Source organism: Nicotiana sylvestris, chromosome 12, assembly GCF_000393655.2.
Source record: "Nicotiana sylvestris chromosome 12, ASM39365v2, whole genome shotgun sequence".
Lineage (NCBI taxonomy): Eukaryota > Viridiplantae > Streptophyta > Magnoliopsida > Solanales > Solanaceae > Nicotiana > Nicotiana sylvestris.
In genome coordinates, this window is record NC_091068.1 from 20,441,083 (window position 1) to 20,513,171 (window position 72,089).

The following is a 72,089-nucleotide window of genomic DNA, read 5'->3' on the forward strand; positions in this document are numbered from 1 at the left end:
GAAAATCACGAATAGGCACCTTTGTCCGTGATTTTGTTTTGTTTAATTTTACTTGTTTTGAAATATTTTAGTGTGTGTGCAAATAATTGTATTGAGTGTGTATTTAATTTTAATTTGATTTTTTTTTAGTTTTGTTTTAAAATAAATAAGAAAAAGGAAATAAATAAAAAGAAATAATAATAAAAAAAATAATATAAGGATCCCTTCCGGACTTGGGCCAATTTTAACAAAATTGGCCCAAACAAGCAGCCCAAGACCCAGGCCTGCCCGGTCCAGGCCACCTGATGCCCAGGACGTCCAAACGACGACGTTTTGGTCCAGTGTGATCTGGGTCGTTGATCTCAGATTGATCAACGGCCAAGATCAATTCCCCATAACCCACCAATAAACCCGACCCGTCTCACCAAGACCGACCTCAACCCTTTACCCTTGAAACGACACCGTTCCACTTAAGCTATCAGATCCAGACCGTAGATCTAGATTGATCTAACGGTCAAGAACAATCCATCTATTAACTATATAAGGCCATAATCCTACCCTGCCCCCCCTATCTGAACCCCAGCCTTCGTCTCCAAACAAACAGCCCTAAAACCCTAGCCGCCCCTGCGTACTTTCGCCATGAAAGCCGGCGGCATGGATGCCGGTGACCTTCCCCTGAACACCATAGAACCCCCATGCCATCCTGAACCCAAATCTACCAACCCCATGCTTCGAATCTTATCCCGCCTTCTCGAATCTTCATTTGAAGATTCGAGTCGGAACCTAATCTACACTGATCTGCTTCAAATTCATACCAGACACTCCCCAGACCCCCCTCGTGACCAAACCATACTTGGTTTGGTCCGAATCTGATCAGGGAAGCCTGAATCCCAGATCTAAGTTTGAAAGTTTTGTGTCCTTCATCACTGGCCCATGCCAGTCCGAGCCAAAGAGATTAAGGTCTAATGGACCTTAATCGAAGTGTTTCTCATCTGAGAAACACTTCGATTAAAGTCCGTTCAGCCTTAAGAAAGGTCTGTCCAAATACGAGTTCAAACTTTTAACTTTGCAAGCTTTAAGGTGAGTTTGTTTTCTTTCCTTTATTTGTTTTAGTCCGTGTGATTTGTTTTAAATATCTGGTCATGTTTTGTTTCAATTTGTGTCTTTAAATTTTACCACCTTCTGATTGACCACTTTGCCTGAACCACTGTGTTTTGTTTGAACCCCTCCTATTCTGATAAGACATGTGTATTGGTTGTATTCCAAATTTGTACTGACTAACTGATTCCTCAAAGTATAATCCTGCTTAATCAGTATAAGTCGAGTCATGTGTCCCATGCTTTTGAATGTCTGATTTGGCTACGTTTGTGTATGTTAATGCTAATATAGTCGAGTCGACATGTGTCGTCAATTAGTTTCAACTGTCTGAACAAAGTTAAATCGATTTGCTTCTATTGAACATTTGCCTGAATCAATTAAGAGCCAGTTTAGTTCACTTATAGCTGTTGGATTGTTTGTGCTTAGATTCTGAATTGGAAGGCATGTGCACTCGTGCACAGCATGTGCATTGGTGCATCTCATGTGCTTTGTGCACAGCCTGTAGCCTGCATAAAGGTCCTTTGTTTAATTTTAAAATGGTTTGACAGCATATGCTGTCAACATATTCTACTGCCCATACCCTGCTTTAAGTTTAAAAAGTATTAAACCCTTTAAAAGTAAGTCTGCCAGGGAATGTTGATGGAAGTTATATACTTAAATAACTAATTGGGATCTGAAAAGGTAAAAGACACATGGGAGGGGTACTGTGACATTTTGAAAAACAGGCTGTTAAAAGAGATGGTGTTGAGGCTTATAAAAGGAGGAGGACCTGGGAGATAAAGAGAGAGAATTGAGGGGAGAGACAGAATTGGGAGATACATACACTGTGAGGATAGAAAAGAAAAAGAGAGAGTTGACAGAAATAGAAAGAGAGCAAGAAAGAGATAAAACAGATTAGGAAATCAGAAATTTGGTTTCGTTTGTCTGAACTTCATCTATTGTCAATACATTAGGCAGTGTTGCTCCTCCTAAAATTCAATCGAGATTATTGTTAGTGTTTTGTGGCATTTGGTATATTCCGGAATTGGATTGTCTGGAGCATTGTTGCCATCACACTGTGTGCTATTTCGTTTGGCTATTTTTTCCTTCAACTCTAGTTCCACCTCGCATCAGAATCCTTTTCTTTTGTGCTGTTCTGATTGCTGTTGCTATTCTGCTCACTATTGTTGCTGCCCTGTCCTGCTGCTATTACTAGTCCTGCTTCTTTCTGCTGCTGATTTCCACATCTTCTTCTTCTTCTCCTTTGCATTTTCAGCATTTCCAGGTACACATTTCAAGTCCCATATTGATGTAATTAAAACAGTTGGAAAGCATGAAATGAAAAAAAGGTTGAAGAAGTTCAAGTATTTGTTGTAATATTCATAGTACATTAACAGGCCTGTGAAAATTGATTTAGTTTATGATTCAACAGTTCGAAAGTATGTATTGATATTTGACTGAGTTTACCCTGTTGTATTTTAACTCTGTAGTTGTTTGTCAGTAGGGGCATGTATATTTCGGCCTTATACAATACTGTTCTTGTTTCATTTAGTTTTTGTTTAGTTAAGACTAGTCCACACAAGTTTAGTTAAGTTCAACTCGAGAAGTGTTCGGATTAAGTGTTGTATTTCGTTTAGCTCGTACATGATTCCTTGCCAAACTAAAGTATTTTACTTTTCCAGTTATCCTTTAATCTAGGCCAAATAAGTTCAGTTAAGTTCAACTCAAGAAATGTTCGGATTAGGTATTGCATTTCATCAATCTCATATGTAGTCTTTTTGTTCGACTGAAACATCCTCGCAAGGCATGACGTTTTTACTTTATAAGTAGTTAATCAGAAACTGACAAAAATCCGGATTAGGCAAAAGCCTATAATTGAATTAGCATGTACCTTTTCTTCTAGTTTTAGAGACAAATGCATTAGAAATGTAGCCATTTTAGGATATCCTTTTCTAAAATAGAGATGAGCCTCGCCAAATAAAGATGCAAAATTGCGGGGCCCTCAATAAATAACCATGATAATTATTTAGAATTCAAGATAGGCCATTTAATAAATTTCATGGCCTTCTACAAAGATAATAACGCGTTTAGATTCTTTAGGCGCGACTTTAGTAAATTATATTCTTAAAAATCGGGTGCACATTGATGTGACCCAAGTCCAAGTCTCAACGGAGTCAAAATGTGTTAACAACTACGGGTGCATTGATTGTGACGTGGTTCGAGATGCATTTTCACGACGTTGTAATTCTATAAAATAAATGATAATAATAAAAGCGGTTTAAACTTAATAAAAGCACATAAGTCACAACCTGTATTTAAATCAGATATTTAGCCATTATAACAATTTAAGCGACCGTGCTAGAACCACGGGATTCGAGGGTGCCTAACACCTTCCCTCGGGTCAACAGAATTCCTTACTTAGAATTTCTGGTTCGCAGACTTCATTTGGAAAAGTCGAAAATTTCCTCGATTTGGGATTCAAGATAAACCGGTGACTTGGGACACCAAAAGCCAAACCTTTCCCAAGTGGCGACTCTGAATTAAATAAATAATCCCATTTCGAATATTGTCACTTAAATTGGAAAAACTCCACCCGCGCATCTTACCCCTCGGGGCGAGGCGCGCAAAAAGGAGGTGTGACAAAAAACAGTAGACTGTTTGAAGAAAGAATTTGAAATGAAAGATCTTGGAAAGACAAAATTTTGTCTTGGTCTACAAATTGAGTATATGAAAGATGGAATATTTGTCCATCAATCAACATACACCGAAAAGATTTTAAAGCGATTCTATATGGATAAAGCACATCCATTGAGTACCCCGATGGTTGTGAGATCACTTGATATAAAGAAAGATCCATTCCGACCTCATGAAAATGATGAAGAGCTTCTTGGTGCCGAAGTACCATATCTTAGTGCAATTGGGGCATTAATGTATCTTGCCAATAATTCCCGACCAGATATAGCTTTCTCAGTAAGTTTATTGGCAAGATTTAGTACTTCGCCAACACAAAGACACTGGAATGGTATTAAACATATATTCAAATACCTCCAATGGACCATTGATATGGGTTTATTTTATTCAAACTAATCCAAGCCATCATTGATTGGTTATGCAGATGCAGGATATTTGTCTGATCCACACAAAGGTTGATCTCAGACAGGCGATTTATTTACAAGTAGAGGTACAGCCATAGCATGGCGTTCGATAAAACAAACTATGGTTGCTACTTCTTCAAATCATGCAGAGATAATAGTCATTCACGAAGCAAGTCGAGAATGCGTTTGGTTAAGATCTATAACTCAACACATTCAGCAAACATGTGGTTTTTCTTCGAAAGAGAATATTCCAACAATATTGTATGAAGACAATGATGCATGCATAGCTCAATTGAAAGAGGATATATCAAAGGAGATAGAACAAAACACATTTCACCAAAATTCTTTTTCACTCATGATCTTCAGAAGAATGGTGAAATAGATGTACAACAAGTTCGTTCAAGTGATAATTTGGCTGATCTGTTCACTAAGGCATTACCAACCTCAATATTTGAAAAGCTGATATATAAGATTGGAATGCGTCGTCTTCGAGACATTAAGTGATTTTTCATCAGGGGGAGTAACTACACGCTGCACTCTTTTCCTTAACCAAGGTTTTGTCCCACTGGGTTTTCCTGGTAAGGTTTTTAATGAGGCAGCAAGCAATGCATATCATAAATAACTATGTACATCCCAATATTTTTTTTAGAGAGTTTTTAACAAGGCACATTATCTATGGACATCCAAGGGGGAGTGTTATGATGAATATCACATTATGGTGGATGTCTACTCTTCTTTCATGATCTTCATCTAAAATTCTTAATGACATATTCAATGACATAATTTGTATGTTCAATGACATATTCCATGACATATTTTCTTCACTTTTTATACCTATATAAAGGTCTTGTAATAGATAGGTAAACACATACAATTAAAGAAGAAAATCTCTCATTCTCTCTATCTCTATTTCTTGTTCATATTTTACTAAATTGCTTTTATTTCATAACAAAGAAAACCTATTCCGCCAAATTGCCTTTGTTGGTGAAACTTCCAAAGAAACTGATTAAAAGCTTTCGCTACCTTTTTGTCTCCTCTAGTTAATATTGACGTGGCAAGTCACTTATTTTGTAATATATCCTTGTATATCTATTTTTAAATATCCTGACAACAAACTAAACATGCAACAAGAAATGTATATACATTAAATAATTCAGTGACTATTAACTTTTGTGTAGTAATCTCTGCATAACTTGTCTGTGAACCAAACGCGCGACCCCTTAGATTTTTAATTTCTATACCATGATCACAATATAAAAATGTACTCTATCAAGTCATCTATAACTACATATAATCAATCGTCCATAAGAAGTACTATTAGAAACCTGAAAAATATAACTCGTTAAAATACGTACAACAAAAAAAATATAAATATCATCTACATAAGCAGTGTGTTTTTAAATGACAAAATATATAAAGTATTGGTGAAAGAAGAAGAAGTCATACATACATATTATCCCAATGTCCTACGGGATAGCACATTACATTTGACTTCTCAAAATTTTCACAAATCTTCTCTCATTCCCAACCACTCTCCTCCTCCTTCTTCTTCTTCTTCTTCTCTTCTCTCCCTTTCTTACTTTAGTCCCCTTATCATGTGATAAACCTCTTTAAATTTTCATCTTTAACTTGAAACAATATGGGCAAAGCATCCAAATGGTTCAAAGCACTCTTCAGTTTCAAGAAACTTGACTCTTCTTCTTCTTCTTCATCACTACAAAATAAATGGAGTGACGTTAAATCCTACAGAGATAAGGATTTTCAACAGCGCCACCATGATCACCACCATGATAGATCACACCACTACGGTGTCTCCACGTCAGTTCACGATAGAAATGACGTAGTAGTAGCGGAGACGGATTCAAGATCTAAATTTGGTAAATTGATCAGTCTTTGTACGTTCTTACAATTATGAGTTCGGAATTTAATATTTGATATAAATTTTTATTGATTTTTTAACATACTACTATATGGTATTTCCTTATTAATTCTTTTCGAGAATAATGTGATATTTCTATATATATTTGGAAATAATGTAACATTAGATTTTTCATTTTACTTTTAATGTAATGCTTTTATACTTGTAAAACCACTTATCTTAAACCCGCATAAATTGGAACGAAAAAAGCATATATCTCTACGTAAACACTAGTTCAGTTATATTATACTATATGCTACATATGCTTTGTGCAGTGGACCCCACCAACAGCCCCGTCACGGTAGACGAGGTGGTGGAGCTGACAGCTAGTAGCGGTGGTACAGCAGCGGTGACGACGTGGAACGGTGTCGTTTTTAGTCGTAAAGAATGGGCTGCCGTCGTGATACAGTCATATTTCCGAGCTTATCTGGTTAGTTATAGAGTCCTCTCTTTGTTTCATTTCACGTCAAATAATGATTTTTTTACTACTCCATAAGTTTGTCAAAATATTTTTCTCGTTCTTTTAAATATATAAATTTTATTTATAGATTCATGCAAATCACATTGGAAATTAGATTATTTGAACCTCGTGTTTAGAACATTTTCACATAAAATGAAAGAGAAGGGTAATACTATCCCTTCTCAAATTATCTGTCATATTTATCTTTTACACGCCCCTTAAGAAAATATTAAATATGAATTTTTTTTATTATTTTACCCTTATTTATGTCTTAAAATATAATCTCTCTTCATTTAATATTTACTCATAATTAAGGTATTTATAGTTTTCAAGAACAATTAATATTAAGGGTAGAATAAAAAAATTACTTTAATCTTGAACTTCTAAAATGACGAATAATATGAAAAATATTTTTAATATTTACGACAAATAATTTGAGATGGACGGAGTATATTCTTTTTTGCCTTTTCCATTTTGATCATTCCACCAATAATTCTTGATAGGAACAATTTACTCGTAATATGTAAAGGACGGTGAAAAAGGTGTAGAAGGTTTTGTTACAATCGGGGCAAAGAAATTGGACATTTTACTAGTCTTCATAAAAGGGAGAAATTTAAAAATAGCCAGATTTACAAGTGGTCGTTCAAAAATAGCCTAGTTTTAAAAGTAATCGAAATTTGGCCACTTTTTATGTAAAGATAAATCTGAACGAAAACACTGTTCAAAATCCGAAAAAATACTTCAGCATAATATACTGGAGTTCTAGTATATTATACTGGAGCCAGTAAAGTATACCGGTTCAGCATAATATGCTGAAAATTCATACACAGGTGCACTGAACTCCAGTATATTATGCTGGACCGGTCTCTATTGCAGCAAAATAGTGGCTATTTTTCATTGACTTGGTAAACGCTGGCTATTTTTGAATGACCAGTCCGAAAACTGGCTAGACAATGCTATTTTTACTTCATAAAAGGGACACATATTACACGATAAATTCTCTCTTCTTCTTTTTTCAGTTTCTTATTTGGCGTACGGTATTCGTATTGGGGCCGATTAAATTCGAATTTACATTGGAAAATTTTACTCTTATGAGTAATATTTTTGTGTAAAAATTAATGAATTTAGCAGACACATAATGTTAATGGGGAAGCAAAATTAAAATCACGAAAGATTAAGGTTTATATTTCGACAAAAGAAAACAAAAAGACAAATTAGATGCTTTTTTCCCCTTTACTTAAGCCGTGATGAGCAGAATTTGGCACGTGCAAATTTTGTTATAATCTTGTTTTCTTAAAATTCTTATTGGGAGTTGGGGTAGGCACAGGGGTGGCGGTGGGGGTGGGGGTGGGGGTTGGGATCTGGTGTGAAATGTATGCTGGGAAGAGGAAAGTAGACTAGTTTGGACCCGTGTGGACCTAAATATCTAAAACTAGAAAATTTTGTGGTCGGTGCAGAGTTTTCGAGTTTCATTCAGTAATCTTTGTACTTCGAGAAATATTTTTTTTGATTTTACGCTCGGTGTCCGTTACTCGCATTGGAGCCTAATTATATTCGGATTTACGTCGCATAGGGCCCATTCGGAGAGAAACGCTCTCTACCAAGGATTTTTCCATACTCAGGGCTCGAACTCAAGACCCCTGATTAAGGGAAAAGCAGTCTCATCCACTGCACCACATCCTTTGTTGTACTTCGAGAAATATATGTAGTCATAACAAGAGGGAGTTCTTATCCTTTTGTTATAGAGTTAACTCACATACACTGATTGTGTAAATAAATTTTATGGTTTAGCTTGCTATAATGCAAGTTATCTACCTTATTTTTTTTGGCTGTTAGTTTTATTTACCATCAATAATACCAGTAGTTATTCTAAAAATGAGCCGATAGAATTTTTGTACGTGAATATATTAAAGTTATATAAACTCTTTCATATTTTTCTTTGGTAGTATGTCATACATGAAGCATCCGGTGTTTATATCAAATAATTATGTTATTTATTTGATGTAAATAAGGTTTTACCTATGAAACATTTGTGAAATCTGGCAAGTACTGCTACAGGCTGACATGGGACTGTTTTTGATGAACCTATTTAATGTTGCACGAATTTGGCAATGGGTACTCTTTTGTTGCTTTTAAACTAGCTTCACTCTTATGTGGTGCTCCTTTTATCATCATAGAAAAGAATTAGACACACAAAGAAAAAGAAAAGTTAAGCAATAGTTTAAGATAAGTATGTAGTAATTAATTATGATAAGTAATAAAAACATATTAAAAAATAAATGATATGTATTCATTGATTTAATGTAAATATAGATGATGTTGACAAGGAGAAAATTTTAATGGACCACTTTGTTGAATTTGAATATAAGAATTAATATGTCTCAAGTTGATAATACAAAGACATTGGTCAAGGTTTTGGTGAATGGTCATCTGTCCTAAATTTCTGAAAAGGTCAAACTTAGACTTTAGGAAAGTGTGAAAATGAATGGTTAGGGCGCCTATCACTTTTGAAAAAATTTCATGCTTTTTGTTCCAAGTTCCATAGAAAATCATCCATATAAAACAACTCCATTTCTTTTTGGAATTTAGTATTTTCTCTTGACACAACCTGATTCATGAATTTAATGTCACTTGACATTATTGTTAATATTTTTATAAGCTTGCTAATTTTTATTTGACTTGTATTTGTAAATAATAATTTTGGAGAAAAGAACGATAGCCTATAAACGTAAATATAAATAAAACAATAATTAATTCGAGCCCACTGAATTCACAGTGTTTCCTTAAGGAATTTAATCCCCTCCTAGTACCCAAGGTTATGGATTATTTCCTCTCAGGATAGAACGAATTACACACTGGTGTAGCGGTACTTCAAACCCCAGTGTTTCAACGAACACAAAGTTCGGCAGCAAATCACACTTACGGTTGCTTTGTTTGTAGTTTAAAGCAATGCACAAGAAAGGAGGAGAACTCAGAAGTCGAATGGAAATTCTGAGAGGAAGGAATGCAATTTATAACCAATGTTGAGCGATAACAGAAGAGGAAATCAGATTGCTCATTGCTTTCTGTTTTCTGTCCGTTTTTTCTGTTTTTCAACAAGCTGTTGGCACCTTTCTTTTATAGTGTAATCAGTTGGTAAACATACTCATTTGGTGAAGCATTTTCTCATGGTGGCTGGAGCACTAAGGCTTTTAATTAATGGAGGAAGCACTCAACATGGTGGAATGAGCACTTGCTCATTAATATTCACGGATTGGAAAACATCCATTACAAACACAGATAATATTACGTTAATATTCACTATTAACAAATAAATTTGGTCCAAAAAATTAATCAATCAAATCCGAAGTTGAAGCCGAAGCCGAGCCGAGCGAGCGAGCGATGACGGCGCGAGGCTTGCCTTCTTCCTAACTCTTTAAGAGCTACATGAAGTGCATTTGTATATAAACCCACCAAACTCCTTTTCCTCTACCAATGAGGGACAATGTCTCATTAAAAAGAGAGGAAAACTTAAAATTTTACTCAAATTTTTTTATTTCCCTCCATTTCTCATTCACCCTCTTTTTAATACCTTTCTATATTAAAAAAAAACTCAACAATCCCCCACATGAATGGGGAATGGCTATATCACGGAAGTATGCATGATAAACTTATGTGATTTGCAAGCAAGGATTAATTGCATCTGGATAAGTATGTTTCCCTTTGAACTTTCCGTAGTGAACTTATGTCGGATATACTCAGTCAATCGGTAGATTTGATATCTTTGAACCGTCGTACTTTAGTGTATACCTAGACAACCATAAGTCACACAATCAACTCTTAACCATCTTTGGTTCTCATTGTTGTGTTCGTTTCAGCCATGAACACCGCCTGGTTTCATAAGTGCGTAGAGAATTGGCCTTGCAGAATTCTCCTTGAAGCGGCTAACACTTCACACTTACATAGGTGATTCCTAAACGTGTTATCTCGTAGATACACTATTTGATATATCCCGTATCAAATTTAGAAATCATTAAAAAGCCTTAATGCTTTATCCTTGGTACTGAACATTGTCTCATCACGAGAATGGACCAAGATTTTTGTTGACAATTTTGAACCGTCATTAATGACTTTACTTGATCTCCTTGAACCTAGATCTTGGGATCTCTAGTCTTCTAGGTAGAGTTACCGCCACAATGACTTGTTCTCGGCCATAGTCCCATTCCTCTCGATGATTTCTTAACTACCTCTCTAGTTAGGCCTTTTGTAAGTGGATCTGACACATTATCACTTGACTTTATATAGTCAATCGTGATAATTCCTCTAGAGAGAAGTTGTCTAACGGTTTTATGTCTTCATCGTATATGACGAGATTTACCGTTATACATAACGCTTTCAGCCCTTCCAATTGCCGCTTAGCTATCGCAATGTATGCATATTGGTGCCAACGGTTTGGGCCAAAATGGAATGTCTTCTAAGAAATTCTGGAGCTATTCAGCTTCTTCACCAGCTTTATCTTAGGCTATGAACTCAGCCTCCATTGTAGAGCGGGCAATACATGTTTGTTTGGACGACTTCCAAGATACCGCTCTTCCACCAATAGTAAATACATATCCACTCGTGAACATAGAATCAGTTGAACCGGTGATCCAATTTGTATCACAGTATCCCTCAATCACCGCAGGGAATTTACTGTAGTGCAAATCAAAGTTTGGGTATGTTCTAAATATCCCAAAACTCGTTTCATTGCCATCCAATGAGATTAGCCTGGATTGCTCGTATATCGGCTCAGTTTACTTATAGCACAGCTATATCTGGTCGTATACAATTCATGATATACATTAAGCATCCCAACACACGAGCATAATCCAATTGTGATATGCTTTGGCCTTTATTTTTTGCTAGTACAAGATTCACGTCAATTGGAGTCTTTGCAACTTTAAAGCCCAAGTGCTTGAATTTTTCAAGTACTATCTTAATATAATGAGATTTTTATAATGCCAGATCTTGAGGAGTCTTATGGATCTTAATTCCCAGAATTAAATCAGCAACTCCCAAGTTTTTCATATCAAACTTGCTAGTGAGCATACACATAGTAGCATTTATGTTGGCAATGTCATTACTCATTATCAGCATATCATCCACATATAGGCAAACAATGACTATGTGATTTGGAACAATTTTAATGTACACACATTTATCACATTCATTTATCTTAAAACCATTTGACAATATTGTTTGGTCAAATTTCGCATGCCATTGTTTGGGTGCTTGTTTTAGTCCGTAAAAGGACTTAACAAGTCTACACACCTTCTTTTCTTTACCTGGAACCACAAACCCTTCAAGTTGTTCCATGTAAATTTCTTCCCCCAAATCTCCATTTAAGAAGGCTGTCTTTACGTCCATTTGATGAATTTCAAGACCATAAACTGCAGCTAAAGCTACTAGCATTCGTATGGACGTAATTCTCGTCACTGGAGAATATGTATCAAAGTAGTCAAGACCTTCTCGTTGTCTATATCCTTTGACAATAAGTCTTGCCTTAAATTTATCAATAGTGCCATCATCTTTCATTTTTCTTTTAAAAATCCATTTACAACCCAAAGGTTTATTTCTAGGAGGAAGATCAACCAATTCTCATGTATGGTTGTTCAAAATGGATTCTATTTCACTATTGATTGCCTCTTTCCAAGACAATGATTCCAAAGAAGACATAGCTTCTTTAAATGTTTGAGGCTCATTCTCCAATAAGAAAGTCACAAAATCTGGTCCAAATGAAGTAGACGTTCTTTGACGTTTACTACGTCTTGGATCCTCCTGATTAAATGTACTTTCTTTTGTTTCTTCCCGAGGTCGTTTAGATCCTTCACCAAACAACTCACATTCCTTTTTATACGGATATATATTTTCAAAGAACTCAGCATTATCTGATTCTATAACCGTATTATTATGAATGTCAGGATTTTCTGATTTATGAACCAGAAATCGATATGCTTTACTATTGGTCGCATATCCTATGAAAACACAATCAATTATTTTCGGTCCTATTTTTACCCTTTTAGGTTTAGGAACTTGCATTTTTGCCAAACACCCCCACACTTTAAAATAATTCAAGTTGGGCTTCCTTCCTTTCCATTTTTCATATGGAATGGATTTTGTTTTGCTATGGGGTACTCGATTTAGTATTCGGCTAGCCGTAAGAACGACTCCCCCCCACAAGTTCCGTGGCAAACCAGAACTTACCAACAATGCGTTCATCATCTTCTTTAATGAACAGTTCTTTCTTTCCGCAATTCCATTGGATTGGGGCGTGTAAGGGGCTGTTGTTTGATGAATAATTCCATATTCTAGACATATTTCTTCAAAAGGAGATTCATATTCACCACCCCTATCACTTCTTATCATTTTGACTTTCTTGTTAAGTTGTGTTTCAACTTCATTTTTATATTGCCTGAATGTGTCTATTGCTTCATCTTTACATAGCGATATCGAGTACTGTCGTCAATAAAAGTTATGAAATACTTCTTTCCACCGTGAGATGGTATTGACTTCATGTCACAAATATCTGTGTAAATTAAATCTAAAGGATTTGAATTCCTTTCAACCGACTTATAAGGATGTTTAACATACTTAGATTCCACACATATTTGATATTCTGATTTTTCGCATTCAAACTTAGGCAATATTTCCAAGTTAATCATTTTCCGTAAGGTTTTATAATTGACATGACCCAAACGTACATGCCATAAATCATTAGACTCAAGTAAGTAAGAAGAAACTGAAGTCTTATTATTATTGTCAACAACTATTACATTGAGCTTGAAAAGGGCCTCGTGAGGTAACCTTTTCCTACAAATATTTCATTCTTACTTATTACAACCTTGTCGGATACAAAAACGCACTTGAAACCGTGTTTTACAAGAAGTCCAGTAGAGACTAAATTCTTCCTAATTTCGGGAACATGAAGGAGGTTGTTCAAAGTCATGACCTTGCCAGAAGTCATCTTGAGAAATATCTTCCCATATCCTTCAATTTTTGTTGTAGTAGCATTTCCCATAGAAAGCGTCTCTTCGGGTCTAGCAGAAGCATAGGTAGAAAATGCTTCCCTCATAGCACAAACATGGCGAGTGGCTCCAGAATCAATCCACCACTCCTTAGGATTTCCTACCAGGTTGCATTCAGAAAGCATGGCACACAAGTCATCAACATCATCATGCTTTTCTACCATGTTTGCTTGACCCCTTTTCTTGTCTTTCTTCCGAGCATGACACTCCGTAGATTTGTGTCCAATTTTTTCACAGTTGTAGCAGTTTCCACTAAACCGCTTCTTGCTTGGGTTGTATTTCGGACCAGAAGCCTTCTTTCTCTTTTTGTTATCTTCAACAATATTTGCTCTCATTATTGTTGAATTTCCACGGCCTCTCTTTTCAGCAGCTTTATTGTCCTCTTCGATTCTCAATCGAACAATGAGATCTTCAAGGGACATCTCCTTTCGTTTGTGTTTCAAATAATTTTTGAAGTCCTTCCACAATGGAGGCAACTTCTCAATTATTGCTGCTACTTGGAATGCTTCATTGATGACAAGACCTTCAATGAAAATTCCGTTAGTAAAATTACTAAAAATTTTACTTTCAACATCAGTATTCTTTTGAAATATACCTTCAGCAAGTAGATCATGAATAATTACTTGCAATTCCTGGACTTGAGTAATAACAGACTTGCTATCTACCATTTTGTAGTCCAAAAATTTTGCAGCGACGAATTTCTTCATCCCGATATCTTCAGTTTTGTATTTCTTTTCAAGCGCATTCCACAATTCTTTTGATGTCTCCACGCCACTGTATACATTATACAGATTATCATCCAGTTCGCTAAGAGTATAATTCTTGCACAAAAAATCAGAATGCTTCCACGCCTCAATCACGAGAAAGCTTTCATTCTCTGGAGTTTCATCAGGCAGATCAGGAACATCTTCCTTGATGAACTTCTGTAGACATAACGTAGTCAAGTAGAAGAACATCTTCTGCTGCCAGCGCTTGAAATCTATCCCGAAAAATTTTCCGAGTTTCTCTGCCGGTGCCAACGTCGATGTTCGGCTTGTTGATGCGTTGGCTGTCATCATCGAAATAGCTCGATTTTCGTTGTCATTTTCCATTTCTGTAAAAGAATGACACAAACAAACGTTTAAACTTGGAGAAAAAAAATTACGTAGATTTTAATTTCCAACAAACCGCCACGAAGGCTTTACTCTCCAAACGGGAGTACCCAAAACCACAAAGGTTTTAGTTTCCAGAATAATAAGAATAATACAAATACAAAAATTAAAATTGTTAAATTCCTTAAGTTTGTTAATATTTTTATAAGCTTGTTAATTTTTATTTGACCTGTATTTGTAAATAATAATTTTGGAGAAAAGAACGTTAACCTATAAACGTAAATATAAATGAAACAGTAATTAATTCGAGCCCACTGAATTCACAGTGTTTCCTTAAGGAATTTAATCCCCTTCTAGTACCCAAGGTTATGGATTATTTCCTCCCAGGATAGAACGAATTACACACTGGTGTAGCGCTACTTCAAACCCCAGTGTTTCAGCTAACACAAAGTTCGACAGCAAATCACACTTACGGTTTTGTTTGTAGTTTAAAGCAATGCACAAGAAAGGAGGAGAACTCAGAAGTCGAATGGAAATTCTGAGAGGAAGGAATGCAATTTATAGCCAATGTTGAGCGATAACAGAAGAGGAAATCAGATTGCTTGTTGCTTTCTATTTTCTGTTTGTTTTTTCTGTTTTTCAAAAAACTGCTGGCACCTTTCTTTTATAGTGTAATCAGCTAGTAAACACACTCATTTGGTGAAGCATTTTCTCATGGTGGCTGGAGCACTAAGGCTTTTAGTTAATGGAGGAAGCACTCAACATGGTGGAATGAGCACTTGCTCATTAATATTCACTATTAATAAATATATTGGGTCCAAAAAATCAATCGATCATTTGACCGAAGCCGAAGCCGAAGCCGAAGCCGAGCGAGCGACGACGGCGCGAGGCTTGCCTTCTTCCTAACTCTTTAAGAGCTACATGAAGTGCATTTGTATATAAACCTACCAAACTCCTTTTTCTCTACCAATGAGGGACAATGTCTCATTAAAAAGAGAGGGAAACTTAAAATTTTACTCAAAATTTTCATTTCTCTCCATTTCTCATTCACCCTCTTTTTAATATTTTTCTATATTAAAAAGAAACTCAATAATTATACTAAGCCACACGTGCAGAGGCGGACCCAGAACGTGTTTCTGTATATTTAAACTAAACTCATTGCTTTCGCTTTTTTGCTCAAACTACGTACACATTGGTAAAAAAACATTAAAGTGCATCCAAATAATAAAATCACTCATTCTAAACTCACCAGCTCGAGATCCTGTATTCGCCGGTGCAACTTGATTATACGACTAGCTAGTTTACTGATTTTCTATTTTGTGCATAAATTTGAAGTCAAGGAGAGCATTAAGGGCATTGAAGGGACTTGTGAAGCTTCAGGCATTAGTAAGAGGTCATATTGTGAGGAAGCAAACTGCTGATATGCTACGGCGTATGCAGGCCTTGATAAGAGCTCAGTCGAGAGCTCGTGCTGGACGATCTCAGGTTTCTGAATCGCCTCATTTTAGCGCCAAGTCTATTCAATTTTTTCATCATGTAAGTAAATTATCTCCTTCCCCTCCATTTTCAAATTTGAAAAGAAGCTGGAAATATGTTAATTAGTAACAAGTTGTCGTAATTGTCAACTGATTGAGGTAAATTTTTAGTTTTACAAAGATTTTGTCCTGGTTTAATAATTGTATTTCTGAATCTTGGTGTATAGGGTCCTGCAACTCCTGATAAGTTCGAGCATATTATCCGTGCAAGGAGCATGAAGATTGATCAAATGTTTATGCTCAAGGTATTGGTTGGATATTTTATGCTTCAGGAGACTCATTATCTAGGGAAAACTATTGAAAATATCTCTCTTTACTCTCCGTTATGCTTTGATGCCGTTCATACTGTTGTTGTTAGCAAATTGCCTTGTAGCTGCCCTTGATCCTAACGGAGTTCCAACCTAAAGTATAATGGAAGATAACTTTAGACTAGAGTGACAACTAGAGAGATAAGTCCGGACCTTTTTCCTGATGTATTTTGATACGTGGAATCCAACCAATCCATGATAGAGCCATGTTACGGTGTAGGGGAAGTACGAGACGACTTGCTAATGACAAGGATATGAATGACCCAAAAATATAATGGCACATAAAATTAAAATACTTCATATGCTAGAGAACTGATGTGAATTGCTTCTCATGAGCTAAGGGTCTATCGAAAATAGCATGTGTATACATTTTTTAGATCCCACACTATGGGAATATACTGGGTATATTGTTGTTGTTATTGTATTTTATATGCTAGAGAGGTAAATTTGGACGGTTTTCCCATTATCTATTTGCATAAACTTATGCCTAACATAAAATGGTATTAATGCAGAGGAACTCTTCAAACCATATGAGCTGCAGAATAGACAAAAAACAAGGATCTTTTGCAAGAACTGGCTCAATTGATGATATTGGCAAAATCCTTGAAATAGATAGTGGAAAACCATATATTACTTCCACACAATATAGGAATCTCTTCTATTCCTCTGATCTTAGCTTGAATTCAGAGCAATTAAGTTATAGCTTGGATGAAACCTGTTTCTCCTCTGCTGATAATAGCCCACAACTTCACTCAGCATCATCGAAATGTGCTCGTTCGAGGCGAGGACCATTTACCCCAACTAAGAGTAGCGATGGTACAAGAAGCTGCTCGAGTGAATTCTCGAGTAATCATCCAAACTACATGTCTTACACCGAGGCAGCTAAGGCAAAGACGCGGTCGATAAGTGCACCAAAACTAAGACCTCAGTATGATATGTCAAACTCAACAAAGAGGTACTCAAGATCTAGCTTGCAAAAAGGTTCTAACCATTATACCAACTTCACTAGCAAAGGCGTGCATCCGGGTTCTGGTCGATTGGACAGACATGGAATGCCTGTAAGAGGAGATTCGGATGAGTTTAGCCGTGGTTTTTTGCACATATATTAAGATGATTCAAGTTCAAGTTTGCAGTTTGAGTTTCAAAATTGCTTAACATGCTAACATATATGTATCTAAGTCCAAATATTTAATGTCCTGAACCTGCATTTTCCTTTGTATTAGAAATATGTTTACTGAACTGATGTGAATCACTTTGTGCCTGGTTTTGATTCAACTATAAAGGATGTAGTCTCTCATTTAACTGCATGTTTTTTTTACTGTTGAATCCATAAATTTGTATAAGTCAATGTACATCAAATAGTTTCAAAATTAGTACTTAATACACAAAGGATCTATCAGAAACAGCCTCTCTACCCTCACAAGATAGGAGTAAGGTCTGTGTATACTCTACCTTCCATATACCCTATTTGTAGGATTACACTGGATTTTATTTTTTTTGTTATTGTTGAAATACACAACTAAAACTTTATGCAAAAACTGAAAGAGATTAAACTGTAGGCAAATACTGAGTATAGCGCATATATTATATGCAATATACCTTAACGGGATAACTGGCCGTTAAGGTATAGCGCATGTTTTACATGCGTTATACATAATATTGTTTCCAACAGTTTTTTTTCATCTATTTTCGTGTCTTGAGTCCTAAAATGCAACATTTTGATTCCGGACTCACGAAAGGGATGAAGAGAAAAAGGGCAAAAATCTAATAACATGTTCTGGATAGATAAGAATTGTAGCTTAGGAGAAGTGTCATGTCACGTCTATATAAATCAGAATGTTTCAGATATATACCCAATTTCTTGTTTCCAATTGTAGACCCCCATGTCCATTTGACTTCTAATTACAATCCAAAAAATAAAATAAAATAAAATTGTGGCTTGTCAAATAGACAAACATAAATGTAGTAGTTGTGGCAGCTAAAAAGTTGCATTCAAATGTTCTTGACTGCTTCCTGCAATTTATAGTCCTAATATAGAGAAGACCCCCTTTTACCTTTTAAATTCTTTCTTCATTCCTTTTTTTTTTTTTTTTTTGCTATAGCTTGTTTCAGTTATATGACACTAATTTCTAAATTAATCTACTCTAAAAAGAATGATACACTTTTATATTTGGAAATAATTGATTTTACCCTTTACAAAAAGCTTTTATTGCCACATTAATGTAAAATGTTATAATGTTTAAGGGTACAAGTTTCAAAAAAATTGTAGCTAAACATACCCTATGGTATATTTAAAATTACAATTTCAAATGGTTTTATTTCTTTCTTAAATTGGAACAGAATAAGCACTAATTATTAAGCAACACATAAATGTAATATTTTAATGTTATAGGCGCGCGAATAAATATAAATAAGGACTATTTGTAGCAAACAGGTTTCGTGGTGTAGTTGGTTATCACGTCAGTCTAACACACTGAAGGTCTCCGGTTCGAGTCCGGGCGAAGCCATATTGTTTTTTATTTCTGCTTTCTATTTTTTGGCAGAAATTGGAGAAGTTGATATTGAATTCCCATGATTACGATTGATGGAGGTAGACAAGACCAACAAGAAAATTGTGGCAATAATAAAATGCTAATTATACCCCCCAACAGAGTAAACTTTGAACGTCAAGGGCAGATGTAGAAGGTCACTTAACCAAATAATTTTTGACTCATATTTTGTATATATGTTAAGAATTCGACTAAACAAGTATAAATAATAGATTACAAACTCATTAAATTAAATAAATTCTAGCAGAATTTCGAGCTTGAACCCATAATATCTTGTTTCTGGTCTTATTTTATTGTAATAGCCATGGGTGGAAATTACAGTAATACATTTCAAAATGTATTACTACAACTTCAAAGTTTCAAAATGCATTTCAACAAAATGCAAATATTAGAATTTTAGGAGGAAATAATGATCGATGAGGATAAAAAAAGGCAATAATTCGCAGAAAAGGGCAAATTTCTATATGCACTACCCAATGAATCTAACACAACAGTTAACTCCTTTCATAATATATATATCCTAACTTGTATTAGGTGAGTGTAATCTCGGTCAATGAGTGCTAAACTCATAACAACAACAACAACAACAACAACAACAACGACAACAAACCAATGCAAAGTGGGGTCTGAGGAGGATAGAGTGTACGCAAATCTTCCCTACCTTAAAAGAATAGAAAAGTTATTTTCGATAGATCCTCGGCTCAAGGAAAGATGAAAAAGAAACAATACCAGCAAGCAGTAACAACACTACAATAGCAAAAGAAACAACTCTGATTATGGAAAAGTTGTTGGAATATAAGATGGCACTCTACATAATATCACAATGCACAAAAAGAAGATGAGATAGAGAGACATAAACTGCTGTATCGGAGTAACTTAAAAGATAACATAAAGGTGGGTATGTAATTGTTGGGAATAAACCCCGAAAAAATAATATTCACGGTATTAGTGATAAACGCGGACCACTAAGTTATGGTTAAATCAGCAAAAATATAAATGCAGCAAAAATGACACCAAGATTTAACGTGGAAACCCTTCTGAATAAGGAAAAAACCACGGCCAAGAAGTGCGACTGATATCACTATAGCAAGGAATTTTACACTATGTAGTAACGAGTACAAATACTCCTAAGACCACTACACCCTCAAAAGAAAAAATACTCTTTTGTTTTTTCCACCTCACGATAATATCGCTCGCACTCTATTTTTCTTCACATACTATTTTCTTATAGTCTATGGAATACCTTGCTCTCTCTCTCACTCAGATGTATTGTCTGAGGTTTTTGGTGTGAAAGAAATGAGAGCCGAAGCTCTCCTTTTATAGGCAGAACTTCACTGCCTCACGCCTACTACATTTTACATTTTACATTTTTCTCTCATACAGATTCGCTATGCCTACCAATCTTGACATTTTTTCTTCTGCAACCTACCATATTTGATAGTGCAAAAGAAAAGATGGTGGTTGCCAATCAAAGGAAGAAAATTATCTTCCTTGATTTATGAATGGACCCCACAAATCTTTCCCTCCAGTCTCATTCACCTGAAGGAGGTAACACCGAAGATTCTAGTTTGAGCGCATGCCAACAAGTTCTTTTCAAAGCTCGAACTTGTCTCTTGGTACCACCTTGGTTAACATCTCAGCAGGATTTTCACTTGTGTGAATCTTTTTGACCTAAAGTGATTCGTTCTCCACTTGCTCACGAATCCAATGATATCTGATGTCGATGTGTTTTGTTCTCGTATGGTACATGGAGTTTTTGCTCAGGTCTATTGCACTATGATTGTCGCAATAGACAACATAATCCATCTGTCGCAATCCAAGTTCTTGAAGAAATCTCTTGAGCCATATCATCTCCTTGCCAACTTCAGTAGCCGCAATATACTCCGCTTCAGTTGTAGATAGTGCGACACACTTATGCAACTTCGACTGCCATGATATAGCTCCCCCTAAAAAAGTAAACAAACATCCAGTAGTGATTTTCTGTTATCAAGGTCACCTGCCATATCAGAATCTGTATAGCCCTTCAGAATTGGATTTGATCCTCCAAAACATAACTATTCATGTGAGCTTCCTCTTAGATACCTGAGTATCCACTTTACAGCTTCCCAATGCTCTTTTCCTGGGTTTTCGAGAAATCTGCTAACAACACCGACTGCATGAGCAATATCTGGTCGAGTACATACCATTGCATACATCAAACTTTCGACAGTAGAGGAATAAGGAATCTTGGGCATTCTCTCTTTTTCCTCTGTTGTTGTAGGACACATCTTCTTGCTCAACTTCAGATGACCGGGAAGGGGTGTGCGAACAAACTTAGCACTTTTCATATTGAAGCGCTCCAGTATATGTTCTATGTACTTCTCCTGTGACAAGTAAAGCTTTCTTTCTTTTCTCGAACGAGTAATTCTCATGCCCAAAATCTGCTTAGCATGACCTAAGTCTTTCATTGCAAAAGACTTATTCAACTGTTTCTTCAACTCATCAATCTTGGAAGCATTCTTGCCCACAATCAACATATCATCCACATATAGCAAGAGGATGATAAAGGCATCATCAGAAAATCTTTGTACAAACACACAGTGATCTGAAGAAGTCTTCTTATAGCCTTGCTCCCCCATAACATACTCAAACTTCTTGTGCCACTGTTTGGGAGCTTGCTTCAATCCATATAGACTCTTCTTAAGTTTGCATACAAGATTTTCTTTACCTTTTGCCTTGAAGCCCTCAGGTTGTTCCATATAAATCTCCTCTTCTAAGTTATCGTGAAGAAAAGCAGTCTTCACATCCATCTGCTCAATCTCCAAATCAAGACTGGCAGTCAAACCAAGAACTGTCCGAATGGAGAAAATTTTCACGGCAGAGAAAATATTTCCTCAAAGTCAACACCTTTTCTTTGACCAAATCCCTTGACAACCAATCTAGCTTTGTATCTGGGCTTCAAACTATGTTCTTCAGCTTTAACTTTGAACACCCACTTATTCTTCAAAGCTCTCATGCCCTTAGGAAATTTCACCAACTCATAAGTATGGTTCTCATGCAAAGATTTGATCTCATCTTGCATGGATTCAATCTATTGATCCTTGTGCTCATCTTCTATGGCCTTTGTATAACATTCAGGTTCTCCCCCATCAGTGAGTAATACATACTCATTGGGCGAATAATGGGAGGAAGGGGTACGAGGTCTAGAGGATGTCCTGACTGGAATATCTAACTCGTCCACAGCTTCGTGAGTAGGAGCATTTACCTCATCAGCATTAGCATTGTTATCACCATCACCATCAATATGTTGTTTGGAACATCACTTTGCAAAGCAACCGCAGGGGATAGATTAATAACATGTGCGGCGGTCAACAAAGCCTCACCCCGAGTGGAATTCGACAACTTTGCTTCAGAAAGCAAACATCTGACTCTTTCCATCAAGGTCGTATTCATCCTTTCTATTAAACCATTAAGTTGAGGAGTCTTCTGGTGTCTGATAACCTATTGCTTATAATATTCGTCAAACGGTCCACAATATTCCCCACCGTTATCAGTATGAATACACTTCAGTTTCTTTCCAATTTATCTTTCAACTGAAGCCTGAAACTGCTTAAAGACACCCAACACTTGGTCTTTAGTCTTCAAGATGTAGACCCAAAGTTTCCTTGAGCAATCATCAATAAAGGTAGCAAAATAAAGTGCATCACCCAAAGTCTTTGTCTTCATTGGACCACATAAATTTGAATGCACCAACTCAAGCAACTCTGTCTTTCTTGAAGGAGGATGAGACTGGAACGAAACTCTTTTTTGTTTTCCAGCCAAGCAGTGATCACATTTTTCTAATTTTGCACTTTCAAAATTTGACAACAATTTCTTCTTGGCCAGAACATTTAGTCATTTCTCGCTAATGTGGCTAAGCCACTTATGCCATAACTTTGAAGAGCTATTGTTCTCAGCGACATTCACCATATCAACACAGGTAGAGGTCGTAGTCCAGTATAGACCACGACGTTTTTCCCCACAAGCCACAATCATGGAACCCTTAGTGAGTTTCCACTTTCCAGCACCATTGGTACTAACATATCCCTCATCATCCAAAACACCAACAGAGATCAAGTGCAAACGAACATCAGGTGCATGTTTTACATTTGTTTAAAACTAGTTTAGTTCCAATACTAGTTTCCAAACAAATCGTTCCAACATCAGTCACCCTAGATACAGTCTCATTACCCATACTCAAAGTTCCAAAGTCACCCTGAGTATAGGATGAGAAAAATTCCTTCCTTGATGTCACATGAGATGCGGCACCACTATCCACACCCCAGTTTGACTCATCACAAGCAATATTTATCATATCCGCATCAAGGACAGTAACAAGATCTTCTGTAGTGACGGTGGCCACACGATTGCCATCTTCTTTCTGTTCTTCCTTGTCTCTATTCTCCTCTTTCAAAATCCGGCAGAACTTCTTTGTGTGTCCTTTCTTCCCGCAATGATAGCACTCAATATCTTTAAGTCTGCTTCTGGATTTGCTTCTATTATGTTCTCTATTTTGAGAACCCCGATTCTTGCTTCTCCCCCTAGAGTCAGTCACCAAGACATCTGATGAGGAGGAACCCTGAGATTTTCTTCTCATCTCTTCATTTAAAAGGCTGCTCTTGGCAAAATCTATAGAGATCACACCATCTGGAGCAGAATTTGATAATGAAGTTCTAAGAAATTCCCAAGAATCTAGTAGGGAACTAAGTAGAAACAGACCTTGAATTTCTTTATCAAATTTAATGCCCATAGCAGATAACTGGTTCATAATCTCCTGAAAATTATTCAGATGATCTGTCATCACGGAACCATCATGGTATTTTAAACCCAACATTTGCTTTATTAGAAACATCTTGTTGTTTCCAGTTTTCCGAGCATACAGACTTTCAAGGTGCTCACATAGGGTCTGAGCATGTGTCTCCCCAGAAATATGGTTCAAAACATTATCATCAACCCACTGTCTAATAAAGTCGCAAACCTGCCTTTGTAACAAATTCCACTCTTCATCTGATTTATTGTCAGGCTTTATAGTGGCAAAGACAGGTTGATGAAAATTCTTGACATAGAGCAAATCTTCCATTTTGTCCTTCCAAATGGCATAATTTGTGTAATTCATGTAAGCACGTGATTTTTGCCCTATATGAGAATTACTCCCAAAAAATTCAAAAATAAAATAATTTTCCTTGGTGTGCAATTTTGTGATATTTTGTGATATTTTTGAATAATTATTCGTATTTGTCTGTGCATGTTTATTTGTTAAATTAATAAAAATACAAACAATGTCGCATTTTGCATGTAGGATTTAATCCTACAATTGTTAGTAATTAAGTTTGTTTTACAAAAAAAATAAAAATTACAAAAATAGGCATCGTTTGCATTTTTAGCATTTAATGTCTGAATATACAATTTTATGCTTAATTATTACTTAATTGTGCGTTAATTGTTATTGGGAGTTAATTTGCGCTTTTATAACTTAATTTAGTTCTTAATAATAATTTAAGTATTTTTATAATTTTAGTTTTAGAAAAATAAAAGAAGAAAAAAGAAAACAAAAATACAAAAAAAATCCGAATTGGGCCTCTTCTTCAAATTCAAGCTACAAGCCCAAAAAATACCCAATCTTCCCAAACGACCCAGTCCATTTCGAACTGGGTCGACCCAGTCTATAACCCAAAGAGACCCAAACCCCCTTTTCTTTCATTTTTCATAAAACAAAGCAAAACAAAAAAAAAACCAAGAAAACCCTAAAAACAAAAACTATCCCCCCCCCCACCTTTTCTTCTTTCTTCTCCAAACTCTAAAACACACATCCATGGCTGCCATGGCTAAGCTCCAGCAGCTTCGTCTCCTTCGACACAAGCGCACACACCACCTTACGACCAGCAGTCCACCACCATCGTCCTCCTCCTTCTCCAACGACCACCCACTTCACCTTCTTGTTAAAGATGCTAACTTTGTGTTCAGATCTTTTAAGAACCCATCGTCTTCTTCATCCTCGTCGTCGTGCACAACGAAGCGTTATAGCTGCTGCTTCATCTTCGTCTTCGTCGCCAACACTACTCCTTCAGTCCGAAGAACCACCAGCCATAAACAACCTCCATGCTCCACCATCCTCGCACCATGAACAACCCAACATCAAGCTCGCTTCAGCTGCGTCTACTATTGCTGCATCGCCACTGCTTTGTCAACCAGCTTCACGTCGTCATGGACGCTGTTGTTTCTTCTTCATCGAAGCCCAACTCCATCGCGCTACTGCTGCTCCGTTCCAGCTGTTTCTTCCACGTTCGACGCATCCAAAACCAACTCCTCCGAGCTGCTGCTTCTTCGCCATGGCTAGCTGCGTCGACCAGCTACGTCTGCTTCAAAAGACTGCTTAAAACAGTCCATCGTCGAAGCTCCACCATGAAAGCCCAGCCTGTTGTTGCTGCTTTCTTCTCCAACTGCTCCCCGCGGCTTCTACTGTTGCTTCATCTTCTTCGTTTCGTCAAAGTTCGAAGGTCTTTCGTTGAGTCGAGGCCCGGACAGATTTGTTTACAATCGAGTTCGTCGTTGATTCATCTACGGTTAGTTGGTTTTGAGTTTTATTTTTGTCCATAATTCGTTTTTATATTACTCGAAGTAAAAATCGATAAATGTTCGATCCTTGTTTTGTTCATGTCTATCGTTTGAATTAATTTTTAGTTTGTTCATGTGTTTTGTTAATTTAATTTTCAGATTCAAATGGGAAATTAATTAGTTGTTTTTCATGTTTATTTCATGTTAATTTTATTCATTTTTGTAAAAAAGGAATTGTTAGTTTAATGTTTGTTAAATTCAAATTGAAGTTTAAATTAATTATTTCTTCAATTTGTTTCATATGTTTTATGTATTTTCAGAAATTGTTAACATTGTTTAAATCATGTGAATCCGTCATGTTTTGTTGTTTAAAAATAGATTTAATTCATGTTCATCTTTGATTGAAGTTCGCTTTTAATTTAGTAATTTAATGCGAAGTTATGTTTTGGTTTTAATTTTTGGATCATGCATCTTTGTTATAAGTTTTGTTGGATTTAATTTAAGAAAGATTAGTTGATTATTTGAAGATTAGTGATTTGAATATGTTTATTTGTTTTGTTTAAGTTTAATTCGAAGTTTGAACAAAGTTTGTTTGTTATTGTTATTGAATATTTTCATTCATGTTCATACTTTGTTTGGTTGATCTTGAATCCGAAATTTGTATAGTTTGATTTCTTGTTTATCATTTATGATTATTTCTTGAATTTGTCTCATAATCTTGTTTAAGTTTAATATAGGAATTGTTGGTTGTAATGTTGTTAGAGTTGATTTTAAGTTCAATATTATTGAATTTAGAAATCTGAATATACTTGTTTGTTGTTGTTGTTGTTGAATCTGAAAATAGGTTTGTTTGTTGCTAAAAATATTGTTCAATCAAAATTTTAGTTGTTCTTTGTTGTTCAATTTGTGTTCATATGATATTGTTGTTATGTTGTTCATCCGTGTTCATATGATTTGTTGTTTGAATTTGTGTAGAAATTGGTCATATTGGCTATATTTTGGTTGAGTGTGATTAATTGATTTGTTATAGCTGATGGGGGTAGTTTGGTAATTTGCAGTACGTTCAGGGGTAGTTTGGTAATTTTAGTAAGGGCAGAGGGGCATTTTTGGAATTTAATTTCTGAATAATTATTTATTTTGAATGTTCTTTCCATTAAAATTAAGATAATATTAAAGTAATTAAGCATGGGGGACAAAATGTAATGGGGTGGGTTTTGATATAATTGTTTAATTTAATGGGGGACAAGACAAAATATAGTGGAGGGGAATATGGCAATTGTTTATGGTAGGCATGGGGGACAAAATGTAATGGGTTGGTTTGATATGTTAGTTTAATGTAGTGGGGGATGAGTGGAAAGATAATGGGTTTGGTAGGAGAAAATTGGTTGATTTTAATTGATTAAAAGATTTTTGGAATGGGATAATAAGTAGAGGTCCTGAATCAGATTTTAAGGGGAGAAGACAGAGAATAAAAAGGAAGAACAAGAATAAGAAAAAAGAACGGACAAATAGAGAGAGAAAAAAAAAGGAGCTGAATATTTAAGAGAGAAAGGAAAATTCCGAAAAAGAGAAAAACTTAAAAAAAAAACTAAAAAAAAAATCTTCTGCTTTCTTTCATTGTTTGAAATCAGCATTAATTGTTGTTGTTTCATCAAAGCTTGAAGCTTTTGTTTTGGGATTACTATTCCACCGGTTTGCAAACTCTTTTCCTGGGTTGTTACTATTGTTGGGCTATTGTTGTTGTGCTGTACTGTTATTACTACTGCTGATTCTCATCTTCATTTTTTTTTGCTTCCAATATCAGGTACACAACTGACACGCTGGTTATTGTAATCCGAATATGAAGCATGAATACGAAAAAATGAAGAGTTGAAATTCTGAATTATATTTAATTATATTCTGAATTTTATTTGTATGTACAAATTATTTAGCTTGCAAAAATCAAAATCATGTAGCTATTTAATACATATAGTGGAACATCCGACGATAGCTTAACAGATGAACTATGCCTAAAAATAAATAAATGGTGTAGTAACTCCGTCGAGTCAAAAATCAAACGAATAGGCTATCTAGTAGGAACTTGGCAGAAATATTGTTTAGTTAAATAATATTGGTTAATTTCAGCATGTAATTGGTCTAGGATTAAAATTAGATTGCTATGTTTTTTTTTAATTTGACAAACTGAGAACATGCCTAGTATAATGTAACTAGGTAATAACATGTAAATAAATTAAGATATTTTCTCTTTTATTTTGTAGAGACAAATTTCAATAGAAAAATGTAGGCATTTTAGGACTGTCCTTTTTTTTAAAAAAATAAAACGAGATGAGCTTTGCCCAATAAAATGCACCAATTGCGGGGCCCTCAATAGTGTTTAATTGAGTATTTAGAATTCGGGATAGACTGTTTAGTGAATTCCACGGTCTTACCCATAAATAATAATACGCTAATCGCTTTAGGCACGATTTTAACAATAATACATTCTTAAGCACGGGTGCGCATTCATGCGACCCAAATCCAAATCCCAAAACATTGAATAAAATGTGTTCCGGATTGCGGGTGCATTTCATGTGACGTAATCCAAAGACATGTTTTAAACAATGTTCACATTCTTGTAAAAATAATAATAACAATTATGAAAGCTGTAAAAAGATAAAATTTGCACATAAGTATTTGTATAAAATCAGATAAACAAGCCGAATATGACAGTTGAGCGACCGTGCTAGAACCACGGAACTCGGCAATGCCTAACACCTTCTCCCGGGTTAACAGAATTCCTTATCCGGATTTCTGGTTCGCGGACTGTAATACAGAGTTATTCTTTTTCTCGATTCGGGATTAAAATAGGTGACTTGGGACACCCTGAATCTCCCAAGTGGCGACTCTGAAATAATTAAATAAATTCCGTTTCGATTGTCCTTTAATTGAAAAAAACTCCTCGTACCCCCACGGAGGCGGAAAAAGGAGGTGCGACAGCTCTGGCGACTCTACTAGGGAATTAAACCCAGAACCACTGGTTCAGGGTTAGAAATTCGAGCTTAGATAAATTGTTATATTTGGCTTTATCTGATTTTTACATGTTTGAGCCTAATGTGCTAAATGTTGCTTTTACCGCTTTGATATTATTTGATTGTATATATAAACTGTGCCGAACCCTTCTCTCTTCACCTCCGGGATGTGCTTACTGGTTGAGACTCCCTATTCTGTTAGTGTCATACCTTGAAATAAGAAAGAGGCTCGGATAAGTTACTAAGCCGGATGGCCTTTTGGTTCCCGGAAAGTTGCTCCCTCCTCGACTCGAGTTGTCCGCTCGGGTACACTGTCTAGAACACCGACCCAGGTTTTGAACATAGAATAACGTGACTTCATGCCGGATCCCTAGTAGGAACGCTTATTTGCATCACGTTGCATTTGACTTAGGGGACTCAACACAGGGGTTGGGTCCGTCTAGGACTAGCAACCTGAAATGAAAAGACCATCCTGATGCATCCTACTTGCTCTGTACATATATTTGTTTCGAACCTGCATGTTGACCGGTTTCTGAATCTCGGGAATGTTGGAAAATTGAGAAAAGAGAAAACAAAAAGAGAAATAACAGTTAAGACGTTAATTGATTATTTTAGAAAATGAAAAAAAAAAATAGGAAAAAAAAAGTTTTTTATTTTTGGAAAGTCGTTTGTTGAAAAAGAAAATGAAAAAGAGTCTTTATTTTAGTTTGGAAAAATAGGTTGTTTTATTTTTGTTGAATATGAAAAAAAAAAGTCGTTATTTTGTCTTGTTTTCAAAAAATAGAAAAGGAAAATGGTTTGTCAATGAAAAATGAAAATCAAAAAGAGACTTGTTTTAAAATGGTTCGGTTAATTTGCCCGAACTACGCGGGTTTGATTCTCACCGGATGTGAGATACGTAGGCAACCCTCATCGGGTCCAACCCCCATTTTTGCTAAAATAGCCAAAAACCAATAAATAAATAAAAAACGTGTCAAAATTTTAATTTTGTCATAAAGAAGTCGGGTGACGCTGTTTTGTCAAGACATAGCCGAATGTTCCCGAAAGGGACGCCGGAAGGCTGATTTCGCATAAATAGCCACCTTTTGGGTAATGTTTAGGATTTTGGCCCAGTTGACCCACACAGCCTTAAAAAATCTTCATCCCCGAGACGCTGAAGGGTCGTGTTTGCAACACCAGGTTTTATTATAATTTGAAAAAAAAAAAGAGTCAGCGGTCAGGTGAATACCGTTTGGATTTTTTTGTCAAAAATAAGCCAAACTAGCTTCGACCGCGCCTTAAACCGTTCTTGCCGAAATAGCCTCAGAGTATCTTTCAGTTGTCGAAAGGCTATTTTCGTAAAAGAATGGGCAAGTTTGTAAAGTGTCATAAAATAATCCTCCCCGGCCTCAAAATTTATATGAAATTTGGAGGGGGCCACGTTTGCAAAAATAACCGTTCGGTTGCATTTGTCAAACGGAGAAAGGAAGCTGGCCATTTGTTTTTGGATTTTTGTAAATCTTTTGATTAAAATATGTGGGTTGTTTAATTTTCGAGTTTGTAGGTCATCTTCAAACCATTGAAACACAGTTTGTTTTAATATGAAAATTGATAAAAAAATGTTTATTGTTTATCTTTTATTGGTCCGAACTACGCAAGGTCTGATTCATGAGGGGTCATGATACGTAGGCAATCTCCATAAGATTCGACCACAACAAAAAAAAATGAAAAAAAAATGAAAAAAAAATGAAAAAATGATGAAAAAAAATATGAAAAAAAAATGAAAATAAAAACGAAAAAAATATATATTGTTAATAGTGAGGACCGACTGAGTCCATTCTAACCTGTTCTATTTTGAATCACAAAGAAAGATAAGGTGGTTGGTTTGTGGTAAGCCGGACAATGACACCCAGAACATCGCGCAGAATCCTTTACCCGCACATCATGATGCACACTTTGCTGGAATCAGTCCTGATAGCAGAAGCACTCAAATCCTATTGGGGACTTGTTGACTAAGGTTGAGGATATTGAAATTGATAATGGTCTAGGCAATACTGATGCGAAGCTCAGTGGCTAAGATGCAAGTTTTGCTAAAGTAGGACGACGCTCCGTTCCTTGGTTAGCAAGAGAGAAGCTTGTGGTGTCTTATTTTGTTGTCATTTCTGTTGTTCGGATTATTAGGGTTATAATTCGGATATTGCTTTGTGTCAATATCTTTCCGCTTATCTTTCCATTTTGTCATAGCGGTTTGTTTAAATTTTGTCCAGGTTGTTTTGGATTTTATTCTGGTTTATTTTTGATTGTTTTGTTATTCAAACCATTTCACCGGTAGTCTAATGCAAAATCCGGTCTTTTATTGTTTCCAGTCAGCTTTTTGTTTAGTCCTTTCGTCATTTTTGTTCAAACACCGATTCTAGTGATATGACATGCGCACACAATTTTGGCCCAATCTTAAAAGCTGATCATTAAACCATTGGGAGGTGATCGAAACGTTTAAAGGAAATAAGAACGGTTTGAGATTATTTGGAGCCCAAGTCATGTGGAACTGGGGCAAGTAAAACATAAAGAAAACCGTTAAAAGCAAGATTCGCCAAATTGACATAAGGGTCTTCATGATAATGAGAAGTGAGAGTGTCGCCAACGGTGCTTCAGAAATGACAAATGAAAAGCAAATGTTGAATATAATTGTCAAGTCCAGCACCATCAGAAGAGACTATAAATCTATGTTCAATTGTGTTGTTTTCACTTGGCATGTTTTGAAGACTGGAATGACGAAGGCGTTTTGTTCTGCTACCTAAACACTTTATCCTTCGTTACCCCTTTTGAGCCTTATTTATTTTCTTTCATACCCCTCATTCGGAATCAGTAGCAAAGAGTAGAAACACAAACATGAAAAGATAAGAAAAGAAAAAAATACAAAAAGAAAAGAAAAAAATCAACAAAACGACAAAAGAAAAATGAAAAAAAAAAGGAAAGAAAAATGATAACAAAAAAAAACAAAAGAAAGTCAGAAGAAAACAGAGGATTTGGGAACTACGTTTGACCTGATTCCTCAAAGAGGATACGTAGGCGCTTCACGGCTCGGTCATAGTTTTGAAAAATGGAAAAAATAATCAATTAAGATATCCCCAAACAAGAAACTGGGGCAAAGGTTGCGTTTGTTGTAAATAAATCTAGTTCCGAAGGTTGTAATTAATAACCCAAAATCGATGCATTTTTGAGCCTTTAATACCCTTTCTTTCTAGCCTATCCAAAACCCACATTACGGTCCAAAGAAAAACCTTCTGATCAGTCTTCAAAAAATGCCAAGTCAGACAAATGAGAGTCTTACCGGTGAACATAACACTCTGTTCCACAGCAGAAAGGACTCTAAGCCCCAGCAGAAAGAGTCATGCCGGCAACACGCCAAATCCCCAGATGGAAAGTGATACAAATGAGAGAGTCTTATCGGTGAAAATCTTTACGGACACCGTAAGACAATAAGACAATGAAAGCTGAGAGAAAAACCAAAATGAGAGAGACTTGATAGTGAAAACCCTTCGGGCACTACAAGTCGAATAAGATTGAGAATCGGATGGGGAATTGCCAATTGAAGGTCTTGAAAGACGATTGACGGCGGAGGATAGGCCACATGTGCATGTCATGACCATTAGAGTCGGTATCTGCGTTTGATATATTTTTTTTTATAGTTCCTTTTGTTAAAGAGTCATCTTTTTCCTTTGTCTTTTTATTCTGTTCCTTTTTATCTTTTTCCTTTCATAGAAAAATTCCCCAATAGAGTTTGTTTGGTCAGAACAAGTGAGAATTGACTTCAAAATATGCCATCAGCTTTCCAATTATACAAAATGAGATCTGACTAGTACATCCAAATGGTATAGTCAGCAAGGAACAAGCGCGAGGCCAGTGTCAAGAAAGATATCCCCAGCAAAAGGGAATTGACAAAAGGATTGACGAGTGTCAAGAGGGATATCCTTGCCAAAACCAAGGTTATAAACCTCAAGGCCAAGGCCCATGAACAAAGCAAGGAAAGCAGTGAGCATGATTTGGGGAAATTCATACGAGACTAAAAGGTCGGGGAAATGCCAGTTTCCGAGATATGCCACAAAAGAAGAGGGATATCCCCAGCAGAAAGGGATTAACCCCAGCAAATAATATCATCCCCAACAAGTTGTGGAACACAGAGCAAGGAAGGAGAAAGGGAAAACCATCCCAGCAGGAGTATCACAACCAACCACCGCATTTTAAACTAACAAATTTTGTTTGATTTGAAACAGGTAAAGGAAATGGCATTGATGACAAAAATGCATGCCACAAGGGATATTATCAAACTGGGACAGAAAATTTTCCTTCCATTTAGAAAATTTTCTGGAAGTCAGGTACCTATTCGAGGAAGAATAAAGAAAACACAAGTCTCAAGGTAAGTGGTCTTTGAACTAGTGTTGCCCCCAACATAATAAGTTTCAATGGAGGAAGTTGTTCCCCAGCAGACAGAACAAAGGGATGAAACTCGTGCTCATAAAAAGTAAAAGGCCAGTATCATTCCCAACAGCCTTCCGAAAAGTGAAGCACTAGTTCTGAAGAAATAAAGAATCCCCCAGCAGTGTTATCCTCTACAGCGTTATCCCCAGCTGATAACATTTTATCCCCCAACAGGTAAGTAAATAATTCCCCAATAGTGTTATCCCTAGCAGTTTCGAGGAGTCCAACACAAGTTTGGTGAAAATCGGTATCCTCAACGGTTCCTTTCGGGTAAAGGCAAAACGAGTCTCAAGGGAGGTAGTCTTCGAAGGAAGAAGCTATGCAAAAAACAAAAACAAAAAAAAGAATAAAAAAGAATAAAAAAAAAAGAAAAAAGAAAAAAAAAGCAGTTTGCAGAGGAATGAAACATCCTACTTAAAAGGAAGTAATTTTGGAAGGAGTAAGATAACATATTTACTCAGCAGAGTTATCCTCAGCAGTGTTATCCCCAGCGGATCATCGAGATGTAGAAGCATCCTCGACAGAGTTTCGGGCAACCCAGAGTGGGTAAGGAAGCAAAAGGAAAAGTCATCCCCATCAAAATAATCCCCAGCAATTTCGAGGGAAGACAACACAGGTAAGTAAATAATTCAGGAAGACGGAAATGGTTCACGCATAGGAGACGCACTTCCTAAGTGAAGATTTCATTAATAAGAGACGTGCTTCCTAGTTTGAAATCATTAAAGTTTCACCCATAGGAGATGCATTTCTCCTAAGTTTGTTTTCACCCATAGGAGAGGCATTTCCTCTTAAGTTTATTTTAGTTTCACCCATAGGAGATGCATTTCCTCCTAAGTTTGTTTTTACCCATAGGAGAGGCATTTCCTCCTAAGTTTAGTTTCACCCATAGGAGAGGCATTTACTCCTAAGTTTAGTTTTTACCCATAGGAGAGGCATTTCCTCCTAAGTTTAGTTTCACCCATAGGAGAGGCATTTCCTCCTAAGTTTAGTTTTTACCCATAGGAGAGGCATTTCCTCCTAAGTTTAGTTTTCACGCATAGGAGAGGCATTTCCTCCTAAGTTTAGTTTCAACCATAGAAGATGCATTTCCTCCTAAGTTTACTTTTACCCATAGGAGACGCATTTCCTCCTAAGTTTAGTTTTACCCATAGGAGAGGCATTTCCTCCTAAGTTGAGTTTCACCCATAGGAGATGCATTTCCTCCTAAGTTTACTTTTCACGCATAGGAGAGGCATTTCCTCCTAAGTTTAGTTTTACCCATAGGAGATGCATTTCCTCCTAAGTTTGTTTTTTTACCCATAGAAGATGCATTTCCTCCTAAGTTTAGTTTTACCCATAGGAGACGCATTTCCTCCTAAGTTTGTTTTTTTTACCCATAGGAGAGGCATTTCCTCCTAAGTTTGTTTTTTTTTCACCCATAGGAGAGGCATTTCCTCCTAAAGTTTAGTTTTACCCATAGGAGAGGCATTTCCTCCTAAGTTTGTTTTTTTACCCATAGGAGATGCATTTCCTCCTAAGTTTGTTATTACCCATAGGAGATGCATTTCCTCCTAAGTTTAGTTTTACCCATAGGAGAGGCATTTCCTCCTAAGTTTAGTTTCACCATAGGAGAGGCATTTCCTCCTAAGTTTAGTTTTTACCCATAGGAGAGGCATTTCCTCCTAAGTTTAGTTTTCACGCATAGGAGAGGCATTTCCTCCTAAGTTTAGTTTCACACATAGGAAATGCATTTCCTCCTAAGTTTAGTTTTTACCCATAGGAGAGGCATTTCCTCCTAAGTTTAGTTTTCACGCATAGGAGAGGCATTTCCTCCTAAGTTTAGTTTCAACCATAGGAGATGCATTTCCTCCTAAGTTTACTTTTACCCATAGGAGACGCATTTCCTCCTAAGTTTAGTTTTACCCATAGGAGAGGCATTTCCTCCTAAGTTTAGTTTCACCCATAGGAGATGCATTTCCTCCTAAGTTTGTTTTTTACCCATAGGAGAGGCATTTCCTCCTAAGTTTAGTTTTACCCATAGGAGAGGCATTTCCTCCTAAGTTTGTTTTTTTACCCATAGGAGATGCATTTCCTCCTAAGTTTAGTTTTACCCATAGGAGACGCATTTCCTCCTAAGTTTGTTTTTTTTACCCATAGGAGAGGCATTTCCTCCTAAGTTTGTTCTTTTTTCACCCATAGGAGATGCATTTCCTCCTAAAGTTTAGTTTTACCCATAGGAGAGGCATTTCCTCCTAAGTTTATTTTTTTACCCATAGGAGATGCATTTCCTCCTAAGTTTAGTTTTACCCATAGGAGAGGCATTTCCTCCTAAGTTTATTTTTTTACCCATAGGAGATGCATTTCCTCCTAAGTTTAGTTTTACCCATAGGAGAGGCATTTCCTCCTATGTTTGTTTTTTTTACCCATAGGAGAGGCATTTCCTCCTAAGTTTATTTTTTTTACCCATAGGAGAGGCATTTCTTCCTAAGTTTAGTTTTACCCATATGAGAGGCATTTCCTCCTAAGTTTACTTTTCACGCATAGGAGAGGCATTTCCTCCTAAGTTTAGTTTTACCCATAGGAGAGGCATTTCCTCCTAAGTTTATTTTTTTACCCATAGGAGATGCATTTCCTCCTAAGTTTAGTTTTACCCATAGGAGAGGCATTTCCTCCTAAGTTTGTTTTTTTACCCATAGGAGATGCATTTCCTCCTAAGTTTAGTTTATTTTTACCCATAGGAGATGCATTTCCTCCTAAGTTTATTTTTTACCCATAGGAGATGCATTTCCTCCTAAGTTTAGTTTTACCCATAGGAGAGGCATTTCCTCCTAAGTTTGTTTTTTTACCCATAGGAGATGCATTTCCTCCTAAGTTTGTTTTTATTACCCATAGGAGATGCATTTCCTCCTAAAGTTTAGTTTTACCCCATAGGAGAGGCATTTCCTCCTAAGTTTATTTTTTTTACCCATAGGAGATGCATTTCCTCCTAAAGTTTAGTTTTACCTCATAGGAGAGGTATTTCCTCCTAAGTTTATTTTTTTTACCCATAGGAGATGCATTTCCTTCTAAAGTTTAGTTTTACCCATAGGAGAGGCATTTCCTCCTAAGTTTATTTTTTTTTACCCATATGAGATGCATTTTCTCCTAAAGTTTAGTTTTACCTCATAGGAGAGGTATTTCCTCCTAAGTTTATTTTTTTTACCCATAGGAGATGATTTTTCCTCCTAAAGTTTAGTTTTACCCCTAGGAGACGCACTTCCTAAGTTTATTTTACCCATAGGAGATGCATTTCCTCCTAAGTTTATTTTTACCCATAGGAGAGACATTTCCTCCTAAGTTTAGTTTTACCCATAGGAGAGGCATTTCCTCCTAAGTTTGTTTTACCCAAAGGAATGGCGTTTATTTTAAAATTGTTGTTGAAGTTGGGAGCCCGCCCATAGAACAGAGGCATACATTTCAGTCTTTTCATTTCAAGTGTTGAAGTTGGGAGCCCGCCCATAGAACAGAGGCATACATTTCAGTCTTTTCATTTCAAGTGTTGAAGTTGGGAGCCCGCCCATAGAACAGAGGCATACATTTCAGTCTTTACATTTCAAGAGTTGAAGTTGGGAGCCCGCTCATAGAACAGATGCATACATTTCAGTCTTTTCATTTCAAGTGTTGAAGTTGGGAGCCCGCCCATAGAACAGAGGCATACATTTCAGTCTTTACATTTCAAGAGTTGAAGTTGGGAGCCCGCCCATAGAACAGAGGCATACATTTCAGTCTTTTCATTTCAAGTGTTGAAGTTGGGAGCCCGCCCATAGAACAGAGGCATACATTTCAGTCTTTACATTTCAAGAGTTGAAGTTGGGAGCCCGCCCATAGAACAGATGCATACATTTCAGTCTTTTTATTTCAAGTGTTGAAGTTGGGAGCCCGCCCATAGAACAGAGGCATACATTTCAGTCTTTTCATTTCAAGAGTTGAAGTTGGGATCCCGCCCATAGAACAGAGGCATACATTTCAGTCTTTACATTTCAAGTGTTGAAGTTGGGAGCCCGCCCATAGAATAGAGGCATACATTTCAGTCTTTACATTTCAAGAGTTGAAGTTGGGAGCCCGCCCATAGAACAGAGGCATACATTTCAGTATTAATTTTCAAGTGTTGAAGTTGGGAGCCCGCCCATAGAACAGAGGCATACATTTCAGTCTTTTCATTTCAAGCGTTGAAGTTTGGAGCCCGCCCATAGAACAGAGGCATACATTTCAGTCTTTTCATTTCAAGCGTTGAAGTTGGGAGCCCGCCCATATAACAGAGGAATACATTCAGCATTAATTTTCAAGTATTGAAGTTGGGAGCCCGCCCATATAACAGAGGAATACATTCAACATTAATTTTCAAGTATTGAAGTTGGGAGCCCGCCCATACAACAGAGGAATACATTTCAAGATCAAGTCAGAGGACAATAAAACAGAGGGTTACAATAGGAATCCCCAGCAGGAAACAATAAAAATCCCCAGCACCGGAAAGCAGAAGGTTGCAACAAGAGGTCCCAGCACAAACTCAAGTGCATGTGTCAAAAAGAAGAAAAGCACCGGAAGAAATGCAAGCAGACAAGAAAGCAAGGCAACAAGAACAAATTGCAGTCTAGCCTAGCTTCTTGTTTTCTTTTAAGCACGGTGTAACAAGGAGATCGGTAAGCAGTGGTAATAGCATGCAACAACAGTAACATTGCAGTCTCACGGTAGTCCCAGCTACCAAAACTTCCCGAACTACATTGACCTGATTCCTGTTTAGCCCAGGATATGTAGGACACCTTTGAAGCAAAGGTTCGGTCAAATCTTTTTCAAAAAAAATGCTTCACACGGAGTACTCGGATGGGCAAAAATCGCTCGCTTTATCTTTGCACGAAAACCCTTCGTGTCTTCGGGCAAAGAGGGGCAGCTGTAAGCACGTGATTTTTGCCCTATATGAGAATTACTCCCAAAAAATTCAAAAATAAAATAATTTTCCTTGGTGTGCAATTTTGTGATATTTTGTGATATTTTTGAATAATTATTCGTATTTGTCTGTGCATGTTTATTTGTTAAATTAATAAAATACAAAAAAATATCGCATTTTGCATGTAGGATTTAATCCTACAATTGTTAGTAATTAAGTTTGTTTTACAAAAAATAAAAATTACAAAAATAGGCATCGTTTGCATTTTTAGCATTTAATGTCCGAATATACAATTTTATGCTTAATTATTACTTAATTGTGCGTTAATTGTTATTGGGAGTTAATTTGCGCTTTTATAACTTAATTTAGTTCTTAATAATAATTTAAGTATTTTTATAATTTTAGTTTTAGAAAAATAAAAGAAGAAAAAAGAAAACAAAAATACAAAAAAAATCGGAATTGGGCCTCTTCTTCAAATTCAAGCTACAAGCCCAAAAAATACTCAATCTTCCCAAACGACCCAGTCCATTTCGAACTGGGTCGACCCAATCTATAACCCAAAGAGACCCAAACCCCCTTTTCTTTCATTTTTCATAAAACAAAGCAAAACAAAAAATAAAAAAAAAAAACAAGAAAACCCTAAAAACAAAAACTATCCGCCCCCCCCCCCACCTTTTCTTCTTTCTTCTCCAAACACTAAAACACACATCCATGGCTGCCATGGCTAAGCTCCAGCAGCTTTGTATCCTTCGACACAAGCGCACACACCACCTTACGACCAGCAGTCCACCACCATCGTCCTCCTCCTGCTCCAACGACCACCCACTTCACCTTCTTGTTAAAGATGCTAACTTTGTGTTCAGATCTTCCAAGAACCCATCGTCTTCTTCATCCTCATCGTCGTGCACAACGTAGCGTTGTAGCTGCTGCTTCATCTTCTTCTTCGTCTTCGTCGCCAACACTACTCCTTCAGTCCGAAGAACCACCAGCCATGAACAACCTCCATACTCCACCATCCTCGCACCATGAACAACCCAACATCAAGCTCGCTTCAGTTGCGTCTGCTATTGCTACATCGCCACTGCTTCGTCAACCAGCTTCACGTCGCCATGGACGCCGTTGTTTCTTCTTCATCGAAGCCCAACTCCATCGCGCTACTGCTGCTCCGTTCCAGCTGCTTCTTCCACGTTCGACGCATCCAAAACCAACTCCTCCGAGCTGCTGCTTTTTCGCCATGGCTAGCTGCGTCGACCAGCTGCGTCTGCTTCAAAAGACTGCTTAAAATAGTCCATCGTCGAAGCTCCACTATGAAAGCCCAGCCTGCTGTTGCTGCTTTCTTCTCCAACTGCTCCCTGCGGCTTCTACTGTTGCTTCATCTTCTTCGTTTCGTCAAAGTTCGAAGGTCTTTCATTGAGTCTAGGCCCGGACAGATTTGTTTACAATCGAGTTCGTCGTTGATTCATCTCCGGTTAGTTGGTTTTGAGTTTTATTTTTGTCCATATTTCGTTTTTATATTTCTCGAAGTAAAAATCGATAAATGTTCGATCCTTGTTTTGTTCATGTCTATCGTTTGAATTAATTTTTAGTTTGTTCATGTGTTTTGTTAATTTAATTTTCAGATTCAAATGGGAAATTAATTAGTTGTTTTTCATGTTTATTTCATGTTAATTTTATTCATTTTGAATTGTTAGTTTAATGTTTGTTAGATTCAAATTGAAGTTTAAATTAATTATTTCTTCAATTTGTTTCATGTGTTTTATGTATTTTCAGAAATTGTTAACATTGTTTAAATCATGTGAATCCGTCATGTTTTGTTGTTTAAAAATAGATTTAATTCATGTTCATCTTTGATTGAAGTTCGCTTTAATTTAGTAATTTAATGCGAAGTTATGTTTTGGTTTTAATTTTTGGATCATGCATCTTTGTTATAAGTTTTGTTGGATTTAATTTAAGAAAGATTAGTTGATTATTTGAAGATTAGTGATTTGAATATGTTTATTTGTTTTGTTTAAGTTTAATTCGAAGTTTGAACAAAGTTTGTTTGTTATTGTTATTGAATATTTTCATTCATGTTCATACTTTGTTTGGTTGATCTTGAATCCGAAATTTGTATAGTTTGATTTCTTGTTTATCATTTATGATTATTTCTTGAATTTGTCTCATAATCTTGTTTAAGTTTAATATAGGAATTGTTGGTTGTAATGTTGTTAGAGTTGATTTTAAGTTCAATATTATTGAATTTAGAAATCTGAATATACTTGTTTGTTGTTGTTGTTGTTGAATCTGAAAATAGGTTTGTTTGTTGCTAAAAATATTGTTCAATCAAAATTTTAGTTGTTCTTTGTTGTTCAATTTGTGTTCATATGATATTGTTGTTATGTTGTTCATCCGTGTTCATATGATTTGTTGTTTTAATTTGTGTAGAAATTGGTCATATTGGCTATATTTTGGTTGAGTGTGATTAATTGATTTGTTATAGCTGATGGGGGTAGTTTGGTAATTTGCAGTACGTTCAGGGGTAGTTTGGTAATTTCAGTAAGGGCAGAGGGGCATTTTTGGAATTTAATTTCTGAATAATTATTTACTTTGAATGTTCTTTCCATTAAAATTAAGATAATATTAAAGTAATTAAGCATGGGGGACAAAATGTAATGGGTTGGGTTTTGATATAATTGTTTAATTTAATGGGGGGACAAGACAAAATATAGTGGAGGGGAATATGGCAATTGTTTATGGTAGGCATGGGGGACAAAATGTAATGGGTTGGTTGATATGTTAGTTTAATGTAGTGGGGGATGAGTGGAAAGATAATGGGTTTGGTAGGAGAAAATGGGTTGATTTTAATTGATTAAAAGATTTCTGGGATGGGATAATAAGTAGAGGTCTTGAATCAGATTTTAAGGGGAGAAGACAGAGAATAAAAAGGAAGAACAAGAATAAGAAAAAAGAACGGACAGATAGAGAGAGAGAAAAAAAGGAACTGAATATTTAAGAGAGAAAGGAAAATTCCGAAAAAGAGAAAAACTTTCAAAATAAAAAAAAAACTAAAAAAAAAATCTTCTGCTTTCTTTCATTGTTTGAAATCAGCATTAATTGTTGTTGTTTCATCAAAGCTTGAAGCTTTTGTTTTGGGATTACTATTCCACCGGTTTGCAAACTCTTTTCCTGGGTTGTTACTATTGTTGGGCTATTGTTGCTGTGCTGTACTGTTATTACTACTGCTGATTCTCATCTTCATTTTCTTTTGCTTCCAATATCAGGTACACAACTGACACGCTGGTTATTGTAATCCGAATATGAAGCATGAATACAAAAAAATGAAGAGTTGAAATTCTGAATTATATTTAATTATATTCTGAATTTTATTTGTATGTACAAATTATTTAGCTTGCAAAAATCAGAATCATGCAGCTATTTAATACATATAGTGGAACATCCGACGATAGCTTAACAGATGAACTATGCCTAAAAATAAATAAATGGTGTAGTAACTCCGTCGAGTCAAAAATCAAACGAATAGGCTATCTAGTAGGAACTTGGCAGAAATATTGTTTAGTTAAATAATATTGGTTAATTTCAGCATGTAATTGGTCTAGGATTAAAATTAGATTGCTATGTTTTTTTTTAATTTGACAAACTGAGAACATGCCTAGTATAATGTAACTAGGTAATAACATGTAAATAAATTAAGATATTTTCTCTTTTATTTTGTAGAGACAAATTTCAATAGAAAAATGTAGGCATTTTAGGACTGTCCTTTTTTTTAAAAAAATAAAACGAGATGAGCTTTGCCCAATAAAATGCACCAATTGCGGGGCCCTCAATAGTGTTTAATTGAGTATTTAGAATTCGGGATAGACTGTTTAGTGAATTCCACGGTCTTACCCATAAATAATAATACGCTAATCGCTTTAGGCACGATTTTAACAATAATACATTCTTAAGCACGGGTGCGCATTCATGCGACCCAAATCCAAATCCCAAAACATTGAATAAAATGTGTTCCGGATTGCGGGTGCATTTCATGTGACGTAATCCAAAGACATGTTTTAAACAATGTTCACATTCTTGTAAAAATAATAATAACAATTATGAAAGCTGTAAAAAGATAAAATTTGCACATGAGCTCATAATTGTATAAAATCAGATAAACAAGCCGAATATGACAGTTGAGCGACCGTGCTAGAACCACGGAACTCGGGAATGCCTAACACCTTCTCCCGGGTTAACAGAATTCCTTATCCGGATTTCTGGTTCGCGGACTGTAATACAGAGTCATTCTTTTCCTCGATTCGGGATTAAAATAGGTGACTTGGGACACCCTGAATCTCCCAAGTGGCGACTCTGAAATAATTAAATAAATCCCGTTTCGATTGTCCTTTAATTGAAAAAAATTCCTTGTACCTCCGCGGGGGCGGAAAAAGGAGGTGTGACAGCTCAAAGTAACCATTCTACTAGTGTTGGCTTCCATCGTTTATCACAAATACAAATACTATTTATTATGAGACCAAAGTAATTCTTTTTTTATGTGGAAGTCCAGACTGTGCTGCAACCACAGAGCATACTCAGACAGAACCTTGGCGCTGATACCACTTGTTGGGAATAAACCCCGTAAAAATAATATTCACGGTATTAATGATAAACGCGGACCACTAAGTTATGGTTAAATCAGCAAGAATAAAAATGCAGCAAAAATGACACCAAAATTTTACGTGGAAACCCTTCTAAATAAGGGAAAAACCACGGCCAAGAAGAGTGACTTATATCACTATAGCAAAGAATTTTACACTGTGTAGTAACGAGTATAAATACTCCTAAGACCACTACACCTTCAAAAGAAAAAACACTCTTTTACTTTTTTCACCTCACTATAATATCTCTCACACTCTATTTTTCTTCGTAGACTATTTTCTTATAGTTTATGGAATACCTTGCTCTCTCTCTCACTCAGGTGTATTGTCTGAGGTTTTTGGTGTGTAAGAAATGAGAGCCGAAGCTCTCCTTTTATAGGCAGAACCTCACTCCCTCACGCCTACTACATTTTACATTTTCAATTTTTCTCTCATGCAGATTTGCTATGCCTACCAATCTTGATATTTTTTCCTCCGCAACCTACCATATTTGATAGTGCAAAAGAAAAGATGGTGGCTGCCAATCAAAGGAAGAAAATTATCTTCCTTGATTTATGGGATGGACCCCACACTAATCACAGAGATCCTAAAATCACATGACAGAATGAATATGCAAAATTCTGGCGAGGAGAATCATGTAATGGCAAGACCTTGCTGCAAGCATGTAGGGAGAACATCAGAAAGTACCTTGGAGGAGAATTTTATGTACCAATAGCTCACCAAAATGGACATTCATTTTTAGATTGGCTCTACATGGCAGGCTTTCAACTAGGGATAGAATTGAAAGATAGGACATTTGATATCAGTCCATTATGCTCTCTATGCAATGCAGCAAATGAAACAAAGCAACATCTATTCTTTGACTGTATTGTAGCAGGGAAAATATGGCAGAATCTATTGCACTGACAAGGTATACAAAGAGCAAACATGAACTGGGAGGAGGAGAAGAAGTGGGCTATGCAGTTTGGCAAAGGGAAAAGTAGTGGAGCAAGAATCTACAGAATATGTCTAGCAGCTGCAGTTTATCACTCATGGCAGGAGAGAAATAACAGCATTTTTCCAGAACCAATGCAGAACAGAGGCAACTCTTACTAGATTGATCATACAAGAAGTGTACTATCCGGCTAACTTGGTACCTAAGCTAGCAGTATACCTACCCAAACTGAACTTTTATCCTATGTAATGCTAAAATGAGGGAAATGACGTAGTAGAGGATGTAGATGAGATGCGCTTGAGAGGATCCATTCACGTGCAGAAACTTAGCTAAAAAAGATCAAGGCAGTAACACTCTAAATAATTTGCTAACTTAGGTGCAGGTGCATGTAATTTAGACAAATAATCTACTTACAAACATAGAGATTAAACTGAAAATTCGAACAACCTATAGTTGGTCAGCACTTTATCAACTTTTCCTAATTTCTCAATAAAACCACCAACTACGCCAAATACAAAATGAGGTATCCATTCAGAAAGGAGTGTTACCCTGCTCAAGCTCATACTTCATAACCATTCTCTAACATGTATTGGAGAGTATAATATTTTTACATTCTTGTGACAAAAGGAAAGTTATCTGATGTTACTAATTCCTTTCTGAAATAGCAAGAAAGGGCAACTATGTAAACTTAAAGAAATAAAAGATACAAGAATACTCCAAGAAACCATTGCAAAATCTCCAATTTTTTTTGGAACAAGACATAAGATATGTCAGAAAACTGCTAGGTACCACAAGCTCATATACTAGGCCTCTTACATCAAGCATCTTTCTAATGCAGAGGTTGAATGACTTCTTAGTTGCCATGGACAATTGCTGAAAACAGCATTTGATTGATATCTTCCCCTGACTCGAGGCTCTCATCCTCTGCATAATGGAGAAGTTACTCAGGAGAAAATACATTATCCCATCAAGTAAACGCCTATTTAAACGAATGATAAAGATCATTGGTATTGTCTACATGAATTCCAGTCTTCTGTTGTTGATCATCGAGTAAAATCCCGTGAAAAGAAAATTCAAATGAGAAATTAATTTAAACCATGCGCGTTTTTACTATCTGCAAAGCCAACCTACTTCCCTTCTAGGGGAGGGAAAGCACTCAAGGAAATAAAGAAAAACCAGCACGCTATGCCTTAATCCAAACTAATTAAGGTTCGCTAAATGAATAATGGTCTTTCAAGACAAATTAGGGTTTCTCTAAAACTAAAGATTCTTTAGATCTCACACTTATCCCTAGCAGGACCTAATGTAAGTCTAGCAACAACTAAGTTTTAATTTCACTAGTTTGTGTTGCATATATGGATCTTTGCTTCCATTTTGAACAATTCTTCAATAAGTCTGCACTCATAGTAAGTTGTCACCTCCAACCTCCCCCCCCAACACACACACAACCCCCCACATTTATTAATTTCAGCAATCCACTTTAGATATGTAGTGCAGGGTTAAAAGCCTATTAGAAAGAATATTTAACAAACCATTAATTACGGAGGTTCATCAATGGGCTAGTCGTGAAACATAAGTACCATTAATTCCAGAAGACACATATTTACCCCAAATATGTACCTCTTTCATTTACATGTTTTCTTTACGCAGGAAACATAAGTTCTACGCCAGTCAAGTGTTAAAATGTTGGAACATATAAGTTATGAAATTGCCATTATGATACTGCACCTGTTCTTGATCTGACTTGAGTTGTCCATTCGTCGATGACCTGCACATCAAGAATAAAGAAAAATTTGGAGAGAGAGAGAGTGTGTGTGATCCGAAACACCAAGAAAGGAGGTAGGGGAGGGGAAAACAGCAGCAGGGCAACTATAGCCACCACAGCAAGCACTTAAATGCCATGGCAAGTGGCAACTAAATCAGGAATCTTGCCCTTCAGATTAATCTTTGGTTGCCTGCTAGCAACTGGTGCAGATTCTCTAGACACTATTTGGATTTTTGCAACCTTGCCACAATCAAGATGAAGTCAATAAAATTGCAATACTTTTCCCCCTATCACAAAGTGGAGTAAAACCTAGGAATATGATAAATAAAGAATGATGTGAGATGAAAATCATTTTTCATCTGAGAGCCTTAGAAAGCCGTCTCTTGGAAAAATTTATCATATATTATACACTGACTCCAACTCAAGCATTCTATATTTCAAGATATAATGGTTGCGGTTGGGTGGGAGAAGGAATCTTTAAACACTCCATATATTTAGGAACTATAATAACCCTTATGGAGAAGGAGAGCCTTGGAGGAACAATAAATTTGTCTCTGTGTGACCTATAGGTCACGGGTTCGAGCCCTGAAAGCAGCCACTAATGTTTGCATTAGGATAGACTGTCTACATCACACCCTTTGGGGTGCAGCCCTTCCCCGGACTCTGCATGAACACGGGATGCCTTGTGCACTGGGCTGCCCCACAACAATAACCCTTATAGAATGATGCTGCAAAATCAAGTTACCTGGTTGAAGCTAGCATATGATGGATCATCAGAATCACTGATGATAGGAACACCGGTAGATAATTGCAACCTTTGCAGCAACGACCTGTTCCCAACTAAGGTTCCCCGAGCTTTATCAATCAAATCCTGTTTATAGTGTGACCAGCATAAAAGTTCTTAAATCCCAGCACAGCACAGTAAAAGAAACATTTATGATAAAGAAAGAGGTGACTGGACGCCTATTTGCTACTAATAACCACAAAGTCTTGGTCCCAACTATAGCAACTTCTAAAGTACAGAAAAGCTATATCCAAACACTATATACAGATTCTTGAAAGGTAGAGGATAACTAAATTCATACGCTGAAAACAAAACTTACACTTACTAATTTTTTTTTTTTTAAAAAAAAGAAGAAATTTTAACAGCTTTTTTCATGGATTCTATCATAAGGCACTCAGCTGCTGCGGGCCAAGACATGCTAAGTGTCAATCTTCAGCAGTCAGTACAAGTATTCAAAGTTTTGCAATGACAAAATTAAGCTCCATAAATATCAACTTTGACATATGAAACTTAAGTTTCAGATACTCAATGCTACAGATTCAGCTGTAAAATTTCTACTTCATATCAACATAGACTTCATTTTTTTGAAGGACGAAACTTTAGCATCATATGAAATCTTCACTCAAGTTTGCCCAAATAAGTTTGCGCATTTGTTTCTCCCTGAATATCCTTTACGCTTTCTCATTGTCACACACTTAACAGATATCACTGAGCTTGACATCAACATGGTCCATTACTTCCGAAAACATAGTAATTACAGAACGTCATCATCAGAGTAGTGGCATTTCCACAAAGACAACAATTAATACATGCATTGAATATTGAGCAGTAACAAAGCAGCCTAGCTTACACATTCTGGTACCAACAACATGCCACACATCTTCCGCTTCTTTTTTCTTTCGCTTTTGCAGAAGGCAAGAGCAGACAAACATCATAAAACAACTTACTAAGTTCAAAATCAACTTTAAGTCAAGAGCCAACGATACCTATTGGCTTAGTGAAACCTCATATAATGTCCTCCATTGTTATCAACAACAATCAAATTTCAACGGATTCTACAACAATATGGAAGTGAAACTTGGAGTATTACTGACCAGGACTAGTTGATGTATGGATTCAAAGTAGTTATTACTAACTACCTGATTATATAGCTTCCAAACACCATATCCACGAAGCCCAAGCAATAACGCAAACAAGTTTTAAATTTTGGCAGGCAATAGAACCACTTGGATGGAGAAATGGGCAGCAATCATCTTTTATATTTACCATATAGGTAAGCAGATTTCAGTTTCCATAAGGAACTCAAGAACTCAGAAAATTTTGTCCAGTGTAGTTGATTTCAGCAGGCTAGAAAGTCACTTGTAAACTTTGCTCGAGTAAAGAACCATGAGAAAGCCTTGGGTATTTTGAAAAACAGGGGAGAAAGAGAAAGAAATCCAGTCTAATGGTGGACAAGAAAAGAAGAGGACTACAGCAACAAAATAGGAGATGCGGCCTTTGTTATTTGATTCAAAACAACTAGGTTCTCCTTATTTCCATCTCATTGCTAACCTATGTTATTCTAATTTTTTATATCGAAAAAGAAAGACAACTAGCAATCTCAATTCTACATTTCTATGTTAGATGGGCTTGTTCATGGATATATACATGAGAAGTATCCGGTACAGTTACGTGTTGTTCTTTTGCTAATTTTTAGTGCAGCAAAGACCATGCACGATGTATCTTTACTCATGTCACACCCTACGACACGATACATCAACACAAACAAAGGATCTATGTGCGGTAGTTTCAACATAATCAGTCTTGAAACATTCTATTTTTCTTTTTTTTCTCAGTGAGCATGTTTTTGAAATTTTACACTAGAGTTTGTTTAATCACTAATATATCGCATTCTCGAGTTATTTATCACAAATTATTTCAACACCGAAATATAGTTCTTTCACTTGACTGTAATCAACTAACATATCCTTCATTTGATGTTTCAAACAACCTGGCTTATTTCTTCTTACATTTCATTATTTTTTGATAACCGAAAAATCTTGAGTCAAACTCGGTGGTTAATGAGCCTTCCCCTCTACCCTTCTCCACTTAAATACCAGACTTTTGTCTGTAGCAGGGTTCGAACTCGTGACGTGCGCCGAACACACATTTCCGTACTTGTACTATCTGAATACAAGAATTTGAACTAATATTAAAGTCCCAAAGCAGAAAAGAACAATACACTTGCAAATTAGTATACATACATATGTTAGCCTGTCTCAAAACACAAATTAATAAATACTGAAATAAGATGGACCAAAATACAGCAAAATGGATATAGATAATTCATATAATTGACCCCAACTAGTTTGGGGTTGAGCAGTGCCACGTAGACTTAAGGGTGATCAATTAAACACCTTTCATCAAAAAATTATAAAGCACATATAGAAAATTATACTCCCTTCGTTCCAATTTATGTGAACCTATTTCCTTTTTGGTCCGTTCCAAAAAGAATGACTCCTTTCTAAATTTGGAAGCAATTTAGCTTAAACTTATAATTCTACCTTAATGAAAAGCTTTTATAACCACACAAATACCCTGGCCCCTTTTTTATTTGTTTAGGACTACAAATTCTAAAAGTCTTCATTTTTTCATAAACTCTGTGACCAGTCAAACAGGTTCACATAAATTGGAACAGAGGGAGTACTATATATATAGGAAAAATTTAATTTTATAGATATATATATTAAATTTGAACATTTTTAGCGAAATTCCCGGTTTCGCCAATGGTTGAGGCGTAGTAGTTATAATCAATCAATACCTGTTTAGCTGCAAGTAACTCACGGCACTGCTCCTTCAAGGTGGACATTTCATCTTGAACTTTCTTAATCCTCGAAACTAGCTTCATGGGGTTCGCCTGGAACCAAACAAAAGTATTTAAGTTATATACAATTGACAATGTAAATTATGCTAAATTTTAACATGTCATAACAAATTAGTTATCATTTTTACCAGATTACCAATTAATGTTTCTCAAGACATTTACCTGTAAATTAATATCTAATAAATGACCTAATGTGTAACTATTTTTACACTGTCGCTGCATCGAATTTAAACTCAAAAAAAAATAGCAAACACAAGAAGAAGAAAAATCAAAACCCAAAAAAACTGAAAAGAGCAAAAGCAATTAAGTCATATACACTAATTAATAATCATCAAGATATTACCTGTAAATTACCTAATGAGTAACCTGATGTGTAACTATTTTTAAGTGCATAGAATTTAAATTCAAAAAATTGAAAAAAATAGCAAAAATAAGAGAATCTGAAAAGAGTTAAATTACAGACATTATCAGGGTAGACTTGTTGAAATTCCTTTTCGAGCTTGTTTTGGACTGTTGTCAAGTCATGGTTGGCTTTAGTGAAAAGGGTTAAAATCCCATCTACTGATTGATGTTGTGAATTCTCTAAATGTTGATAATGACTTAGATTACGGTGACTCATTTTTCTTCTCCTTCAGAATTTCTAGCTCTTTACTTGGAAATTGCAGAAAGGGGAGGCTTTTTTGAATTTTCAGGAGAAAAGGGAAGGGGGAAGGAGTGAAGAGGGAAATGGAGGGAATTGTCAAATTAGTCCGTAGAAGTATTGCGGAAGTGTTATAAATATATGTTTAGATTATCTATGTTCATTTAGTACTCCGTTGTAAATAAACTTCCTCAACAAGTTTATCCATATGGTACTCCATCATAAATATGGTTATCTATTTAGTACTCTATTGGAAATAAGTTTCCTGAAGAAGCTTATCATTTCAGTACTCCGTTATGGATAAATATTACCCCCGACAGAAGATTATCTATATTTAGTACAGTAGCAACTTACAAGATGCTTACACAACAACTTGCAGTAGTAGTTTACAAGCAACTTACAAGCAGCTTACACAGCAGCTTGCAGTAACAGCTTACACAGCATTTTCCTTTCTTCTATAAATAGAGGAGATTTAAATTCATTATGTACATAAATTTGAAGTTGAATAATAAATCTCTCTCTCTACTTGTCTTTGATTTCTTTACTTTAAAGTCTTTATTTTATAACACGCTATCAGCACGAGACTCTGCCATTTTGAGCGCTTACTTCAAATTTAATTTCTATTTCAGTGTTCATCTTCGATGTATGGTGACGCTCTTACATCTGTGGTAGATCTTGTTCATTTCGAGCATCATAAGGCAGATTATATCTTTGATGTGGTGAGCTTTTCTTCTTGGCGGTAGAGATGTGGATATCACTTACGTCTGGAGTGGCCAAATTTGTGTGAAGTAATTTGAGCCTTTTGCTTATATTTGGTTTAATATCTTTATCATCGCTTGCTTGGTTATATGCTACGTATACATTACCTATTTTGGTATTTATTTCCTTCATCCTAATTATCATAATAAATGATTATAAAGTGGATAACATTGTTAGATCCACTTATACTCCAGCAGAATTTGCAAGAAGTATACAACCACCAGAAGTGATTATGTTTCGTATATCTCATTGTAACTAAATTTTTGTTAACCACCAGAAGTGGTATATGCCTATGGCCACCAGAAGTGATAATTTAGGCTTTCTATGGTTGTAATTGAAGATAAGCTAGAGAGAAAAAAATTCTCTATATTACTTTCATGCCTCGATTTGCTCCTAAAGTAGCAATATCTTAAAAGAGGTTCTAAGTCGTCACACAATTTGGTGTAATTAATGCACGCTCAAATAATTATGTTTCATTCCCTGAAGGATGAGAACTTTTGATAAATATTAATCCATTCCTGAAGTGAATGTGATAATATTAATAAAGCTCGCAAATATGAACATGTTTTTGATGTGAATATATTACAATTCGCCTCCAGAAGAGGTAATATGATTGATGGAATATATACTCATTTTTTCGTATTTTAAATTTACTCCTGAAGAAGTAACACAATTGAAATTTTCTCCTGAAGCGGGAAAATATTATGAAACTGTGTCTTTCTGTGCTTAAACAAAATAATAAGCTATCCAAAGTTATTTTTGAAGCACATTTTCATTCTCTGAAGTGACTGAAGAAATACTACAACTCACCTCCTGAAGAGGTAGAATAACAAATGATATAAATCTTGCTTTTGTGGCATAAAGATCATTGCCGCACGTACCCGTTGTATGTAAAATATTTTGAATAATTTTATTAAATATCATTCTAAGGCAAAAAGCATTCTTGTAGAATGCTTTGTACTACAACCACATTAATATGTTATGGTTAGTTATCGAGTTCCCCATAGGAAATAACAACTCATATATCTTTCCCTGAAGGATGTAATGATTATGTGGTTGCCACTTTGATATAAAATATTCAGATGTTAATGGCGTTTCTCCCTGAAGGAGATATTTTTTTCACAAAGTTGGTGGTAAAAATACTGAAATTCTTAATTTCTTACATTTATAAATTTAGAATTGTCTTTATAATGTTCATTTTATTATGATTTTCTCTCATGATACCAGAAGCGTCTGAGCAATATTTGATAGTACAAAATATATCAACAACTCCTGAAGAGCTAACTGTTTGTCTAGAAGACACATGACACCAGTAGTGACTGATAAATATTTGATTGTGGAAAATAAATTTAAGGCTCCCGAAGAGTTTATATTCAAATTTGTCATTCATATTATATAATTGTAGTCAAAATATATGTTGTAGTAAACTCGAAGTTTACTAATACAACTGGCTATCATATTGAGACTACAAATGATTGGAAGATTGAAAATCTTCATGTTTCCACAATCATAGGGGGTAAAATAATATGTATATGAGAAGTTACCCGACTTATATCTTCAATTTGTACTACATCATGTATCATAGTAAATCAGAAGTTTACTAATGCAAAAGTTTATGCCACAGTAAAGTAGACGTTTACTAAGAGATAGCACATGCCATGATAAACTTGAAGTTTTCATTTTCCATTTTTGAGCTATTTGAGAAATCAGATAAGCATATACTGAAGAACTAGAAGATTCTTCAAGAATTCTCTTGTGTTGCTTGTTCTCATAATAAATTGATTATACCAGCTAAAGTTGGGATTAATGTCCCTAATTCTAAAATATACAAAAGGTGAGTATAGGCTCATTCACCTATCATGTGAACCACTTATAGATGCATATATGAGATGGTTACATGTGCGATTATTGTCAACCTGCACTTTGGCATGTGAAATTATTTTTCTCAGTTATGAGAATAATTTTCAGATTATTAAATCAAGATAGTTCATCTTGATGATGCTGGTTTATATCCAAGCTAGTTTAACATTGAATACCTCCTATTAATGGTTAAACTATTGCTTATGAGAACAAAGCTTCATGTGTTGGTCTAAGATTTTCTAAATTGCATATAGTAGCACTTGTATGCATCAGACCAACAATATATGATAAGTCCACCCCGCACAATTGGTTTAGGATCAGAAACCAAATATTTTTACTATCTTTTGATGTGTGGTATATGATTAATTTCTCTACCACAATGCACAAAGATATATTTTCCAAAGAAAATTGGGAATATATGTTAGTTTTTCTAACATTTAGGAATGGAATAAACAGCTGAAAAATATGCTATATGAATCGAATTATCATTAATATGATCCTCACTTAGAAGATAATTCAAGTAAAATTCTAGAAGCATTTGCTGATCCAAAAATAAATATTATATTTCAGCTGCAAATGCTCCTATTAAAATTTAAAGTCCCTAAAGGATAGAGTTTAATGTACGCATGAAGTGTGGTAGACCAATCGGTTCCAAAGGTAACAATACTTAAAAAATGATAAAGAGTTAATGATCAAAATGAGGAGAAAATGAGCTCTAGAAGAGCCCACGACATAACATTCCATGAAACTCCAGAAGAAGTTCAAGTATCTGAAAATAAAGAAATTGATGAGATCTCAACAAGTTATGTTGCTTGTGAACCGATACAAAGTAATCATCGACGATATATTTGATACAATATAGTGCACAATATTATAAAAGATTGTGAGGATCGGACATGTAGTCCAGACACCTGAAGATGTCATGCCATTTAAATGCAAGTCATAACTTATATGACTCGTTTGATTAAATCTCTATAAAGATCCCTGAAGGATTTAAAATGCTTGAAGCATATAATTCAAAGTCTTAAAAAATGTACTCGATCAAATTATAAAGATTTTTGTATGGTTTAAAGCAATTTGGGCGTATGTGGTATAATCGCCTCAGTGAATATTTACTGAAAGAAAGTTACATATATAATGTTATTTGTCCATGTATTTAGAATTTAATATACTTGTTGTTTGTGTTGATGGCATAAATCTTGTTGGAACTCCAGAAGAGCTCCAAAAGACAATTGAATATCTTAAGAAAGAATTTGTGATGAAAGATCTTGGAAAGACAAAACTTTGTCTTGGTCTGCAAATTGAAAATTTAGCATACGGGATATTTATCCATCAATTTGCCTATACAACAAGGGTCTTAAAACACTTTTACATGGACAAAGCACACCCATTGAGTACACCAATGATTGTTCGATCACTTGAAGTGGATAAGAATTTATTTCGACCTCCAGAAGAGGATGAGGAACTCCTTAGTCCCAAAGTACCCTATCTCAGTGCACTTGGTGCACTAATGTATCGTGCTAATGCTACAGTGCCTGACATAGCATTTTCTGTTAATTTACTAGCAAGATATAGTTCTTCTCCTACACGGATCAAGGATCTGTTCTTACCTCCAGAAGAGAATGATGAACTCCTTGGTCCAGATATACCCAAGTCTCTGCACTGTACTCTTTTTCCCTTGCTCGGATTTTTCCCACTGGTTTTTTCCTCATAAGGTTTTTAATGAGGCATCTTGCAATGTATATTATTAGTGTACTCTTTTTTCTTGACTAGAATTTTTTCCCACGGGGTTTTTCCTAGTAAAGTTTTAACGAGGCACATAATAATGAACATCCAAGGAGGAGTATTTTGAAAATATTTTTGTGGATATCCATTTATTACTCCGATGTAGATAATCTTCTCCATTTAGTACTCCATTGAAGTTTTCTACAAGCATGCAGCTGATGCAGGTAGGTTGCAAACAACTCAATGAAATGACTTGTAGCAGCTTCTTGGTTTTGATGAGATTAATTTAAATCGATCTGAAATAGTGGTGGATAATATTCTCTACAAATTCAACTTTTGAGAAGATGGTATACAAGATTGGAATGCGGAGACTCGAATATTTGAAACAAGGTTTTCATCGGGGGAGTAAAATATGCGATGCGCTCTTTTTTCCTTACTAAGGTTTTTTTCCCACAGGGTTTTTCTTATAAGGTTTTTAATGAGGCACCTAGCAATGCGTATTACTAAATATGTGTAATCTTTTTCCTTCACTAGGATTTTTTCTCACGGGGTTTTCCTAGTAAGGTTTTAATGAGGCACATTATCTTTTAATGAACATCCGAGGGGGAGTGTTATAAATATATATTGTATTATGTATGTTCATTTAGTACTCCATTGTAAATAAGCTTCCTGAAGAAGTTTATCCATATGGGACTCCGCCGTAAATATGATTATCTATTTAGTACTCTATTGGAAATAAGCCTCCTGAAGAAGCTTATCATTTCGGTACTCCGTTATGGATAAATATTATCCCCGGCAGAAAATTATCTATATCTGGTACAGTAGCAGCTTACAAGAAGCTTACACAGCAACTTGCAGTAGCAGCTTACAAGCAACTTACAAGCAGCTTACACAGCAGCTTGCAACAGCAGCTTGCAACAGCAGCTTACAAACAACTTACAAGCAGCTTACACAGCAGCTTGCAATAGTAACTTACACAGCAGCTTGCAGTAGCAGCTTACACAACAGCTTGCAATAGCAACTTACACAACATCTTCCTTTTTTCTATAAATAGAATAGATTTCAATTCATTATATACATGAATTTGAAGTTGAATAATAAATCTCTCTCTCTCTCTACTTGTCTTTGATTTCTTTACTTTAATGTCTTTATTTTATAACAGGAAAAACTATTTTTCTGTGTGTTTTTAAACTGAGAATGATCCCTTAGGTTGTTAGAAAAGAAAACAAGACCCCTTAAGTTTGGGTTAAGTCTATTTAGCTCCAATTGTGAACTTTCTTAATGTATTTTCATCCATGTAAAAGGAAGGAGTCCTCCCAGTTTTATTTTTTTGGCCTAGTTGTAGTTCTAACACTAGGATCCAATGTATATAGGTATAAGTTAACTAGTTACACTTTTGGAAACTTAGTTGTTGTAATGAATGTGTCTGTCCATTTCTCACTTATTAGGTTTTAAGGAGGTAAGATATTATATCCAAAAAATGTTTAGTGTATCTTTCTGAGAAATTGGTATTTAATTTTTTCCCCTCAATTTTGCATATATTGCAAAAATAGGCATGTTTGGGTTTATGGGCAATATTGAAATATGTGCCCTTGCAAGCGAAGCCGGCATATTGCGAGTTTCTGGAACAACCCACGGCCCGAGTCAAGTGAGAACGCGTGACGATTCGATATGATTTGTGACTAATACAACAAGGAAACTAGGTTGATTATAGCATAAAGTCATATTGGTATGTCATGGTTTGCAATTTTGCATGCCGCTGTTCACAATTTTTTCTTCCTCCCTAGTTCTTTCGCTCAACTTAAGGATATTTTAGTCAGAATATTTTTATTAAGTTAAAGGTGGATTTTGGATAATATTTAAATAGCAATGTGTATGGGTCTGAATTTGATCGACCATGGCCTATCGCGAGTATGACAGGTTACCGAAAACCCATGAGTCGACACAGGGGTACCACCTAGAGGTGGAAGGAGAGACGCCACCGCATCAGCACTAGATTTGGCATGATAGATATCTCTTAATTCGTCGTCCCCACTATGAAGGGAAACCCCTTGGTATATAAGAGGGATTTAAGTCTTGTAATAGACAATTTTTTGGAGACACAGAACTATTATTATCTCTCTCTACTATCATCATCTCTCTCTAATCTTATCATCTCTATATTATTGTCTCCTCCCTACTATTATCATCCTAGAGTTTATTATCTTCGGCTACGATTTACCTCTTCATCTTTGATTGATTTTCTTAAAAAGAGTTTAAAATATTTTGAGCCAAACAATTTGGCGTCGTATGTGGGGATTTCCATAGTCGAAATCATAGTTCTCATCTAGGTTCTTGAAAGTGAGATTATTGTTCTTCAAATCCCATAAAAACTAACAATGGCGGAAAAAGAAGCGAGGTTGAAGATGATAGCAGATGTCTCAAACAACCTCTTAAGCTCCCTCAACGAAGCCGGTAGAGAAGACACCGAGAATACAACACCAAGAGATACACTGGAGGGGAGATCACACCCTCTCCACACGAGGATCTGACGGTCTTGCGCGAAAGGGGAGCTTCCACATCCACGACGATAGAAACACCACCAGTAATCAAAAAGCTGTTAGAAGAGTGGTTGACAAGTGATCTGAGCAACATGCTCGAAAAAAACCCCTCAAGGAAATGTCGAAGACTTACCAACAACAGAAATTGCAGCTACCATTGGCGAGCCAGGCGTCATGCGAACGAGCAACACCCGCACTATCATCGACGCAAGTGACAATGCACTCATGACCATCCTAAAGAAAATGGAAGAGATGGAAAGCGAGAACAAAGCACTCCGTGATCAAATGAAGGAGCACCAGAAAAGGGTTGACAAAATACCCTGCGCCCCTAAACTACTACCAAAATGCGATGTAGGCCGATTCGTCGAACAACCATACAGCGATGGAGCTGCTCCTCACTGTGAGCACGTGATTTTTTTCCCTATATGAATTATTCCCATAAATTCAAATAAAATAAATTTTTCCCATTGTTTGCAATTTCATGGATTTTTGTAGCATTTTTTTTTGATTAATTGCTTGCATTTGTCTGTGCACGTTTATTTTATTTAATTCATGAAATATAAAAAATACATAGCATTTGCATTTAGGATTTAATTTTGCATTTTTAAATTAATTAGTAGTTTAGTTGTGTTACAAAATAGAAAAATCACAAAGATAACTCATTTTGCATTTTTAACTTTTAATTTTGAAATTTTTAGTTTTTTGGTAATTTAGGATCTAGTTAATTATTAAAAATAATGTGTTGAGTAATTAGCTTAATTTGGTAATTTAATTTAGATCAAGAGTTGATTTAGGATTTAAATTAATTAAAAAAAGAAAAAAAAAGAAAAATTGAATTTGGAAAAGGAAAAGGAAAAGAAAAGAAGTAAAGGCTGTTTTGGGCCAAATTGTAATGGCCCAATTGAATTCCCTCTCCCAAAACCCGCTCGAATCTAGTCCAAACCCACACCCTAACCTGGTCTGGTCACTCCTTCATCCGAAACGACATCGTTTTGTTATCTTTTGATCTCGACCGTCGAGGTTAGTTGATCTAACGGTCCAGAAGTGGGGAGGTCTTAATATATATATGTCCAGACACTACCTTACCCCCCTCATCTCGCCTCTTTCAACTCCCTCTCAGAGACCGTTCTGAAACCCTAACCTGCCGCCCCCTTTTCCACCACACCCGCCGGCGATGCCACCTCCGTTCACCACCAAAATAACACCCCATTACCGCTAAGCCCCCTCGTTCCAAATCCCTGATTGGTTTCCCTCGAATCGTAGCCTAGTTCGTCGAATCTCGGATCCAAGACTCAGTCCCAGAACTTTAATCTCGCTCACTTTGGCAGGTTCAAGCCTCTGGGCCGATAATGGCTCGAAGTTTATGCCATATCGACTTTTCTCCTCGAGAATGAATGACTGGCATGGACTTCGATTCATTTCGAAGCCCATCGGCCTCATGCAAGACCCAAAACCAGCAATTCTATTCGAGAGATACCTGCCTCCGATTAGTCAGTATGTATTTTTCTTCTTCTGTGTCGTTTTTCTTTCTTTTCAGAACTCATTTGGATTAGGTCATTAGGAATAATTGGGGCCAATACTGCTAAGTCGTTTGTTTGTTTGTCTTGTTTAGCTCATTCGTTTGGTTCATAAATTGTTGCTAGGTTAATTAAGTTTGTTTCTGTTTTGCTTGAATCATTTGAGTTCTTTGGACTCAATCCTTTTCCTTCCTTGTTTCTTTTTCCTTTATTTCTTTTGGGCCCAAAACAGCCTTGTTCATTTGAGCCTTAGTGCTTGGTGATTAATGGCCTGAAGTTTGTGAACTTGGACTATAGTATTCAGGCCCATGGTTTAGATGGGGTTATGTTTTAAATTGACCCATGATTTGAAGGGTAAATAACCTAGGCTTAAGGGGTAAATTGGGGAATATAGGTAGGGGAATCTCATATAACTGAACTAGGAACCTTCCTAGAAGCTGGGGTGGGGGCTATTTTGAAATTCTGAGGTTTATACTAGGGATTTCTAAGCTAAAATGAAAATTTCAGAAGGTTTTAAGTGCAATTTTGAACTTTTTGAGGCTGCCCTAGTAGCTTGCCTATAAAGGCATTGTTACTTAGAGCTCAAGTCAGATATTTAGAGCTGAAAAATCAGAAAGACACCAGACGACTAAATTTAGGGAAGAAAATACTATTCCATTGGAATTCTGCCCTAAATTTTAAGTTGTTCTTAGATTACAAAACAATTTCTGAAACCTTTTGAGTGTAAATGGCTTGATCTTGTGCTGGAAAAGCTTTGGGGTTTAGTTTTGTTTGAAGTTTTCATTGTTCCATTGAACTTTTGTTTGGGTTTCTGAAAGTTTTGAAGCATTTTTGGTTCATCTGAGGTTGAGTGTGAATTGATTTGGGTTTGGAAACTAGTTCAAGGTTGGGTCCTTGGGTTTGCAGTGTGTCAACCTGTGTTGAGTTTGGGTTTTACTGATTGTTACTCAAATCTGTTCTGTGTTGCTTGCTGCTAGCTACTGATTCTTCAATGTTTTGGTTTCTATCTTATTTCCAGGTATTTTCTTCAAACCCTGAATGAAAATGAAGCTTGTTATGGCTATTTGTGTTGGAATCATGTAATTCGAGTCGAAGAAACTGATTGTTGCCCCTTCTCTGTTACCTTAACAGTTTTGAAGTCTATTATATTTTGTCTTCATGTTCCTCATAGGCTCATATAAGTTATTTAGTTTCTTGTCATTATCTTTTTAGATTCTTTTATGGTGTTGTATAAATGTTTCCCTTTCACTTGCTTAGCTTAAATGTTTGAAGGTCCCTGATCATATGTATAAGCAGTAGAGAACTATTGCAAAGGAATTTTAGTAATGTCAAGTATGTTTCAGGTCTGTTTTGGCCTGTTGAGGTCAGTGTTGTTGGATTGAAGGCATGCTGTTTAGTTTTTCTCTAGTTTAGCTATACATTTCAAATCTTGCAGGTTGAGGCCTGTTTATTGTTAGGAAGGAAGGTTATACATATGTTATTTGCTTCTGAGGAGACTCGATATCGAGTCTTAAAGCCTCCAGCAGTTGACCTTGAAATCTAGCTTGGGCTCGTTTGGGCCCAAAGTTCATTTTCCTTGTGATGTGGTCTTGTGAGTCCAAGGCAAACGTAGGTCCGAGGTGCAGACAAGATCGAAATTATAATTTTAGTTGCTTTATGTTTAAATAATCAAAGAAGCAAAGATGTTAGTTTAGTCACGTGCTTAACATAGTTTTATGATTGGTATTCAATAAAATGTGTACAATTCTGAGTTCTTGTGTATGATTTGGCATTGAAATTTGCAGCTGGGTCTTTAGCGTTGGCCCAGTGTCTTTTGATACGCTACAGATTTCATTCAAGACCTCTGTTTCATTTGTGATTTGGGCATGCTGTTGATTGGGTTTTATATTAGCGAAATGTTGTTGCACTTTGTTGATCCTTAAAGGTTAATACACTTGTTTGATGGAATTCAAATCACCTTATACCTTTTATTAACTAACTAGACCCTTTAAAAATGGGTTGAGGCACGCCCGATTAGCCAAAATGTATAACTTATGGCCCTCACTTAGTTAATATTTTAATCCTTATAATTCGAGGCGTGCCATTTAGCGAATTTTCCATGGCCCTCGCAAAGCCGCAAATGCGTTAGTTGCTTTAGGCGCGCATTTTAATAATATTACCTTCCTAAAGTCGGGTGTGCATTTCATGTGACCCAAAACAAATCTTAAAACGTTGAATAAAATATGTTTAGGATGGCGGGTGCATTTCATGTGGCGCGATCCAAAGACGTGTTTTAAACGACGTTCAATCTTCTTTAAAAATTGAATAAAAGCGGTTAAAGGCTAAAATCTGCACATAGGTTCATAAGTGTTTTAAAATCAGATAATTAAGCCGAATATAATAGTTGAGCAACCGTGCTAGAACCACGGAACTCGGGAATACCTAACACCTTCTCCCGGGTTAACAAAATTCCTTACTCGGATTTCTGGTTCGCCGACTGTATTACAGAGTCAATTTTTTCCTCAATTCGGGATTTGAACCGGTGACTTGGGACACCATAAATTATCCTAAGTGGCGAGTATGAATCTTTTAATAAATCCTGTTTCGATTGTCCTTTAATTGGAAAAACTCCCCTATATACTATACCTTCTTCCGGAGGTGTAGGAAAAAAAGGAGGTGTGACACTCACCCCATCCCGAAAACCGTCAAAATGCCACCATACTTGAGAATATACGACAGGACCACGGATCCAGAGGATCATCTAATCCATTACGTCACTGCGGTAAAGGGCAATGACCTGTCAAAAGAACAAGTGCCATCTGTGCTGCTAAAAACGTTTGGTGAGACTTTGATAGGAGGAACATTAACATGGTACTCCCAGCTACCAGCACAATCAAGATCAACATTTGAGGAGATGGCGGATACATTCGCCACAGCTCATGCAGGGGAAAAGAAAGCTGAAGCTACGGTCAATGACATCTTCACCATCAGGAAAATGGCGGGCGAGGGACTTCGAGACTTCCTGACATGATTCAACAGAGTAAGGATGGGCCTGCCAAATGTGTCGGAAGGAATGGCGGTAGTAGCCTTCCAAAATGGGTTAAACAAGAACGGATCAAAGGCAACCAAAAAGCTGCTCAACAGACTCATGAAGTACCCTCCCACCACATGGGAAGAAATTCACAATGCCTACTGCGCCAAGGTAATGGCAGACGAAGACGATCTGAACGGCCCAACTCAACGACTAACATCAATTCAGACTGAGGCAAGGAGATATCGACGTAACGATGGGCGAAGGGATCAGCCCTCGCATTTTAATCAAGAAAGTCATAAGCCATATGTCAGAACATCTAACCCGCCTCCTCCAAGGCATACGAATGTCGTGCTACGACAAACCGCACCCCTTCAAAACGAAAGAGGTATGCCTCCACTATTATCTGCTCATAACTTTTGTGATCCCCCTTCAGAGATAGTGTACGCACTTAAGAAGTTGGGCACGAAGGTGCAATGGCCACAGAAAATGAAATCGGATCCGAGCGCGAGAAGGTCAAACTTCCTCTGCGAATTCCATCAGGAAAGAGGACACAAGACCGAAGATTGCATAGGTCTACGACAAGAGGTGGTCAGGATGTTGAACCATGGGTACCTGAAAGAATTACTCAGCGATAAGGAAAGGTCCAACTTCGCCAGAGGACGTAACCCATCTCAAGGACCTCCAAAGCCACCATCGCCGGCACGTACCATATAGATGATCATTGGCGGTGGCGACAATTCGGTAATCAACCATGTGAAGTTCACCACCACGTACAAACTCAAACGGATGGTCACCCACGAACGGTATGACTTCAAAGACAGTATCATCTTCGAAAAGTCAGATGCCGACGGTTTGTTTTTCCCTCATTATGATGCTTTGGTTATAACTTTATGCATCGCTAATACAGATGTAAAAATAATCATGGTAGACGATGGAAGTGACGCATGTATTATTCACCCGAGAGTTCTCGTGCAAATGAGGCTCGAAGATAAAATAATACCGCGTTGCATAACACTAACGGGTTTTAACAATGCAGTAGAGAGGACATCCGGGGAATAGCGCTGCCAGTCCTAGCAGAGGGAGTCACGCTGGAAACCACATTCCACGTCATAAACCAGGAAACTGCCTATAACGCCATCATAGGACGCCCGTGGATACATGCCATACGAGCCATCCCCTCAAGTTTCTATTAAGTGATCAAATTTCCCACCCCGTGAGGAATATTCAGCATCCAAGGCGAGCCACGCACCGCCCAGGAATGCTATCGGACCGTCCAAGACTGCACGCACACCAAACAACTAAAACGTGCGAGTGTGGAGGCATAACAATCAGTCATGCCGGGAACTAAACTCGACCCACCAACAGAGGCCATCAGAGACCCAGACATCATAGAATCCTGCAAGGCAACTATAGAGGACCTCGACCCAGTCCAATTGGACGATGCCGATAACATAAAAAAGCTTACATCAGGCACAACCTCTCAAAGCCAGGTAAGTATCGTGAATTTTTAACTAACAACGCCGAGTTATTTGCCTTTTCCCACTCAGATATTCCAGGGTTCCCAAAGGACATCACCACTCATAGACTGAATGTCGACCCACTCTATCCGCCGGTACGGCAGGCGATGAGGAAATTCAATACCGCAATCAATTAAGTGGTTAACAAAGAAGTGGATAAATTACTCGCCAACGGTTCCATCAGAGAATCGAAATACCCCCAATAGGTCGCCAATGTGGTCATGGTCAAAAAGAAGAACGGGAAATGGCGAATGTGTGTGGACTGCACTGATCTAAACAAAGCATGCCCAAAAGACTCCTTCCTGTTACCACATATCGACCAACTGATTAATGCAACAGCAGGGCACGAACAACTAAGTTTTTTGGATGCCTACTCCAGTTACAACCAAATTCTAAAGGCCGAAGAGGATCAGGAAAAGACGACTTTCATCACTCACCAAGGAACTTACTGCTATAAAGTGATGTCGTTCGGACTCAATATTACAGGGGCCACTTACCAGAGGTTAGTCACCAGAATGTTCAAGGAACAGCTCGGCAAGACCATGGAGGTCTATATCGATGATATGCCGGTAAAGTCGGCAAAAAAGGAAGACCACATTAACCATTTGAAAAAAGCCTTCGAGATATTAAGGCAGTACGGGATGAAGTTGAATCCAGAGAAATGCACCTTCAGCGTGGCCTCGGGAAAATTCCTAGGTTTCCTCGTATCACATCGAGGTATCGAAGTCAAACCGGATCAAATCAAAGCCATCGACACAATACCTGAGGTACTGACCAGCAAAAAAACATCAGAAGCTAACAGGGCAAATAGCTGCCTTGTCGAGGTTCATTTCACGGTCCTCAGACAGATGTCACAAATTCTTCAACGTGCTGAGAAAAGACCTCGGACTACAATGGAATGAAGAATACATTGATGTCCTGAGGAAACTAAAAGCGTACCTATCCTCACCGCCACTACTCGTCAAAGTAGACCCAGGTGAGTGTCTGCTCGTATATTTGGCAGTGTCCGAGGTTGCTGTTAGTGCAGTCTTGGTTCGCGAAAATAAAGGTACACAGTCTCTTATTTACTATATCAGCAAAACCTTAATAGATGCCGAGACAAGGTACCCTCACCTTGAAAATCTAGCTCTGGCACTAGTCGTAGCTTCACGTAATCTTAGACCATATTTTTAATGTCACCCCATAAAAGTGATAACAACCTTATCCTCCGTAAACCCGAGCTCTCAGGTAGACTCGCCAAATGGGCAATAGAACTAAGCGAGCATGACATAACTTACCAACCGCGAACTGACATTAAGTCGTAGGTGCTTGCCGATTTCGTCGCCGACTTCAGCACAGAAATATTGCCCGAGGCGGAACAAGAAGCGCTTCGCACTTTCGCATGTACCGACCTTTGGACCCTCTACACCGACGGCGCTTTAAATGCCTCGGGATCGGGACTGGGACTCGTCCTCGAAGTCCCTACGGGCGAAGTAATTCTCCAGTCTATACGATGCCCCGAGATGACTAACAACGAGGTCGAGTATGAGGCTGTGATTGCAGGTTTGAAGTTAGCCCTCAAATACAGCGCCCGATGACTCATCCTCCACTGCGACTCTCAACTCGTTATAAATCAAGTCACCAAGACTTTCCAAATCAAATAGCAGAGACTACAGAGGTATCAGTCGGAAATCCACAAACTATTGTCGGAGTTCGACGAATGCCGCCTCGATCAGATCCCTAGGGCACAAAACATTAAAGCAGATAGCCTCGCCAAATTAGTTGCGGCCACCAATAATATTAACAAGGAAAACGTGGTCACCCTCCTTCACTCAGCCATAAACCACGTCGAGGTACTTTCTATGAACCTCAATTGGGACTGGGGTAACTGCCTTGTGTCCTATTTATAGGATGGAACACTCCCACAAGACAAAAAAGAATCCAAGAAACTCCGGGTGCAGGCAGCTCGATACAGCCTAGCAAATCACGACCTCTACAAGAGGAATATGGCGGCCCCCTAGCCAAATATCTTGGACCGCACCAAACAAGACAAGTACTAGAGGAAGTACACGAGGTTCATGCGGCACCCCTACAGGGAATCGCGCCCTCGTTCGATGCCTCATTCGCGCCAGCTATTACTACCCTACTATGAAAAAAGAAGCAGCGGACTATGTCCAGAGATGTGAGAAGTGCCAAAAGTACACCCTTATGATACATCAAGCAGGAGAATTCCTCCATTCCTTCACCTCGCCATGGCCTTTCATAAAGTGGGGGATGGACATAGTCGGCCCTCTGCCAGCAGGACAAGGAAAGGTACGTTTTCTTTTGGTTTTAACTGACTATTTCTCTAAATGGGGGGAAGCGGGTGCGTATGCTCAGGTACGCGAACAGGTGGTCATCGCCTTTATATGGAAAAATATTATATGCCATTTCGGCATCCCCAAAGAAATCAGCTGCGACAACGAACCCCAGTTCATCGGAAAGAAAACGACTGAGTTCTTCGAAAAATGGCACATCAAGCGGATACTCTCCACGCCATATCATCCTGCCGCCAACGGCCAAGCCGAGTCCTCCAACAAAGCGATACTGAACATATTGAAAAAGAAGCTCGAGGAAGCTAAAGGGCTATGTCCTGAACTACTACCTGAAGTAGTATGGGCATACCGCACTACGCCAAAGTCCAGCACGGGAGAAACGCCATACTCACTGGTCTACGGGACCGACGTAGTCATACCAGTCGAGGTCGGGGAACCCATCCTGAGATACTCCAATATAAGCGGGGCAGATAACGACGAAAGTAGGTTACAAGACCTAGATGAAGTTGAATAACAGAGAGACATGGCCCGCAGGAGAATGATAGCCCAGAAGCAGTAAGTAGAAAGATACTACAACAAAAAACCCAAGGTAATATCACTCAAAGTTGGCGACTACGTCCTCAAGGCCAAAACACTGGCATCAAAAGACCCAAATGAGGGAAAGTTAGGAACAAACTGGGACGGACCGTATAAAATCATAGCAATAGCAAACAAAGGAGCATTCCAACTGGAAATAATGGAGGGAAAACTACTCCAAAACAAGTGGAACGTCGCCCATCTCAAGCACTTCCACTTCTAAAAGACGTCACCTAAGTCGTACTCTTTTTCCATCACCCAAGTTTTGTCCCAATCGGGTTTTCTTGGGGAGATTTTTAACGAGGCGGCGAAGGGGATACCCTATGGATCGGAACGTTGCTCACCACTTCAGCCCGCCGATACGATCTCTGGGTCGAAGTAATGAAGAAACTACACAGAATCCAATCTCCATTGTATGAACATAATTCAATCTCCATTGTATGAACGGAATTCAATCTCCATTGTATGAACAAAATTCAATCTCCATTGTACGCACGGAATCTAATCCCCATTGTATGAAATGCAAATTTCCTAATGGCCAAGGACATCGACATTAGTTCGACCTCGTTCGAACCACGACGGAATACTTCAACGACAGTCGAAACAACATCCTAATGGCCAAGGCCATCAATATTAGTTCGACCTCATTCGAACTACTACGAGATACTACTTCTACGACAGTCGAAGCAACATCCTAATGGCCAAGGCCATCGACATTAGTTCGACCTCGTTCGAACTACGATGTGATACTACTTCGACGATAGTCGAAGCAACATCCTAATAGCCAAGGCCATCGATATTAGTTCGACCTCGTTCAAACCACAACGAGATACTTCGATGACAGTCGAAGCAACATCCTAATGGCCAAGGCCATCGATATTAGTTTGACCTCGTTCGAACTACGACGGGATACTTCGACGACAGTCAAAGCAACATCCTAATGGCCAAGGCCATCAACATTAGTTCGACCTCGTTCGAACTACAACGGGATACTACTTCGACGACAGTCGAAGCAACATCCTAATGGCCAAGTCCATCAACATTAGTTCGACCTCATTCGAAACATGATAGGATACTACTTCGATGACAGTCGAAGCAACATCCTAATGGCCAAGGCCGACATCAGTTCGACCTCTTTCAAACCACGACGGATACTACTTCGACGACAGTCAAAGCGACATCCTAATGGCCAAGGCCATCGACATTGGTTCGACCTCGTTCGAATCACGATGAGATATCATTTCAATAATAATCGAAACAACATGCCAACAGAGACCAAGTGTCATGCAATAAACAAAAAGGGAAAAATGACGAACAGACAAATTGACAAAAGTAAAGTTTATTACAACAAAAATATTATTTACATTTTGTCCCTACGAACAGGCCCTAGTACGACCCACGTCCAAAAATTCCCAAGCAAAAAATGAATGTACAATCTAAAACTACACGTCGTCCCTAGCAAGGTAGGCATCTTCATACCACGAATCTGAGTAAAGGCGATTTACGTCATCAGAAGTGACACCCTCCCCATCAGGAGTGTTAGGGTCGTACCCACATGACTCACGAGTTGCACGTGTTTCAGCATGCACTGCCTGAACTTCCGCCTCCATCGCCCAGCCCTAGGCATGAAAAGCTCTATATACATCGAGCCGAGCCGGGCCTCCGCATAGACCCACAACTCGTATAAGCAACGAGGCGAGCTCTGGCCGGCCGAAGGACGAGATGTGGAGGGCCGAGAACGACAATTTGCTTCCTCTGCCCTCAGCAAAGCCATTTGCCCTTGCAATGCGGCCAACTCCGCCTCTAACTCCCTAACACGCCTTTCAAACCCCGCGATTCGACGACCGGATGCTTCCCTTTCCCACGCAAGTTCCGACCTGGATATGCGGAGGGCATCCTCCAAAGAAACCGTCTTAGAAATGGCAACGGTCAACTTGTCGGCATTGGCATTTAACTCGCCCTTAAGTCCGTCGACCTCCACTACCTTAGCACTCAGCTCAGCGTTCAAGCCGGCTACCTTCAGCTGTAGGTCGGCATTCTCCGTGTTACCCCCTGACTCAGCTCAAGCTCATCTTCCCTCGCCTTAAGAAGGGCATCCAATTCACTGTTACGGGCGATAGCCCTCACAAGCTCCTCGTCCCTCTCCTTCAGCTCCTCTATCCTACGCTTCAATTGGTCCTCCCGCTGCTTAAGTCCCTCGCGGAACACCTGGAACTCAGGATCCTGTTGATAGATGTCAGACATTGCCCAGTGCTTAGCACGATACTGATGGTATTTCGACGACATCTTCTTGTAGAGGCCCGTCCTTCTCCGGTCACGGCGATCTCTCCCCACCTCCAGGACGAAGGTCTAACAAAAGAAAAACAGAGTTAGAAAAAATACGCCATTACCACACCAACCCCACGACACAAAGAAAGGAAAAAGGAACCTACCTGCAAGGCTATACCGGCGACCTTCCGAGACAACTCCGCGTCACTCATCGTCCTAAGCGTCTCGCTTTCATGAGCGGCAATAAAGGGGCAAGGGCTGACGCAACCTACTCACTATTCAGCAGCAAGTTATAACTCCCCAGAATTACCACGTGACGGTCGGACCCATCCATCCTCACTTCCACATGGGTATGGCGACCCAAAAACTCATCAACGTCCTCTAGGGCGATATCAGAACCCGATCCGTCCTCCTCCACACGAGGTCCTCCAACATTGGACAACGTGCCCCCTTTAGCGGAACGTACTGAACTGGCTCCTGGGCCAACTCTCTCCACTCGGGGCGACCTCCCCAACAAAATGGCATCAGCCATAAACACGGGCACCAGAGCCGTCTGAGATGCTCCACTTCCATCAGCCTCAGTGGCCACGCCATTTTCCAGCTCCAACCTTCTCCTGTTTCTCTCTAACAGCTCGTCATCATTACAAGATTTGTTGACAGGATGTGGGGCTGGTGCCAACGAGGCCGTTTCTCTCATGGTCGCAGTTCTAGATGTGTCCCCCTATTGAAGAAGTAAAGGACGACCTTCCCAGACAGACTCGCACAAAATGTAGCGAGTGTTCGTGGTAGCAGGGGATCGCCTGAAAGCTGGGACTGGTGCCCTCCACCTGGAATCTCCTCGACCTGTCGTCATAGAGAATCATACGGTTAAGCGGAGTCGTACGACCAGCAAGGTAGTAAGGCAGAAATTTACCTGAGGAAACTTTAGAGCCATAACGTTGTACGAAGGTAGACCAAGTTCGAGTCTCCTCCGCATGGGGCAGCAGGTCAGCGACCCAGTTCCTGAAACCAGTAATGGGCTGGGGCGGACGACCCATAGCTGCAACACAAGTGACCAAAAGTTACAATAATTACGGAAGACGGGAGGACTCAATGAACTACGATACTTACGAGCTTTATTCCACCGCTCTGGAAATCCGGCAGGGTTAGAGACGACGTGCTCGGTCTTGATGAAAAAGTACTGATGCCAAAACTTATGGCTCGCCTGATCATCTGTCCCGACCACCAGCCCTTTCGTACCACGAAATCTCAGGTGCACCATGGTTCCCCTAAGGAAACCAGGTGAAAATAAATGCAAGAGATGATGAATGGAGACGTCGCACTCTACCAATCCCGCGTACTTAGCCAGCAGCAGAAGCACCTTGAGTGTGTACGGCGTAAGCTGAACCGGGCAAACATGATAAAATCTGCAGAACTCATCCGCTAGAGGAAAGAGAGGAAGGGTGTAGCCGATCACAAAAGGGTATTCGTAGAAGGCACAGTACCCATGCCTGTGAACATCAACGTAATCTCCCTCCGCCAAAGTCATCTCTACGTGGGCAGGAATACCATATTTTATGCGGAGGGCATCGAGGTGAGTCTGATTCATCTCAGAAAGCACAGGGTTCAGAGTAGGGGGCGGGTCGTTGAGGAAATCACTCCGAGATAGGGGATGCCTCGGTAGTAATGCCTCCACTGTAAGAGGGTTGTCACCCTCTTCTACCTCCACCTCTCCGCTGTCGGAAAGAGGTGCTGCATTCAACGGAGCGGCCTCAGGAACCTCTCCATTAGTGCGATGAGATCTCGACATGATTTTGTTTAAAGGAAGTAAGCTACACAAATGGAATGAAAGAGAGGAGAACTTCCGGCCAAGAATGGAAACGAAGAAATATGAAAGCGGAAGAAGAAGACCGGAAAATTATCAAGAATGGCCAAAGTTTTTCAAAGGAATCGAACCCTTCACCTATTTATAGGGTTGGGTGGCACCAGAATCGAGGCGGCAGGGTTCAAATCAGCGTAGAAAACCAAGCGCCAAACCGTCAGTCTTTTACCTCGAAAATCCGCATAATGATGACGTATGCGAAGGCTGACATCACCAGGATGGCGTGTACTCTTAGATATCCCGCCAAACACGACTACCACCTAGTGTTGTATTCTGGGCCGGGCCCGGGCCTTCGTGGGCCAAACGGGTCGGGCTTCGTGGGCTTGGGCTCTGGCGGTCCCGGGCTTCATGGGCCTGGGCTCTGGCGGTCCCGGGCTTCGTGGGCTCAACGGGTGGAACCGGCCCATGACGGGCCTAAGCCCACATGGTCCTGGGCTTAACGGGCCGGGCTCGTGGGCTTCGCGGGCCTAGCGGGTTTTTTTTAAGGCAATTTCTTGTAGTATATATATTGTATCTTATGTATATATATTTTCTTGTAGTATATATATTGTATCTTATGTATATATATTCGCATAATATATTGTCTTGTAGTATATATATTGTATCTTATGTATATATATTCTCTTATATATTTTCTTGTAGTATATATATTGTATCTTATGTATATATATTCGCATAATATATTGTCTTGTAGTATATATATTGTATCTTATGTATATATATTCTCTTATATATTTTCTTGTAGTATATATATTGTATCTTATGTATATATATTCGCATAATATATTGTCTTGTAGTATATATATTGTATCTTATGTATATATATTCGCATAATATATTTTCTTGTAGTATATATATTGTATCTTATGTATATATATTCGCATAATATATTGTCTTGTAGTATATATATTGTATCTTATGTATATATATTCGCATAATATATTGTCTTGTAGTATATATATTGTATCTTATGTATATATATTCTCTTATATATTTTCTTGTAGTATATATATTGTATCTTATGTATATATATTCGCATAATATATTGTCTTGTAGTATATATATTGTATCTTATGTATATATATTCGCATAATATATTGTCTTGTAGTATATATATTGTATCTTATGTATATATATTCGCATAATATATTTTCTTGTAGTATATATATTGTATCTTATGTATATATATTCGCATAATATATTTTCTTGTAGTATATATATTGTATCTTATGTATATATATTCTCTTATATATTTTCTTGTAGTATATATATTGTATCTTATGTATATATATTCGCATAATATATTGTCTTGTAGTATATATATTGTATCTTATGTATATATATTCGTATAATATATTTTCTTGTAGTATATATAGTGTAGCAATTTCCTCATTTGAAAGATCTAAAGCCTTATAAATATTTGAATACCAAAAATGAGGACCTCCCAATTTCATTGTAGGATTTAGCATTGCAGCAAGACCATAAATAGGAGGGATAGGAAAAAAATATTTTTTAAACTTTTGTTTCATTTCATTTATAGCAAGTTCATAAATGTCCCCACCCTCACCAAATTCAACAAACAAATCAGATAGTGCTGCAATATAAACTAAACAGTTTGAAATAGTAGGATAATATTGCCCAGAAAATGCATTTGTAGCAATTTGAAAATGTTCTAAAAAATCTAAAAGAATTTTAACATTCGTCCAATCTTGAGTAGTAAGCATTTCATCATCATCCTCACCACCTACCCGAGAATTAAACGTTGCATTAATTGGGTTTCTATATTCATATGCAACTACTAAACTTTCGTACATACAATTCCATCTAGTCGGGCAAGGTTTAGGAACCTTTCTTTCTCTAAGGCCATATTCATCACATTTTTTAAAATACTCTCTAAGTCTACTTCTACGGTTTGAATAAAAAAGCCAATTAAGAGCCATTCTAACCTTTTCAATTTCTATGTTTAAAATTCGCATACCATCACCGACAATTAAATGATAAATATGACAAATACATCTAACATGGAAAATATTAGTAAATGCAGGATTTAGTGTTGTTGTAAGCATGCCTATAGCACTAGTGTTACTAGAAGCATTATCCATAGAAATTGCCATTATTTTATCGCTAAAGCAAAAATATCTACAAATATCTGCAACAGTGTTAGCTATAAACTTACCTGTGTGACGCGAATTAATTATTCTATATGCAATTATGCGTTTTTGCATTATCCATTCCTCATCTATCCAATGACTTGTAACAGTTAGATAATCACAATCATTACCACTTCTACCAATATCAGTAGTAATAGAAATCCGATTAGGTATATGAGTAAATAAATACCGCAAATATTGTTCATATTCATGTTTGAATTTATAAATATCACTCTTAACTGTTGCGCGAGGCCAACCTTTATAAGTAGGATTAAAAACTCTTCTAATATAATGAACCCAATTAGGATTAGAAGCAAAAGTATAAGGTAAGCACATAACAGTAATCATCTTTGCTAATTCTTCACGATCTCTATTTGGATCGTAATATAAAATAC

General features: G+C 37.4%; 2 protein-coding genes and 1 non-coding gene across 4 annotated transcripts; 2 read left to right on the forward strand and 1 right to left on the reverse strand.

Annotated features, from left to right (window-relative positions):
- Nucleotides 1–5,078: 5,078 nt before the first annotated feature.
- On the forward strand, nt 5,079–17,808 carry LOC104239404 (protein IQ-DOMAIN 22-like). 2 transcript variants are annotated; one of them, XM_070165605.1, is made up of 5 exons: nt 5,079–6,046; nt 6,345–6,499; nt 15,999–16,199; nt 16,366–16,443; nt 17,019–17,808. In XM_070165605.1, the coding sequence occupies exons 1-5, from the start codon at nt 5,791–5,793 to the stop codon at nt 17,613–17,615; spliced, it is 1,287 nt and encodes a 428-aa protein (XP_070021706.1). In that variant the 5' UTR covers nt 5,079–5,790; the 3' UTR covers nt 17,616–17,808. The 2 variants fall into 2 exon arrangements, with proteins under 2 accessions (XP_070021706.1, XP_070021707.1); XM_070165606.1 differs by having other exon boundaries at nt 5,081–6,028.
- A 1,131-nt stretch (nt 17,809–18,939) lies between these two features.
- On the forward strand, nt 18,940–19,013 carry TRNAV-AAC (transfer RNA valine (anticodon AAC)). The gene has a single exon. It is a non-coding gene; the product is annotated as a tRNA-Val (tRNA).
- Nucleotides 19,014–44,126: 25,113 nt separating this feature from the next.
- On the reverse strand, nt 44,127–49,720 carry LOC104220709 (uncharacterized). The gene is made up of 5 exons (XM_009771626.2): nt 49,438–49,720; nt 48,912–49,007; nt 46,073–46,198; nt 45,291–45,330; nt 44,127–44,486 (listed from the first exon to the last, which is right to left on the reverse strand). The coding sequence occupies exons 1-5, from the start codon at nt 49,591–49,593 to the stop codon at nt 44,416–44,418; spliced, it is 489 nt and encodes a 162-aa protein (XP_009769928.1). The 5' UTR covers nt 49,594–49,720; the 3' UTR covers nt 44,127–44,415.
- Nucleotides 49,721–72,089: the final 22,369 nt, after the last annotated feature.

What these genes read in the sequence shown, in the direction of transcription:
- LOC104239404 (XM_070165605.1), top strand. Translation starts at nt 5,791, where the DNA reads ATGGGCAAAGCATCCAAATGGTTCAAAGCACTCTTCAGTTTCAAGAAA. An exon ending in CATATTTCCGAGCTTATCTG is followed by an intron (nt 6,500 to 15,998) that starts GTTAGTTATAGA and finishes ATAAATTTGAAG; the next exon opens with TCAAGGAGAGCATTAAGGGC. An exon ending in ATCAAATGTTTATGCTCAAG is followed by an intron (nt 16,444 to 17,018) that starts GTATTGGTTGGA and finishes GTATTAATGCAG; the next exon opens with AGGAACTCTTCAAACCATAT.
- LOC104220709 (XM_009771626.2), bottom strand. Translation starts at nt 49,593, where the DNA reads ATGAGTCACCGTAATCTAAGTCATTATCAACATTTAGAGAATTCACAA. An exon ending in AACAAGTCTACCCTGATAAT is followed by an intron (nt 49,008 to 49,437) that starts GTCTGTAATTTA and finishes GTTTGGTTCCAG; the next exon opens with GCGAACCCCATGAAGCTAGT. An exon ending in TCAAGTCAGATCAAGAACAG is followed by an intron (nt 44,487 to 45,290) that starts GTGCAGTATCAT and finishes TCCATTATGCAG; the next exon opens with AGGATGAGAGCCTCGAGTCA.